This window comes from Nicotiana sylvestris, chromosome 6 (assembly GCF_000393655.2).
Source record: "Nicotiana sylvestris chromosome 6, ASM39365v2, whole genome shotgun sequence".
In the NCBI taxonomy this organism is placed as follows: domain Eukaryota; kingdom Viridiplantae; phylum Streptophyta; class Magnoliopsida; order Solanales; family Solanaceae; genus Nicotiana; species Nicotiana sylvestris.
Window position 1 is genome coordinate 56,609,991 of NC_091062.1, and position 61,518 is coordinate 56,671,508.

Sequence of the window (61,518 nt, forward strand, 5' to 3'; positions counted from 1 at the left end):
CATATGCATGATGTTAAAAGTAATTTATGATTTGCAAAGTTATTCAGACTTACAGGTTGAGTCATGTACTCTATATGTTTTCTATATCTCTCATGTATTTATTTATGTGCCTTACATACTCAGTACATTATTCGTACTGACGTCCTTTTTGCCTGGGGATGCTGCGTTTCATCCCCGCAGGTCCCGATAGACAGGTCGAGAGCCCTCCAAGTAGGCTATCAGCTCAGCGGAAGATGTTGGTGCTCTCCATTTGCTTCGGAGTTGCTCGTTTGGTTAGTATGATTTAGACGTGTATTGTTTCGTATGGTAGGACTCTATCCCGACCCTTATGACATTTATGTATTCTTAGAGGCTTGTAGACCTATGTCGTGTACATAAAAGATTGTACGGCCTTGTCGGCCTATGTTTTGAGTTTATAAAGGATCACGTTGGCCTATTAGGCCCGTATGCATGTGTATATGATGATGTCTTAAGAAAGATACGTTACGTGGGTACTCGGTTGAGTAAGGTACCGGGTACCCGTCCCGGCCCATCGGTTTGAGTCGTGACAAAAGTGGTATCAGAGCAGTTCTATCCTAGGGAGTCTACAAGCCGTGTCTAGTAGAGTCTTGTTTATGGGTGTGTCGTGCACCACACTTATAAGCAGGAGGCTACATGACATTTAGGATTGTCACTCTTTCTTCTTACTCTAGATCGTGTGGTAGAGCTCACTTATAAGAATTCATATTTCGAGATTCTTTTTTTTTTATTATTCGTAATAAGATGATACCTATATCCGGAAAAGGGGTTGGAAAGAGAGATAGTTGTGGAAGAGCTGAGTGAGAGGAATTGGATTTTTGTATGATGCTTACGATAAGTAAATGTGAGGTCTTTAGTAGACCATGGGTGTACTGAAAGGTGTAAGTTTCCTGATAAGAAGCCGTAAGGCAAGAATGTCTATCCATCTTTATGGTAAAAGACAATGAGAGATTAAGAAGATAAATGCAAGTTTCAACAAGCAAAAGAAGCAAAAGGAAGAAGAGTACGAGGCACGCAATTAATGAAGGCTAACAAGGTTTATAATTAAGGTAGAGGAACATAAGCTTTTGAGTTATATTCAATAGTAACAGAGGTATATACAATTGGTCGCAACCATTCCAGGTATGCCCTATGGAGATTAACAAAAGTAGTATAAGAAGATATGATGGATGAATTGATTGCGTCAGTTGACATTTCCGAAGGATATTGTAAATATGCTAATAGATCTCTTTATGAGACACTAGATGGTGCACTCTGAAATAGTGCAGCCAGATTTGAGTACTACGAAGACATGCACTATAAGCCTTGAAGAAATAAATATTACCTTAGTATGGCTCGCATCCCTAGTAAAGCGAAAACGTTAAGCAACTTGAAGAGCCACTGGATGGAGCAAAGGAAATCTAAAAGCAAAAGAATGTCGTATTGAAGTTTTCACAAGAAAAGGGATATGAAGAAATATTAGCAAAATAATGAGAAGAGAGATAAGGAAGCATTAGGAATAAGGTGTGATACATTGATAAAAACGGTAGAGTGTTACAAAACCTATTGTCAAATGAAGGAAGAGACGAAAGGTGATGGGCCTTAAGACAATAAAAGAATATGGGCCATAAGGTCATATCCCCATTTCGAGAAATAAGTTCGCAACTCTAACGCGATTACCAAGAGGAAAATTTAGACCCTAGAGTAATAGAAATTAATCTGGACTGGTGAACAAGATAAACTAAATATGAATTAGGAACTGAGTGATTTGATAATAGTCAGCATCTTGAGAATTTCATATCATGTTGCGGCAATAATAGGACGGACCATAGAAGGAGATTCATGATAAATTCAGAGAATGGTCATTCAGGGAGACGCTTCCCTAGAGCAAGCAATGTGAGCAAAGTTAAGCTTAAGAGAATGTATGTTCCAGTTACGCTAAGTGTCACCCTCGCGAGTAAGGGAATGTTTCATCCTTGGTACAGGAGGATTGTCGCGAGGCGAGTAAGGATCATTGATGTTGAGAAACAACGCCAAAGATGAAGAGGTAAAACATCTATAGGTAGATCCTTGTGGCTTCAGCTTTTAGTACACCCCTAAAGGGGGGAATATGGAGTGATGTGGCATTAAGTCAGAATTAAGTGGTTTTAGTGACTATGGAATGGTAAAGGAAGTAAAGGTTTCTGTCCGAGCTGTTATTAATAAATAAGGAGTCAGTGCGAGACGTAAGTTAAGACAAAGGAAATAACTCAAGAAAGATTATGAGGAATATTGATATGAGAATGGACCAACGAGTAGTTAGTAATTGGTCAGGAAAATCCCAGTTATGGCTAAATAGGAGGTTACAGACGAGTCATCAGATCATGTAAGATAAATGTAGTAGAACCCAACATGGAGAATTCAGCCTCAAAGAATATCATTATAATGCTTGAATATATTCAAACAAGTGTCGGGGTAGTTAAAGGTATTGTATGAGTGTTACGAGGATAAAAGAAAGTGACACTGGGAAGGCACTTAAAATATCAGTTCAGAAGCAACTATACAAGCACAAGGGCATGGAAGTAAGCAACTACGGATGATTATAGGCAAGTAAGGACATCAAGAAGGTCCGTAATAAGCTCACAGCTTTACCAGAGTCAAGGGTTCTCCCTAAGTACTACAACGAAAGACTAGCTGAAGAGATAAGAAAGAAAGCTTCAACCTAAGCACACCGACCTAAAGAGGAAATGGTCGTGTAACAACAATCTAGTAACAACATTGTAAGCATTCCAAAGGAAATTGGCACCTACTGTGGCTAATGAATGGGAAGTAAGAATTAAAAGTAATATTCGAGATCATATGAGTTGTATGAAAACTCTTTCAAGTGTGGACACTAAGATAAGCTAAGTATGGACGCAACAAGGGGCAGAAAGACCAGGAAAAGTAATAGCTTACGTTGAAAGAAAGCTAAGATGGAACAAAAGAATTATTTGATCAATGATCTAGAGTTAGTACGTTATGGATACACTCTAGATTTTGGAACATTATCCAGGCACCATATTTGTTGACAATCATACGGCCATAGAAGACTCTGGTATAAGTTAAAAGAAAGAATTAAGCCAAGGGCATAGACAAAGGATTAAATTGTTAGACGATTGTATCATGGATATTCCATAATGCCCATGAAAGGCTGAGGTAATAACTAATACCGTGAGCCACAGATCGGAAGATAGCTTAAGCCTACATAAAGGCTGATCAGAAGGAAGAGGAAACTAAAGAATTACATCACATAAGTAAATCAGGAGTCTGATTATTGGACCTAGTAAAATTATAGAAGTTGCACTGGATAACATGAGAGAATCACTCTTAATATCAGATGTTCAAGAGAAATAACACAACAACTACAATCTATAATGGCTCTACAAGGAAGCCAGTTAGAAGAAGTACTAGCCTCATAAGAAGTTACTACGTAATTCCCACCGGATTGTGTATGTACCAGAGGTGCGAGTATTATAATAGAGCTTCAAGTTATGGACGTGAATTACATCTAGGTGGAAGGGAGGTTATGAAGGAGATAAAAGATATGATACGAGATTTTAAGTAAGGTAAAAGTGAACAACGTACGAGATACTCAAATGCAGAAAGTTGTAAATAGTCCATACTTCGGATAGAAGGTTATAAGCATGCGGGAATGAAAGCGGCATCGCCGGCGACATGTCTTCTAGCCTATGGTTTCTAAGTACTGAGAGATCCAGTTAAAAGAATAGAGAAAAGTTGGAGACGATGTGATGTCTCGCTTGACGTTCCAGAATAACATAAGGAAATCTATGGTGCAAGCAAGTTGAAGGAAAGTTCATAAATGGATATGTATAGGTTGCAAGCTAAAGTATGGTAGAGCGACAAAGTTTTAAAAAAACATGAGTAAGGATGAGGAAAGGCAAGTGAAAAGGTGACGAGAATGGATAAGTCTTTGGATTAAGCCCATGAAAACAAGAAGAGCAGACATTTTCTCTATGTTATACAAAGCTCACTATAGCCTTAATGAACTCAAAGGAGTCTAAGATTAATAGCATTTAGAAGGAATGAAATGCTGACCTGGTAATAAAATAAGGGTATAATGGTGACAAATATAGGATGATGTTTGGGGCCATCGATTGAATGAAGATTTAAAAAAAATAAGAGAAGGAGAAAAGATTTCGCTGGCGACACGAAATTAGGATACCCCCATAAGGTGAATCACAGTATGAAATACGATTATGAGAATCACTTCGAATATTCCTCAATATAACGTAAGCCCTAGCGGTAATGTATTATATAAGAAGTTTCAAGTTATCAGTGATATATTGTAGATAAATATTGAGGTGAATCAACAGTAGATGGACAAAAGTCACAAAGTATGAGATGAGATTGGACCGTTATTCTAAAGATGAGCAGTAATAAGGAAGCATAAAAGGACTTAAATTTATACATATGGTATAAGCAACGAGAGTAAGCTGGGATTTGATAACAGACGTTAGAAATGATAAATTAAACTAAGAATTATGCCAGTAAATTCATACGAATAGATAAATGGACCTATGCGATGAGATATAACAATATTCATGAATTCAACAAAGTACCCAGCGAACAACTTCAGTATACTGATAGATTCCCAAAGGAACATCTTATTAAGATCTACATATAAAACCTAGATATTGGGCACACTTACAAGGTCAAAATCGTACAGGCTGCATGATGAAAGGTAGAAACAGTTATGATATTGGAAGGATTTCGATTACAAGTTATGGTGTGAGAAGGAGGCCTAAGGGGGGAGTGACCTGAACTTTAGATTTATTCACAGAACAACTACCTAAATGGCAAGGAAAGTATTGAGGTATTCACAAGAGCTATAAGTTATGAAAATAATAAGACAACATTCGAGGACAAATGTTCCAATTGGGGGAATGATGTTACACCTCGCAATATTACGTCGATATTACGTCCCGCAGTGTTATATTACGACAATGTTGCACCCTGTAGTATTGTACGTTGAAGTTGTCGTAAGGTAATTGACATCAGTCTAAGGGAAATATTATTTGGAGATTATAAAGATTATACTATTTCAAATGAGTGATGAGAAAATTTGTGAAAGTGAGAGCGGAAGAAAGTCAAAGAAAATGAATTTTTGTCCAAGTTTGGCATGTTTGGGGTACAATTCGGGCCGAGCGTTAATACCCCATATTTATGAACTAGTACCATGCAAGGTACCATATGACCACGGTAGTATAATATATAAAGTATATATGAAGTATTTTAAAAATAAATAATAATTAAGCACCATCCCACATGGCATAAAGCCACAATGTCCAAACATGACTCATAAGTCATTAATTCCATGTGGCTATATATGAAATAATGACTCAAAGCTAAGTCTTAGAAAGACTTGTCCAATATGCCTCTAACCTTCATTTTAGTATCTTTGTTTGAACAAATTTTGTTACTTTGGCTTGAAACCAAATTGTATCTAAAGCAGACCATTCAAATTTCAACCCAAATGATTCTTCAAGAATCATAAACGCTTTTCTTCGTAAATTTCAAACAAAGAATACGTTAGAACTAAGTTAAGAAGTAGATTGCATCTCATTCTTTTTTTGGTCTTAAAGCCAAAAGAACGCTAGAAGAAGAAGGAGATTTTGTTCCAATTTCAAAATCCAAGTATAAGTTCCATTCAAGAATTTCACAGAAGAAGATTCGTTCAAATAATTCAAAAAACAGGTATGTTAAGGTTATCCCTTCTTTCTTTTGGCATGATCCATACGATATGAACGAAACGTGAAAATGCACAAATTTCATAAGTGACTCTACTCATAGAAGTAATAGAAATATCTATGTTCTTTAATTCCCATGTGTCATAATATTTTATCATTTGTTCATGGGTCTCAGAAAAATAAGAAAGTTGAAAAGATGTTACTTTATGATATTGCTCAAGAGGCAAAATGGTCTTATGACCTTCTGAATGATTTTATTGACGTACATTTCATGCATTGCATTCATGTGCATTGACCCATGACCAGATGGCGTTATATACGCGTATATATGTAAATATATGTATATGGAATGGGAAAAGGTTACGGCGTTATATACGCACCACCACCTGATCAGCTGGTATATGATGATGATGTTGCCCACAGTGGCCGAAATATGATTCAAACGGCGTTATATACGCATATATATGTAATTATGATTCAAACGGCGTTATATACGCATATATATGTATGTATATATGTATATGGGATATGGAAAAGGTTATGGCGTTATATACGCACCACCACCTGATCAGCTGGTATACGATGATGATTTTTCCCACAGTGGCCGATATGATATGATGGGATGCCCTCAGAGGCTGATGATATTATGAAACATGTACCTATGCACGACATGACATTCATACGCATATGCATGATGTTAAAAGTAATTTATGATTTACAAAGTTATTCAGACTTACAGGTTGAGTCATGTACTCTATATGTCTTCCATATCTCTCATGTATTTATTTATCTGCCTTACATACTCAGTACATTATTCGTACTGACGTCCCTTTTGCCTGGGGATGCTGCGTTTCATGCCCGTAGGTCCCGATAGACAGGTCGAGAGCCCTCCAAGTAGGCTATCAGCTCAGTGGAAGATGTTGGTGCGCTCCCTTTGCTTCGGAGTTACTCGTTTGGTTAGTATGATTTAGACGTGTATTGTTTGGTATGGAAGGACTCTGTCCCGACCCTTATGACATTTATGTATTCTTAGAGGCTTGTAGATATATGTCATGTACATAAAAGATTATACGGCCTTGTCGGCCTATGTTTTGAGTTTATAAAGGATCACGTTGGCCTATTAGGCCGGTATGCATGTGTATATGATGGTGTATTAAGAAAGATACGTTACATGGGTACTCGGTTTAGTAAGGTATCGGGTACCTGTCCCGGACCATCGGTTTGGGTCGTGACAATAAACCTCTTGCGATTGATGTTCAGGCCTTGGCCAATCGGTTCGTGAGGTTAGATGTTTCGGAGCCCATTCGGGTATTGGCTTGTGTAGTTTCTCGGTCTTCCTTATATGATCGCATCAGAGAGCGCCAGTATGATGATCCACATTTACTTGTCCTTAAGGACAGAGTTCAGCATGATGATGCTAGAGATGTGACCATTGGTGATGATGGGGTGTTGAGGATGCATGGCCAGATTTGTGTGCCCAATGTGAATGGGCTTCAGGAGTTGATTCTGGAGGAGGCCCATAGCTCACGGTATTCCATTCATCCGGGTGCCGCGAAGATGTATCGGGATTTGAGGCAGCAATATTGGTGGAGGAGAATGAAGAAAGACATTATAGGATTTTTAGCTCGGTGTCTCAATTGTCAACAGGTGAAATATGAGCATCAGAGACCGAGTGGCTTGCTTCAACGGATAGATATTCCCGAGTGGAAGTGGGAGAGGATCACTATGGACTTTGTTGTTTGACTTTTACGGACTTTGAGAAAGTTCGATGCTATTTGGGTGATTGTGGATCGGCTGACCAAGTCCGCGCACTTCATTCCTGTGTGTACTACCTATTCTTCAGAGCGGTTGGCAGAGATCTATATCTGGGAGATTGTTCGTTTGCATGATGTCCCAGTTTCCATCATTTCAGATAGGGGCACTCAGTTTATTTCGCAATTTTGGAGGTCTGTGCAGCGAGAGTTGGGTACTCAGGTTGAGTTAAGCACAACTTTTCACCCTCAGAAGGACGGGCAGTCCGAGCGCACTATTCTGATATTAGAGGACATGTTACGTGCTTATGTCATTGATTTCGGAGGGTCATGGGATCAGTTTCTACCGCTTGCAGAGTTTGCTTATAACAACAACTACCAATCGAGTATTCAGATGGCTTCATGTGAGGCTTTGTATGGGAGGTGGTGTAGATCTCCAGTTGGTTAGTTCGAGCCCGGTGAGGCTAGGCTATTGGGGACAGATTTGGTGCAGGATGCTTTCGAGAAGGTGAAGGTGATTCAGGAGAGGCCTCGTACAGTGCAATCGAGGCAAAAAAGTTATACTGACAGGAAGGTTCGAGATGTATCCTATATGGTTGGCGAGAAGGTCCTGCTAAGGAGATATATCCTATATGGTTGATGGGTCCGCGGTTCATTGGGCCTTTTGAGGTGCTTCGGAGGATTGGGGAGGTGGCTTATGAGCTTGCTTTGCCACCCAGATTGTCGAGTGTGCATCCGGTATTTCATGTTTCTATGCTCCGGAAGTATATTAGGGATCCGTCTCATGTTTTGGATTTCAGCACGGTTCAGTTGGATGATGATTTTACCTACGATGTGGAGCCAGTAACTATTTTGGGTCGTCAGGTTCGAAAGTTAAGGTCAAAGGATATAGCTTCAGTGAAAGTACAGTGGAGAGGTCAGCCCGTGGAGGAGGCTACCTAGGAGACCGAGCGGGATATGCGAAGCAGATATCCTCACCTATTTGAGGCGTCAGGTATGTTTCTTGATTCATTCGCGGATGAACGTTTGTTTAAGTTGGGGAGGATGTGATGACCCGGCCAGTCGTCTCATGAGTTACCGCTCTGTTTCCTCCATTTCTGCTTCTTTATGCTTCGTTATCTGTGTTTTATGGTATCGGGTTGGTTGCATCGAATCCGAAATAATTTTGGTAAGGTTTGAGATACTTAGTCTCTTGTAAGGGAGTTTGAGTTGGAAAAGTCAACCGGATGTTGACTTATGTGTTAGAGGGATCGGATGCGAGTTCTGATGGTTTGGTTAGCTTCGGGAGGTGAGTTATGGCTTAGGAGCGTGATCGGAATGGGTTTTGGAGGGTTGGAATAGTTTTAGGCTTGAATTGGCGAAGTTGATATTTTGGCGATTTCCGGTTGGTAGGCGAGATTTTGATATAGGGGTCGGAATGAAATTCCGAGAGTTGCAGTAGCTCCTCCGTGTCATTTGGGATGTGTGTGTAAAATTTTAGGTCATTCAGACGTGGTTTGGTTGGGTTTTTTATCAAAAGCTTATTTAGGAAGTTAGAAACTTAGGCATGAATCCGATGTGATTTGGTAGATTTGATGTTGTTTGAGGCGTTTTGATGATTGGAACAAGTTTTAATAAGGTATTGGGTTATGTTTGTGCTTTTGGTTGAGGTTCCGGGGGCCTCGGGATGATTTCGGGTGGTTAACGGGGAAGTTGAGATGTATTGCAGCTGCTGAACTTTGCTGCTTCTGAGGTTTTTGCACCTACGGTTTAGGTACCACAGGTGCGCCGCCGCACGTGCAGAAGTGGAGCCGCAGAAGAGGATTTGAGAGGAAGAGGCAGGAACCGCAGATGCGGTAATTGAACCGCACCTGCAGAGTCGCAGGTGCGTAGACTGGATCGTAGATGCGGAATTGGTCCGTTAAGTGATTTCCGCAGAAGCGGAGGAGAGACCGCATATGCGGTACTGCAGAAGCGGGGTTTTTACCACAGATATGGGTATCCCTGGGCAGAATGTATATATGTCTTCCTTCGCGATTTTTGAAGGGTTTCACCATTTTTAAACACGAATTCGGGAGCTTTGGGCGATTTTGAAGAGAGAAATCAAGGAGACTTCGTTAAGGTAAGGATTTTAGACCTAAAACACATTTCTATGGTAGTATTTCATGGATGAAGGCTGTAATTAAATGAATTAAAGGGCTAAAAATGGAGGATTAGGGCTAGAGTTTAAGAAGCCTTTGAAGGAGGATTTGAGGGGTCATTTGGACTCCGATTTTAGTGTTCTTGATATGCATAGACTCGTGGGGAGACAAGGAATCTATTGATGTAAAAATTTCTGAATTTCGAGATGTGGGCTCGGGGGTTGGGTTTTGGAAATTTTGAGATTTTTGGTATTTTTCGATTGCTTTCGCTTGGGCTTCGTTCACTTGGCATATTTTGACGTCCTCGTTCTGATTTTGGATAGATTCGACGCGCGTGAAATCCGATTCGAGGGGCAAAGGTGTCGCGGAGTAGTATTTCACCGGTTTGAGGTAAGTAACCATTGTAAATGTGGAACTGAGGGTACGAAACCCCGGTATTTGACTTGTTTTGATAAACCCCGTGACACACATGCTAGGTGACAAACGTGTGGGCGTGCATCGGTAGGGATTGTGACTTGGTCCGTCCCGTAGCGACTATTAAGCCGCGTATTTGATTTGGAAACGTTATATTATTCCGTATTTTGGATAGTTATACTGTATTATGGGATGTATGTCATGTTTGGGGCCTTGTGCCGACCTGTAGAAACCCTTAGGGGCATTTTAACTATTTTTCCTCACTATTACTTGCTAAAAACATATCCTCAGTCATGTCTTACCGGTTTAAATGCTTAAAACTGGTTTTATCTTTTCACTTCTAATTGTGAGGACTGTTTGGGTTGAGTTCCCTAATTTCTATTGTTGTGCCCGAGAGGCTGTGAGGTTAATGACTGAGAGAGGTTGAGAACCAAATAATGAGGATATGATATGTATATATTATTGATCGGGATGCACGCCGCAGCAGATCGGGCTGCACGCCGTAGCGACATATATATTGGATCGAGTTGCATGCCGCAGCAATATGTATATTGAATCGGGTTGTGCACCGCAACAATATGACGCTTGGGCTGTAGGAGCCCCTCCGGAGTCTGTACACCCCCAGTGAGCATAGTCGACTATAAATTACGGATCGGGCTGCACGCCGCAGCGGTTACTATGATTTCTATTGTTATGAGATACTAAAGAGCCGAGTGCTGGGGGTGAGTACTGTGTGACGAGAGTCGAGTCACGAGTGACTTAGAGGCTGCCCGAGGGGCCATATTCTGAGTGATTCCTTACCCGAGAGGCCTTGTTATGATGTTTTCACTGATTTCACTCTTCTTTTAAATAAGCCTTTGTTGGATATATTGCTAAGCAACTGACTTCAATGTTTTAAACTGGAAATTTGATTCTATAATGAAAACTGATTTTTAGACTGTAAAGGTGACCTGATATTCTATTAATTATCCAGTTATGTATTTTTTAATTGCTCATTACTGCTTTCAGTCCTTATTTACTCTAGTTACTTACTGAGTTTACATTCTTACGTTAGTCCCTACACCTTGTGTGCAGATCCAGGTGCCCGAGCGGCCGAGTGAGAGCTTTCAGTTGTTTCAGTATTTGACGGAGATTTTGAGGTAGCTGCATGCCGTCCGCAGCCCTATTCTCTCCCTCTTATCTTATTATCTTTTCCACATTTCCTAGACTATTGATGTATTAGGTATTCAGACTTGTATTAGAGGCTTTAGACTTGTGACACTAGATTGTTGGGGCTGTGTAGCTTGTTGTTATTTTGACTTTCCGCATATCTTTTGTGGCCTTAACGCTTATAATGAATTTGATATCTAAAACTTGCATTAGAAAATGGCTTAATGTTATTAGAAAGAGGGTTGTGGTTATTGATTAGTTGGCTTGCCTAGTAATGTGATAGGTGCCATCACGACCGGTATTTGGGGTCGTGACATGCGTCTAACCATGTCTCTCGCATAGTTATACTTGATATCTATATGTTTGGTTTTACAATGAAACTTTGGGTCCTTGGTGGAGGATATTGCAGCCTCACTGTCACAATAGACTATTACTGGTTCAGTATTTTCAGTGATATCCAACAAGTGATCCAAGAACTTTCTCAATCAAATGGCTTCTTATGCTGCTAATGCGAGAGCCACGTATTCGGCTTCCATCGTAGATAGTGATACAGATGTTTCTTACTACTCAATGATATAGCGCCATCACCGAGTAAGAAAACATATCCTGAGGTAGACTTCCTCTCATCTAGATCTCCTCCATGATCAACATCACTATATCCAACTAATCGCAGATCCTTGCCTCCTTGATAACAAAGGGCATAATCAGCAGTTCCCTTCAGATATCTCATGATCCTCTTTAATGCTTGCCAATGTGCTAAACCTGGGTCAGTTTGATATCTACTTACCAAGCCAACTGCTTGACAGATATCAGATCTAGTGCACACCATAGCATACATTAGACTTCCAACTGCGCTCCTATAAGGAACTCGACTCATTCTTTCCGTCTCTCCAGGAGTCTTAGGACACATCTGACTTCCAAGGTATGACCTTTACTGATATGAGTTTTAACTGGGCTACTATTTTGCATATTAAATCATTCAAGAACTTTTCTAATGTAATTCTCTTGTGAAAGATACAATAGTTTCTTTGGACGATCTCGTGAAATATTAACTCCAAGAATATATGCAGCTTCACCCATATCTTTCATCTCAAATTGGGATGATAACCATGACTTTATCTCGGTTATAAACTCCTTATCATTTCCAGCTATAAGTATGTCATCAACATACAATGTTAAAATCACAAGCTTGTTTCTTGATATCTTAGTATAAACGCAATGGTCTTCATCCATCATGGTAAAACCATTGGATACAAGAACATTTTGAAAGCGTATATACCACTGTATTGAAGATTGTTAGAGGCCATAAATAGACTTCAAAAGTCTACAAAACTTTTGTTCGTGGCCCTTTTCAATAAAACACTAAGGTTGTTCCATATAGATTTCTTCATCTAGTTCTCATTGAGAAAGGCAGTCTTTACATCCATCTGATGTAATTCAAGATCCAAGCTTGCAACAATATCTAGAACCAGGTGAACCGAGGTAAATCGTACAGCAGGCGAGAAAGTCTCTTCGTAGTCTATTCCTTTCTGTTGTGTATACCATTTCGCCACCAGTCGAGCCTTATATCTCTCAACTGTGCCATCAGCCTTGAGCCTAATTTTGAGAATCCATTTGCTCCCGATTGCTTTGCGTCCTTCAAGGAGTTCAACTAGTTCCCAAACTTTGTTGACTCTCATAGACTCCAATTCATCTTCCATTGCTTTTGTCCATTTATCCTTAGAAGGGCATGCGAGAGCCTCTTTTACATTTTTAGACTCGTTTTCTTCTTGTAAGAGCATCATAAATAGTTCTCTGCCTTCAATATCAAATCATCGGCGGGGAATCTTTTTCCTAGAACCACGTCTTACTTGTGATTCATCATTTTTCCCATTTGGATAAATGTTTCTCCCACTCGGATCAAGATCATTCATCCTGCTCCCACTTGGAACAAGATCTATCACCAGCTCACTCCCACTTGGAACAAGACCCATTTGGTCACTTCCACTAAAAGTAGAAGGATTACTTTCATTCACATCTGATGATGAATGAGGTCTTTGATGAGAAACTAATTCATCATCTGCTAAAATTCTCCCACTCGAATGAAGTGATCCTTGTACTTCTTGATCCGTTATCTCAAATAAGGTTAGGTCTTGACCTACCTCTCCCTTCTTAGGGAACTCGTCCTCTAAGAATGTGATATCCCGTGATTCAAACTCAGTTACACTCCCACTATCTTGCTGACTTATAAACGCATAACCCTTTGAGCTTTCAGAGTATCTTATAAAGATACTTTTCTTTCCCCTCGGGCCCAATTTGCCATATTTGTGAGAGAAATCATGTGTATAGGTAGCACAACCCCAAGGTCTTAATACACTTAGGTCGGCTTGTCTTCTAGTCCATAACTCATATGGAGTGGTAGTAACTGATTTTGTAGGCACTCGGTTAAGTACAAAGGTGGCAGTAAGCAATGCATCACCCCAGTAACTAATTGGAATGTTAGATTGAGCCATCATTGACGTGACCATTTCTAGGATCGTTCTGTTTCTTTTCTCCGCAACACCATTTTATTGTGGAGTATTTGGGATAGTCAATTGATGAACTATTCCCTTTTCATCACATAAATTATTAAACTGAGTTGATAAATATTTACGACCACGATCAGTTCAAAGAGCTTTTATCTTCTTGTCTAATTGATTTTCCATTAAGCTTATATAACTTTTGAAGTAACTTATTGCTTCTGATTTGTGGAAAATCAAATAAACATAACTGAAATGGGTAAAGTCATCAATAAATGTGATGAAATAACTTGCTCCATGCCTAGCCCTAACATTTATAGGCCCACAGATGTTCGAATGGACTAATTGCAAAGGATATTCGGCTCTAGTCGCCTGACCAAAAGGTTTTCTTGCAGATTCTCCAGCTAGACAATTTTCACAAGTGGACAATTCCACGTGTTCAATGCTGGAAAGCAAACCTTGTTTTGCTAACCTTTGCATTCTTTGTTGGCCAATATGACCAAGTCTAGCATGACATATATTTACATCACTATCATATTTATGTGAAGAAACAAACATAGAAAAACTAGCATTATTATTAAATGAATCATAATCCAAATCCATAATAATTAAACCTCCAGTCACATGACTAAAACCAAATAAATTTGAACCAAAAGTCAACTTGGCTGAATTGCCATGACAAAATAAGTCAAATCCTAACTTAAGCAAAACTGAAACTGAAATAACATTCCGGCGAATTGTTGGTGCAAAGAGAACATCGTGTAGTATTAGGCCTCGACCACCACGCAGGACTAACTTGCATGTACCGATCCCTTCAACAACAACTTTATTATTGTTGCCTACATATATCCACTTTGCTCCACGTGGAGCTCGTGAAAATTCAACAAAGGCACTGTGTTCCCAAGCTATGTGGTCCGTTGCTCCTGAGTCTACAATCTACAAAGGATTAGATTTAGTTAGAAAAATAGAACTAGAAACACAAAGTTCACTAATTCGAGCATCGTGAAATACTTTTCTAGGAGGCTCAGAGCAATCTCTAGCATAGTGACCCTTCTTGTCACAATTATAGCATTTCACTTTAGCAACTTTCACACGTTTGGGACATTTGTTCTTGCTTTTTTCAGTCTTTGCTCTTTTAGCAGGCTGAACTTGAGGTGGCCCTCACTTCTTTCCCTAGTTCCTTTTCTTTGAATCACTCTTGGTTTTGGAGGTTGTTGCCATGTGCAACTCAGCTATTGGCTTTGCAGCCTCAAGTCGTTCCTCCTCTAACTCAAGGTGTCTCCGGACATTTTTCAGAGCTGTGATTCACTCATTATGGATCAAATGCATTTTCATATGATCTCAAGAACTAGGTAAAGAGCGTATGACAACTTGGATTTGTTGTTCATCAGTCAACACATGACCAACATCTTTCAACTCCCCGATAATATTTGTCATTTGCCTCAGATGTGTTTTCATTGAATATTCTTGGAGTTTCTTACATGAGTCAAATTTGATCGTTAAGGATCTCGGCCTTGCAGTGGAACAGGTACCACACCTTTTCCTCAAAACATTCCAAAGATCCATAGCTCTTTGGCGATCCTTAAACTCCCTTAGAATGTCATTATCTAAGGTGCTCAACAACGTAATACGAGAAATGAAGTTCTTTTTCTTCCAACTATCATAGGCTTCACGCTCATGCCTATGCTGAGCAGTGTTGCCTTCCTCAAGCTCATTCATGACATTGTTGATGGCTTCTAGAGCCTCTTGCTCCTCTAGCACATACTGGACTTTCAAGCTCCAGATTTCATAATTGTCACCATTGAGTTTCAACCCTTTGTTGAGCTCAACAACAATGTTTTTCGAAGCAGTAGTCATTCTATAACAAAATAAAAAATAATGTGAGGATCATGTAAAAAAAAAATAACGCAAGGCACGATATTCTACATACATACATATTATGACACTAAACATCAATTGATTAAGTTAATAAACATATATATTAATTATGGAGTCGAAAGTTCACTATGTTCCCAATCATCGTTCAAAAATTAAAATATTATGAAAATTAACCTATTCAATTATCTAGCTAAGCGTCTTAATCATGTTTAAGACAACATAATCATCTATCATGATTTTACAATCTCATGTGATTCATAAGTTAACTAATAACTTATATTAGCATGCAAATAAAATTAATGTCAAACTAATTAATATTTATTGCATGCTATACAAATTCATATTAAATTTATTTTAATGTTAACCTAATTAACATATTATACATGTTAAACAAATTAACAAGTATTGTTAATATTAAACTAATTAATATTAATTTCATGCTAAATAAATTAATATAAAGCATGTGTTAAACTAATTAACCAAAGTAATGTTAAAACAATTAACATTTCAAGCATGTTAAACAAATTAACAAATAAATTTAATGTTAAACAAATTAATATTTTTTTAGCATGTTAAACAAATTAACAAATAAATTTAATGTTAAACAAATTAACATTTCAAGCAATTGAGATAATAAAGTAATTAAAATTTTCATAAAGGAATATAAATACTAAATTTATATTCTGAAAATTAAGTCCCTATGACTAATTTTCGAAATTTGGGATTTATTAAAAAAATAACAGAAGTTAATTTAAATTTTATTTAGGCCATTAGCCCAAAATAAAATGACAACTTTTAAAATGGGCCATAAGCCCAAATTCTTAAATGAAACTTTTTCCATCCTATACCATATATAAAACCTTATTACTAAAAATGTGCATAGTTTCATATTTACTCGCCATGTTCACAGTTATTTTACAAAATATATACCATTCATTAAATACCAATTATTAGGAGCCGATTCCTTCCTAATTAGGAGCGCTACAAATTTGGAACTAAATATTCTTCCAACTATTCCTATTTAGGCGCACTACAATTATGGAAGTAAATATTCTTCCAGATATTTTCCACCATTGACAACCATTAAAAAGCTTGAAAGCTTTGAATTCAAATTTGGGTTTTCAAAAATCATTATTTGTTTGGATTGGGTGTTGTTGAAAATAATCGGGAATATAGTTTGGAGTTTATATCTCAATTTTGAGGGGTTTTGGTGAAGATTAAACTTAGTTTTGACTGAATTTCAGATTGAAACTCGAAGAAGAAGAAGAAGACATATTGCAGAAATTATAGATAAATTGTAGATTATTTGTATTCTGATTGTAGATGCTTTATTTTCTGTTTTCACAAATAAAAAACGGCTTAAACTTCTACAAATCTTCTGGAAAAACGCAATTATGTCAAACATCACAATTATGCTACAATTGAATGAGAATTGAGATATAAAAATTCAATGTACCCAGTTTGTAGATATTTTGTAGATAAATTATAGATTATTTGTATTCTAATTGTAGATGCTTTGTTTTCTGTTTTCACAAATCAAAAACGACTAAAACTTCTACAAATCTTCTGCAAAAAATACAATTATGTCGAAAATCCCAATTAAACTACAATCGAATGAGAATTGGGATATTAAAATTCAATATACCCAGTTTGTAGATATTTTATAGATGAATTGTAGATTATTTGTATTCTGATTGTAGATGCATTGTTTTCTGTTTACTAAAGCAACAATGTTCGGAGATTTCAGATTAGTTTTTTGTTAATAATTCTGCGGAGAATATTTGTATTAATTTTTCTAAGAAAGTAACTTTTTGGTCAAATAACATATTTGATTGGCCCTAAGTCCTAACTTTTAGCTTCTCAGAAAAGAGAAGGCTCTTTTATAAGAAGCTAACGGGATGGACTGGCCGCCGCTTCCCTTAAGCTTTATTTTCTGATTTCTCTCCAGACAGATCATGTTAAATGACTAACTTAATATCTGTAACTTTTTGTACTTTCAGAGAATGATGTATAACATCAAGTGAATAAATATTGTAATGAATTTTTTCTTATTACAACGAACCATGGGAAAAACTGCTTTTCCATAGATATAATCATTGTAAGAGGGTGAGGGTTTGAGAGAGAGAAACGTGGGAGGGGTGAGATATACTTACCTTGAATTAAGGAGGGATATACGCTGCATTAATTGAACCCTTAAAATACACTATGGTATAGAATTGATAATTTGGTATACTAAGTGTAATTAAGTCAAACCTTAAACAATGAGGGTAATAAGGTTTCCTATTAGAATAGGAATATAAAAATTCCTTCTTTTCTTAAATCTACTCACTTAATAAATTGCAGAAATTATTGCTTTTCGAAGTGGGCCTTTAGCCCATTAAAATTTGAGAATTTTTCACAAAGCACCATCTTTTAGTCTTAATTAGCCATTAATAGAAACCCTTTGCTATAATACGTCCTATAGATATCTTTTAAGCAATTATATAATGTATTTAATGTATTTAAGGTAGTGTATTTAATAATACAACAAAAATTAGCGGCGTACAAAAAGGAAATCCAGCTAATCCTGATATGTATTTACTTGCATTCAAACGTATGTAGCGCTAAATACGTAACGTATCTGCGCAATATCTGGATCGACGAAGATGTTAAAAACAGAAGGAAATCAAATCAATTCTGATTTCCCTAATTTTACTCAACAAACTTAAAAGTTATCCCATCAATCTGTATTCTTCTCAAAGTCAGAAATACAGAAACGTGAAAGAAGCGAAGAAACAGAGTAACTTGCTTCTATATTGTGCGATTTTCTTCTCCTCCTTATCGATTGCGACAAATTATATACAGAAGAAGGTATAACTCTTCTATATATATGGCAAGCTTGACAGTTTTGTTGCGTCATTCTGGAAAGTGGAACGATGAGGGCAATTATATCGACTTTTCCATTGAGGGAATACTGATTAAGGAGTATGCTTCCTTTAATGATCTAGTTGGTTCAATTTCTAATCAACTGGGTATAGATTTGAGCACAAATACCATTAAAATACAATACAATGTTGAAGGCAATCGCACGCCAATGGAAATACACAATGATATGGGTTACAGAGTGTATGTAAAATTGAAAAAAGAGAACAGAGAATTTGGGATGTATCCTCTGTGCATTACAACTATGGAAAAAGAGCTTATCTCCGGAGATGGTTTAAATCAAGGCGACATTGTGCAGATAGACGAAGCAGTTCAAATGTACGATTCCGATACAGATTATACCCTAGCTATAGAACTTGCCAATTCAGGAGAAGCGATTGGAGTGTTCGAACTCCACAAGGATTTGATAATTTCAAAAACTAATCAAAAGGAAGTTATGGCTGGACAAGTGTATAAGGATAAGGCTACATTGAAAGAGGTGATGAAGAATTATGCTATAGCTCAAAGGTTTCAATTCCGTGTTGATCGGTCTAATGCTGTCAGGTTTGATGTTTGTTTAACTTTGTTGTATTTAGTTGTAGTTGTGTGTTTCCTCCAGATGATGAACACCCTTTGAAAATTTATATTTGTTTAGTGTTCTTAATAATATGTATTCAGGTGTATTTTACTATTGAAAAAATACAACAGTGGCTATGATTATTTTCATATTATGTCTATAATGTTACTAAGTGTTTGATTATTCATACGAATGTATTTAGTTGTATTTATTGTATTTAATCACATCTAACAATATTGGAATTCGTTAGTATACAAAATTACATATACACAGATATCAATTTGGTACTTTATGAATAGGAAGTATATATGTCAGATTCGTTAAGTTGTCTGATGTTTGAACTTTTCTTTCCAGCTATGTATTAATATGTATTTCAGAAGATTGTGATTGGAGGTTTAAGGCTTGAAGCATTAACAAATCGGAATTATTCAAGGTGAGAGAATTCAATGACAACCATACATGTCCGCTGAAGGATAAAGTGTATGAGCAGCGGCAGGCTAGTAGCAGCTTTATAAGTGGTATTATAAGGACAAAGCTTACAAATCATAAGAGGAAATACACTCCGAGGGACATTATTGATGACGTGAAATCAGATCTAGGTGTTGATGTTAGCTACATGTTGGCGTGGAGGGTTAAAGAAAAGGCAATGAATTTTCTTAGAGGTGAACCGGCTGATTCATACAAAAAATTACCAGGATACTTATATACAATGGATAAGACATATCCAGGTTCTCACATAAGAATGGAAAAATCGTCAAAGAATGAATTCATGTACGTGTATATATCATTGTATGCATTTATAAGGGGGTTTGATCATTGTAGACCAATTGTTGTAGTGGACGGAAGTCATCTAAAATCCTACTACACCGGGACATTCGTTTCTGCAAGCACGTTGGATGGGGCAGGTGAGTACCTCAATAATAATACAATTTGTTAATATTTAAAGCATTGGAAAACATGTATTTAAAAACAATTATATTCAATTGTATTAAACAGGTCATATATTGCCACTAGCATACGGTGTTATTGATTCAGAGAACGATGCTGCTTGGACGTGGTTCTTTGAGCAATTCAAGATAGCATACGGTGTAAGGGAAAACATGTGCATTGTTTCGGATAGAAATGAGAGCATCATTAAATCTGTATCGAGAGTATATCCGGATTTACCGCATTGTGCTTGCATATGGCATCTATGGAATAACGTATACAAGAAATTCAAAAAGAGTCATGCCAAGTTGAGTGAGATATACTTCTTGATGGAAAAAGCATACACACAAACTGAATTTGATAGTCTGATGGAGAAGGTTGAGAAGGTAGATATTAGGGTGAAAGAATACTTAGAGTTAGCTGGTTACGTGGGCTAGGTTGTATGCACCTGTTAACAGGGGATGGACAATGACGTCAAATATCGCTGAGTCAATCAATGCAGCACTAGTTTCAGCAAGGGAATTGCCAATATATGACTTCCTCGAAGAACTTAGGAAGATGTTTGGTCGTTGGAATTGTAGTAACCGTAAAGAAGCTACTCAGACATACAAGACGCTTGGGAAAAAATACCAGAAAATGCTGGAGTTGAATGAGACCATGTGTACCCGTATGACTGTAAGTTAATTTTTATGGAATTGTTGTATACAACTGAATACATATTTTTTAGGCAGAACTATCCGTTAATTTTTATGAATATTTGCTTGAACTAGTAAATAATATAGATGAATACAGGTAAATACATGTTATTATTAAGACTGTATGCACGTGATAATGATTACAATGGAATTCAGGTGATTGATACAGTTTAAATTGATTGGAAATACCTGAATACAGCTGCTAAAAAAAGTTGAATACAAATGCATACAAATGCAGACTGTAGAGTAATACAGTTGCATACAGTTGCTGGAATCAGCTGAATTTAACTGAAATTGGATGAAGTTGCAATTTTTGAAGTTGATAGTAACCATTTAACTCAGTAGTATATATTTGTTAATTCATGTAAATGTGTTCAAAACTTATATTTCTGTTTTTAAATGCAGGTGGTACCCTCAACTGAATACTTACATACTGTTAACGATGGTGGGTGGAATTACACAGTCTGCCTGCTCGAGAGAAAATGTGTTTGTGGGAGATTCCAAATTGATGAATTGCCATGCCCACATGCCTGGGCTGTATTGAAGAGCAAGTTTTTAATGCCTGAAGAATATTGCTCTAGCTATTACAAGCCAAGTACAATTGTAATGACATACGATGTGCCAATATACCCGCTACCGGACAAAAATGACTGGAATATACCAGAGCATGTTGCAGAGGAGGTTGTACTACCACCCAAATGGAAAAGACCTCCTGGAAGGCCAAAGAAGAAGCACGACAAAAATTTACGTGAATTGTTGTTGCCGAAAAATCAACATTCATGTAGCATATGTGGGCAGGGAGGACATAACAAGCGAACTTGTAGGAATGCTCCACGTAATAAATAGTTGTATTCTGATATGTATTGGTGACTCGACAATTTCTCAACACTTATTATGACATTATCATATATAATGAATTCTTTTTTCGAAGTAATATATTGTGGAATGACTTTCGTTAATATTTTCTGAATTTATTTAGTTGAAGTATTTTTATATATATAAATATATATGATTTGGCTGTGAGAGTATCTTAGTATAGTTGAATACAACTATATCAATTCCTTAATACAGGTGAATACAACATGTTGAACATAGTTGAATATAGGTTAATAATACAGTTTAATTCAATTGACTTTGGAGGAATACAATGTAATACAGTTGAATACAGATCTGGACAACTGGTTGAAATAGTTGAATTAAACTGACATTGGATGAATATAGGTAATTCAATTGTTCAATACATTTGAATACAACATGTTCAATAATGTTGACTATAGGTTAATACTACAGTTCAATTAAATTGACTATAGCTGAATACATATGAAATCAGAGAAAAATACAGCTGAATACAGTTGAATAATACAACTAAATACAAGTTAATCAATATAACTTGTATTGTTTCTAGTCAATTCAAAGTTACATCTGAATGGATGCAGCTGAATATACTTGCATACCAACTGTAGACAACTGATAAATACACTTTAATACAACTGAATTGAACTGAATAATATAGATTAATACAATAAGCTAAACAGAATATTACAACTAAATACAATTGCTTAATACTGCAAGATAAAGCTGATCTTATGCAGTTGAATACAATTCAAAAATTGGCATTAACAAAAATCATTCAGCATACATAAAGTTTCAGAAATTGTAACTAACATGTGCGTTAACTAAAACCTGTTCAAGCAAACTTAACCAAATTTCAGCATGTAAGTAAATAGCATCTACGACCAAAACCACTACAATCAGTATCATTGTTCAAGCTAAACTCAAAAAAAAACTAAAGCTATTCTAAAACTATCTGCATCTTTGCCTCCGACTCAGAGATTTGCCTTTCAATCTTTGAAGGTGCTTCACTCTCGCTTATTACATCAGCATCTATCTTGCGCATAGCATAGTCTCATAACAGAGCACCATATCTTTGACGGAGAAGAGTGGCATCAAATGGTGTTTTTTGTGTAATCTCTCCAATAGTGCTCAGAAACTCCGCGAAGGCTGCAACATGCACTCCACAATCCCTAAACAATAATTGATTGAAACAGAATATAAAATAATTAATCCATATACAGTGTATAAAACATATAAGAATGATGATTGGATACTTATATGTTGCCCGCTTTCTGTTAAGGCAGATTTGGAACGAAGATAACTTCAAAAGGTTCGTTATGATCCTTGTTTGTGTATGCGGGATAAGCATACCAGTCAATGCCTTGACTATCTCTGTAAAATCCACTAATTGACTGATACAGAGGTAATAGCTTAGCTAGCTTTACAATCTCAGAGACTACGTATGCATCATGACCGGAAGACGTGTACGAGTCGTACACTTTGATACATCTATCTTTGAAAGTCACAACAACCAACACCCAATGAAGTTTTTCCTTCAAGTTCACTGGTATCAAGACATTATCCACTGTATGCCAGGGTACATTAGCATGCAATCTGTAGCCCCTAATATACTCACATACAACGTCTTCTTGTTTTGCTACATTAGCATTACTATCTGTATCTTCATACCTGTCATATATTTCTTCTATTCTTGTCTTGAATATACAATCAACAGTAGTAAACGTGAAGTCCCTATGCTAATTGTACTTGCCCATCTTTCGCAAATAGTAGAATATGACATCTATATGCTATAAACAAAAGAGGTTGGTAGATAGTGTGAGTTTATTTGCTTGAACTAAGAAATAATATATATGAATACCTCAATATAGATGCTAAAAAAAAGTTGAATACAAATGAATACAGAAAATAGAGGAATACACTGTAATACAGGTGAATACAATTGTATTCAGCTTATGAACTACAGTTGAATTCAAGTGACATTGAATGAATACAACTAATTCAATTCCTTAATATAGGTGAATACAACATGTAGAATAGAGTTGAATATAGGTTAATAACACAGTTCAATTCAACTGACTTTGGTGGAATACACTGTAATACAGTTGAATACAGATCTGGACAGCTGGTTGAAACAGTTGAATTTAACTGCCATTGGATGAATACATGTAATTCAATTGTTCAATATAGTTGAATACAATAGTTTCAATAAAGTTAACTATAGGTTAATAATACAGTTCAATTCAATTGACTATAGCTGAATACATAGGAAATCAGAGAAAAATACAGCTGAATACAGCTGAATAATACAACTAAATACAAGTTAATAAAACAACATGTTATTATTTAAAGATAAAATTATCATTTTTGGGAAAGACTCACATTGTCATCCCATAACTTCCCGTAAATGGATAGAAGGTAAAACCAGTTTTTGGAATCAACTTGATCAACTCCAAAATCCAATGGAATGTGAAGTATAGACTTGTTTTTCTTGTAATGGTCGTCGAGATTACCTCTACAAGTATGATATAAAACTCATTATGTACATACCTTAAAAAAATGAAAACATAATACAATGAACGGGGGAAAACTCACTTCTGATCATGTCTTGCTAGAAGACCTTCACGAACCCACTTGTCATATTCTTGAATGAGTAACAGAGGATGTGGATCCGTTATTGGATCTTCCTCAAACGGGTGTCTTTTTTCAAAGATGGGTGTCAGCTTTACAGAGGAACATGCTGTAAATTGAATTTGTGTTTATGGACTACTATAAATGATTCAATCACGATGAATGCTGATTATTACGTTTGTAAAATCACTTACCTCCTGAGTCGAAGTTAGACTGATAAGGCGAAGAGTTCCATCTACTTGGTCGCCTATTTCGTTGTGGTTGCACTAGTGTGGCTTCATCTTTTTTTGCACTTGCGTGAACAACTATTCTAGTTTCTGGAATTTGACTGGGTAGAAACTTGTCGTCCAGTTCAAATTGAGAAACATAGAATTCTTTAGATACATCCTCTTGGTTTGTGGTAGATGGTATGATGGACGGTACCTCTGAAATAGTTTTCTGGTAGTTGTATGTATCATTGTTAGCATGGTAACTTAATGTTAGAAAAAAGATTAAATACATATAAGTAGCTAGTATACATTACAGAAAATTCATATTAACCAAGCAGAATACATGTAAATACAGTTGAAATAAAAATAAATACGGAAGTTTAAAGTGATATTACAGATTAAGTGTAACACAGTTATGAATACATTTTAAAAAATATGCTCAATATGTTAAGATTTAAAAGTCAGAATACATATATATAGAGCTGAATAACAGTTAAATACATCAGTAAAATGGCTAGATTAAAACATATATGAATACAGCTAAATACATATGTTCAATATGATAACTGCTTTTATACCTCATTATTATCTCCGACATCTGTGTCAATGCCACCATCATGTCTCACTATGGGTTCAGTTTGCTGATTTTGTTGAAGTCGGTCTGAAAGCATCTTGAAGTTATCATTGATCAATGTCCTTAGAGACTTGAAATCTCCAACAACCTTAACAGTAAAAAATAGTTAGAAAAATACTAAAACACATAGCTATCAAACTTTATTGATTAATCGGTGGGTAAATACTCACGTATTCTTTGAATGATTTTAGGTCTTTCCTCAAAGAAGATACTTCCTCATTTTGGCCTTCTGGGAGCTGATGGTCATGCACAAGTTTATGTCCAATGTCAGAAACACAAACAGGAGGGACTTTGGGCTGATATTCTGGTTCTTTTGTAGGAATCTTGGGTTGTTCCTTGACCTTCTTATGTGGAGGTGATGAAGATGGACCAACACTTTCAACATGTTTCTTCTTAGATTGAAGATTGGGTGTAGGAGAAAAGTCATCTGTATCCTATCCCGATTTGTCTGAATGCGCAGGAATAGGTATTTTCTCAATATCGGCGCACACTTGAGGAATCTGAAAAACAGCAAGCTCTATATCTAGAGGAGTGATGTCCTTGAACACAATCTGTGAACAAAAATAAGTTATGACTTAAAAAAACATATTAATGCATAACTGTATAATGCTATATTCAGGTGTATTTAACTCTGTTGTATTTAGAATGTATTAAAATGTATTAATATGCATGCAAGTATTCATGTATATAAGCTTATGAATCCAATGTATATTACAGTAGGCTTCCCCTCTAACTGAATGCAAATGTATGCAAATTATAGATGTATTTGTGTTCAATTATCTTCAGAATATTGATAAAATTTGTATATTACCGTGTTTCCGGTGTCTTTGAACATGCCTTTCGTCAGATAAAAAAATGTCTGCTGATTTCCGGTGGTTCTCCAATTGAGTATTCTGGGGACCACGTCGCAGACTCGGACTACAATTTTGGAATCAACAGAAGAACAGCACTCATAAAACCACACCTGCATAGCTAGGGGCATCCCAGCTATCCTGTAATACTTCTTCAAAGCATCCATCTTCTTGCTAATCGAGTTTATCAACATCTCAAATGCTTTAATACCCCAATGATATTCAGAATAGCGCCCACTCTCTACTAAGTCAAAATCTAGCCTCGGTATAGTTGCACTATTCTTCTCAGATGAAAATATAAAGGTGTGGATGAAATACAACAAAGATATCTTCAAAGCATCCTCATCATTGTCGGGGCCCCATGCCTTGTCATTGAAGCATTGTCTCAAGTGTTTCTTCTTTACAATATTAGCACTTCCAAAATAAGTCTCAATAAGCCGGTTAGGAGGAGTTTCACTAAACTCAAAATCTTCATCTTTACCTACACATTTGAGGCCAGTCACAAGCGCAAACTCCCTTAATGTGAAATGTAATTCAGTACCATTGACGTATACTGCAAATACATTGTTTGGAGTGCCGTTTAACTGTCGAGCCATGAAGCATCTGAAGAGTTGATGTTGAACATTAAATCGCTTCATTTGAAGAAATGAGCCAAAACATGTATTGCCGAATTGTTGGAACTGATCGGGAGTAAGCTTATCTTTTAGCTGGGATACTATATCAGTGTTAGTGTAACTACTAATATGGGGTGCTAATTTTGGCTGGTGTTTCACAAACAAATCAATTCCCTGCAATGAACATTGAAAGATACATGTTAATACAGATGAATACATTGCAAAAATACATATTAAGATTTTTTGGAATACATGTAAGACATGATACAGTGACAAAGCCAAATGCATGTCAGACAACTACAAACACTTACAGAAGAACTAGATACAGTGACAAGGCTAAATATATGCTAACATACTTTGTAACATACAAATATAATACAAAATATTTAAGATGAATACAACTGAATACATATGAATGCATATGAATACATTTGAGGTCAATCTGGACAATTGAATTATCGCAAATATACATTAGCAAACGCTAAATACACATGAATACATATGAATACAGGTAAGATTACATTAAAAATGAACTGTTGGAAACAACCAAATATATATGAATACATAAACATACTATAGAAGAAACAGAATACACTATACAAAAAGGTACAAAAATACAAGAAGATACATATGAATACAACAGAATACATGTAACAAATACCAATTACCTTTTGGTTTCTTGAATCTTTCATAGGTTTTTTCCTCTTTGAGCCAACTTGATTTTTGGTTTCTTTTGAAGCTTCATCAACTTGGACTTCTTTCAACTTGTCATTGTGTAATTTACTTCTTCTTTCATCAACTTTGGATGCTGATAAACCTGCAAAATCTTTCTCCGCTTGAGTCAGTTGCAACGAGAAAGAGGGCCCATCAAAATAGAGAATTTTGGTGGGTATACCTCTGGGTAGTCTGTTGAGTGGCGTTGCATCCGACATTAGAGAGAAAACTCAAAGAATCCTGGTGATTAACAATACAAATGGAAGATATATCAGAAAATTATGTAAATTCGCTAAAAAAACTTATAGAAACAAACTAATGAAAAAGCAATTTCGAAGTAGTTGAATTACCTACGGGGAGAAGATTTCCAAAATACAACTGTGAAGCTTGCGAAGAAGAATGGCGTGTGGGGCGATAATGGCGGAGGAAGGTTTTTGAAGTGTATGGAACGTGTGTTTGTGGGAGAAGAGGGAAAAGTGTATTGAAGAAGAGAGAGAAAAGCTGATGAGAGGAGATATACGCAAATTAGGTGAGAGAAAATAAAAAAAATGAGATAGAAAATATTTTGTAGCATATATTAAGCCTTAATTTTAGGATGGAACTAAATTTAAATTTTTTGCTATAAACTAAAAAGGGTATTTATAGAATGTAATATTTTAAAAGGGTATTTATAGAATATAAATAGGATACTAACCTATTCTATAGGTGGTAAAATTTCCATTTTAGAACATAGAAGAAACTCAAAATTTTAAGCCATTTTGAGATGGGTCTTTAACCCAATAATGTTGTTGTCAACTTCAGAGACAAGGAATTACGCCTTGTATCCTTTATTATGAAAGACTTATGAAAAGAAACCTTTATCTCCTTTTAGCATCAACAGCCGCAAAGATCTGGAGCACCAAACTCCATGAATATTCAATCTCTTTTGTTTTTTAATTAATAACATAAAATATTCTAACTATCTGTTTTGACTTGAAAGAAGAAATAAAACTTAGTTTCATCATCTTCTTCCCTTAAGTCCTTACAACCGTCAACTATGGAGCACAAAGCTCCAAATCTTAACTCTCTTTTTCTTGGCAGTGGCCAAACAAAATTGAAGCCTCTGCTTCTATTTTGGGAGAGAGAATCTTGGTCTATTCTTCTTCTTCTCCCCTTCATAGTCGCTGCTGGCTACCATTGTCGGAGCACCAAGCTCCATTTTTTTTTTGTTTTGGATCAATTTTGAAAAATTGATTAAAAAAATTATCAGATTAAGCTTGAACAAACATTGATTCAAAACTTCAAATCAATATCGAAAATTGTTGTCAATTACATCCAGAATATTAATAAAATATTCATAGATCTAAATTCAACTTACGTATATATTTTCTTCAATTCTAGAAACTGATTTCTATTTGAATTGATAAGAAAATATCATTCAAAAGTTGAATAGATTAACCACTTCCAATTGTACAGAAAATTCAAAATAAACAAACACATAGTTCTAGATACACATAGAAAAGAATTACAACTATTCTATCAATTTTTCGGATAGAAAAATCAGCCTGTGACTCTAATACCAATGAAGAAACACGCGATAATCTAAACACATTAGATAGTGCGTAAGTCGTAAAACAAGAACTTACTTGTTTTCGTGAAGCGGAAGCGAAAACAGATAGAATTATTGGTCGGCGGTGGTTGTCACGGTGTGTTGGAGCAACCCTAAAGTTTAATTTTGGGAGAAGACTAAGCGTAAAAAAAAAATACTGTTCAGAGTATTTTTAATGTCAACACTAAATGTACTTATATAGGGAATATTAGGGTTAACTAAGAACCCTATTGGGCCTTAGAGAACCCCTTTATGGGTGGACCCAATATTTCCTACAAGTTGTGATGCCCACGACGGAGGGCAGGTCGAGTAGGACTGACAGGCTTGGCAAGCATCTGAAGAATAAGTGCATATGTTACCTTAGACGAATCCCATAACGGAATGGAAAGAGGAAAGTGAAGAGCTTTATAAGACATGACACTAGTAGTTCACATGCTGTATAAGTTTTTGGGGATCGAGGTGGTGTAGCTCAAAAAACAAACTCGTATGGGCATAAGTCCAACGCAGACAATACGTACGTCATGGACTTGGGTCGTGACTTCAGATTGAAGTTACATTAAGATGTCTTTGTTTATTTCTTATCTTTGATTCTATATTTCTATCCAATAGTAACTTTGCAAAGTTTATTTACACAAATATTATTATTTCCTTCAGTTTTTATGTATGTATAGCCGTCTGTTGAATACCAGGAAACCCACACAACTTAAGAAAAATTATGGGTAGATTGGTCAAATTATTGATATTGTCTAACCTGACTTTCCAATGTCTCCACATTGTTTTAAAATTTAAAGTATTCAATTATTTGCATACTTTCCAATGTCTACACATTGTTTTAAAATTAAGAGTCGTCACTCAGACATTGTTTTAAAATTAAGAGTCGTCACTCAAAGAGGCGAATGTTGTATTACGCTCAAAAGTAGGAAGTTAAGGTATGTGAGTCTAACTCTCTATGTTTGGGAATGTTAATAATTCTCCCTACAATACGTCTGAGGCCGCAGTTTATGCTTTATGCATCTTTGGGCCTGAGGCCGCAATTATGTATACGTATACTTGGGCCTGAGGCCGCAATTTGTGCACATATATATATTGGGCCTGAGGCCGCAGTTTAATATTTAGATAAACATGTTGTTCATCATTCAGAAGAGGGAATATTCATATCCTTACTTTCTTTGTTCAGTTCACTTATCAGTTATTATTTTAGTTTCAGTTTCAACAGCTATAATTTCAGTTTCACCATTTATAATTCTTTCTTTTAGTTGCTTTATATACCAGTGCAATTCAAATGTACTGACGTCTCTTTTACCCCGGGGTCTGCATCTCACGATGCAGGTAATGATTTACAGGTTGACGATTCAGAGCGCTAGGATTCTCTGTAACGACCCGACCGGTCGTTTTGAGCATTTGCACTTCGCTCGCTAGTTCTCGAGCATGACTAGCCCCGTATGATGTAGTATGACTTATGTAAATTGTCGGTTTTGGTTTTCAGGTTAATCGGAGTAGATATGGAAGAATGATTCTCAGCATGAAGCTTTAAATTTGAAAGGTTTGACTAAGTCTTGAATTTTTAGTATTCGATCTCGGATTTGGATTTTTGTGATTTGGTTAGCTCTGTTAGGTGATTTTGTACTTGGAAGCGTGTCCGGAATATGATTTGGAGGTCCGTGGTAGAATTACGCTTGAATTGGCGAAATTGAAATTTTGGTATTTCTCTGTCGGCTGTAGAAATTTTGATATCGGGGTCGGAATGGAATTCTGGAAGTTGGAGTAGATCTGTAGCGTCATTTGTGATGCGTGTGCAAAATTTCGGGTCATTTGGACGAGGTTTGATAGGTTTCGGCATCGTTTGCAGAAATCGAAAGTTTAAAGGTTCTTAGGCTTGAATCCGAGAGTGATTTGGTGTTTTGATGTCATTTTTAGTGTTCTAAAGGTTTGAATAAGTTTGAATAGTGGTATATGACTTGTTGGTATTTTTGGTTAAGGTCGAGGGCCTCGGGATGAATTCGAATGGTTAACGGAAGGATTGGAACTTGGTTTGAGTAGCTCAAGTTGCTGCTTATGTCATTTCCGCACCTGCAGATTAGGGACCGCAGGTGCGAGGTCCGCAAAAAAGGTTATGTAGCGCAGGTTCACAACAGTGGTCGCAGGTGCGGTTTGGTCCCCGCATCTATGATGACCGTAGGTGCGGTCAGGCAACCGCATAAGCGGAAATGCCCTTTTAATGAGATTCTGTAGAAGCGAAGAAGTTTGCGCAGATGTGGCCCCGCAAATGCGTAATGGGGACCGCAGATGCGGAGGTGTTGGGCAGAATGTATATAAATGCTCCTTCGCAAATTTTTGGTCATTCTTCACCATTTTTGGCAGGGATTTGAGCTTTTGGCAGTGATTTTCAAGAGGATCAAGAATTTTTAGTGGGGTAAGTTACTTGGGCTTTATTATTTGTGTTTGTGATGATTTTTCTACTATTTAATTATGGAATTAGTGAGAATTTGAGGAGAAGTTGAAGGGGTTAGGGCTTGAGTTTTGGAGAGTTTTGATTGAGGATTTGAGGGACCATTTGAGATCGGATTTTTGATGATTTTGGTATGTATAGACTCAGGAGTGAAATGAGTTTCTAGTTTGCGATTTTTGTCGGATTCCGAGACGTGGGCCCGAGGGGGGCAGGTTTGGGTGAATTTCGGGATTTTGGTTTGAATTGATAGTTTTTCATTTGGAATTGATAGTTTTTCGTTTGGAATTGATTCTTTGTCCTATATTGATTGCGTTGCATTGCTTTTGGTTAGATTCGAGATGTTTGTAGGCCGATTACAGAGGCAAGGGCGTAACGAAGTAGGAATTGGCTTAGTTCGAGGTAAGTAATGCTTCTAAACTTGGTTCTGAGGGTTCAAAACCCCAAACATTGTGCTATATGATTCATATTGAGGAGACGCAAATGCCAAGTGACGGGCGTGTGGGCGTGCACCATAAGAATTGTGGCATGTTCATTTCATGGCATCGCTTAGTGACTCTTTCTTACTGATATCTGTGTTGTGATTATGTGATTAAGTAAAAGAAACTGTAAATCATGCTAATTATCATATTAGGGATTCATGCCAATACTGTTGAGACCCTAGTGGTCGTTTCTCACTGTCATCTCATTAGTTTAATTGATACTCTGTACTCAGTCTTGTTTATGCATATCATATTATGTCTCAGTCTCGGTTGTTATCATTTGGCACATCATATCATTCTTTCGGGCTAGTATTATGGCATCGTGAGCCCGTGTGTGTGAGACTGGAGAGTGATGACTGAGTGAGGCCGAGAGCCTGATTATGAGTAACAGTTATGGGATCGGGTTGCACGCCGAAGCAAATTATTGATTATGCCTTCGTTGGCTTGTTATAACGCTTGGGCTAAAAGGAGCCCCTCCGGAGTCCACACACCCCAGTGAGCGCAGGTGATATTATTGAGGGATGGATCTTCCCTGGACATAGATCTTGTCCGAAGTACTTATACCTGGAGATGGATCTTCTCCATAGGGCTGGAATGGCGTTACTCGCTATTGGATGACTGTTGTTAGTGATGTGTATATATTCCGGGATGGGGATCTTCCCTGGACCTTGTGAGCCATATACAGTACCGAGTGCTTGTGAGGTTGTTATTACTATTATATGGAGATGCATCTTCTCCATAGGCTGGAATGGTCTTCCTCAGTACTGAGTGACTGATGTCAGAGATGTATATATTCCGGGATGGATCTTCCCTGGGCCGTATGAGCCATATACAGTACTGAGTGGACGAGCATTTGAGATTGTGGGAACATGAGGCACTCAGCATGGTGCATTTCATACAGCATGTGTATTGGCATGTAGATGTAGCAGAGTTACACTTCCTTACCCCGTTCATACCTGCTCTATTTTACTGTTCGAGCTGTTTATTTAACTGAAAGCATGCCTATGTTTCTATACGTTATTTCTGTTACCTCTGATGAGGTTGAGTTTGTCACTACCTATTAGTCTAAAGGTTGGACTTGTTACTTACTGAGTTGGTGTATTCACGTTACCCCCTGCACCTTGTGTGCAGATCTAGGTACTTTTGGTCCTAGTGGCAGTCACTAATCAAGGATGCACGCTTGGGAGATTGTTGAGGTATCTGCATGACATTCGCAAATCTTCACCCTCCTTCTCTATTCTAGTTGTGTTTTCGTTGTATTTAGTAAACATTGTAGTAGACTATGTTATTTCTCTAGACGCTCATGTACTCCGTGACACCCTGGTTTTGGGCTGGTTGAATTGTGTTATGGATTTTGCTTATATTATGATCAGTCTATTTTCTTAAAGAATAAAAGTACTCTTCCGCAAATATTCTAGATTTTAGCATTCTTGTTGGTTTTTCGTTGAGTTGAGGCTGGCCTAGTTCCACGATAGGCGCCATCACGATGTATTGGGTTTTGGGTCATGACAAGTTGGTATCAGAGCCTAGGTTACATAGGTCTCACAGGTCATGAGTGAGTTTAGTGGAGTCTTGCGGATCGGTACGGAGATGTCTGTACTTATCTTCGAGAGGCTACAGAACGTTTAGGAAACATCACATTCTTGAATTTTTATCATGCGACATTGATTCAGCTTGTAATGTAACTCTTTGAATTCCTTCCACACGTTCGAATGTGCACATGAGCGCTCAGTATCAGCTATGAATCGATGGCTTGTAATTCCCTGAATGAGGGGCGAGATGTAATTTCTCTGTGTTGATGTTGGGCCAGTCTGGAGGACTTAAGGCCGGGCTTTGCCTGTAGCTTGAGCACTGAGGTGCAGATTGTGTGAGCATGTGCTTTTGGATTTATATGTTCGGTAGTGTCCCTATTAGTAGGAGTGATGGATGGATGGCTACGTGATGAGTATGATATGACTACGAGATGTGTTCATATGATTTGAATGTAATGAGAAGGGTCTGCTTGAGGGTAGAAAGAACTATTTGGTGCTTGATTTCCATCTTAATTTGATGTATAGCCCCGAGTTAGGGGTGTGTTGAAGGATCTTTTCATGTTGTTTAGTTGGGGAGTGAGGTAGATTTTATATCATGATTTGAGTTTAGACTCAGGAAGATTAAGTGATTACGTGATGTTTATGACGGTGGAAGGGTATAAAGAAAAGTTAGTTTGAGGCGGGGCAGGTGGGTTATCTCATGCGGAGTGATCTGAAGTTTGTGTGAACCCGATGTTGTTTGTTGGGAGTCCTCTTTTACCAGTGAATCATATGTAGTACAATTTGAGTTTGGATCGCTTATGAGAATGGGCTTGTCTGTTACGAGGGTGAATGTGAGATTTGCAAATGATTTGAGGTATTAGATGGATTGTATTGCATGAGCTTACAAAGGATTTAGTTGAATCTCACTATGGCACTATGGAAGTAATGGAGTATGGGCATCGTGAGTATTGTGTGTTTTGATTTATGGCTTTGAGCCAAGTGGGGGGGGAGTCTACTATTGACCAGTTGATTACACAGTTATGTGTTGTATTGGTTTCAGTTTGAGGCATACTGGTGAATCAGTTGTGGCTTACAAAGGCTGAGATCGAGGATGACTCAAGTAAAGAAAAATTTTGGATAAGGGTGGTGTTATGCTTTATAGGGATATGAGAAATCGTGGATGAATTAGTTGTTGTTGTAAGGGATGTAACAGGTATGGAGTAGGATATCACTCGGCTGCTTAGAAGGATGGGTTACTTCCTTAGGTGTTGCTATACTAATGGGGCACAGGTCGTTCGGTTCATTTGATCAGTTTGATTGAAACCTGAGTAGAGCGGATGACTTTCGAGAATGGTTTTAATGGATTCAAGGTTTACATGTAATAATTGGAGATCTTCAGGATGTGTATTTGGCAAGAAACTGAGGTTTACGTTGGAGGGATTCTACATATCAGTATCAGCAAGGTGAGGGTAATGGCTTTAGATTCACAGGAAGTGTCTTCAGGGTAAGTATTTTGGATGTGGTGCTTTTGGGGATATTTAAAAGAGTATTCAGCGGCTTATGAACCTTAGGGCGATGTGATTTTATGCTTGGGTCTCGTGTGATGAGTCTAGGTTGAGGATTGTGGAGTTATGGCAAGGAGGGGTATCAATTTGAAGGTAATTCAAAAGGAACTCGGATGAATATGACAGCTTGGTAGTAGGTTGGATCGGCATGGTAAGGGATATGATTAGTTCTTTGGGTGCTTATGAGGTAATGAGTTTCTATAGGTGTTTAATGGCAATGCTTGTTTACCGTGAAAATGGTAATAATAATTAAATTTATTGATGAGACTCTAAAAATACGTGATCTATTTTTATGCTAGTTGTTAGAGCAGTTGATGCTAGATATGTGAAGCTTAACGACAGAATTACGAACTAAAGCAGAGTTATAATCAAACCGAGGGGTTAGCCGTCTGGGCCTCGGACTAGCCCATAAAGGGCCTCGAGGTCGATGCCTAAACTCGAGCTTGAGCTATCGGGGGTAATCGGGAAGGGACTAACAGTTAGGATATAATCAAAGGAGGATATTTATGACCAATATCAAGCAATAAATGAAGAACAAGTACGAAAGCAACAAATGAAAATGGTAGTCTCGAGCAAGTAAGTTAGAGAGAAAAGAGAGGGAGAGTTGTTATTGATCTTGTGTAGAATAGTTGGAGCAACAGAGTTTACAAAGTGCCAAGGATCCCCCTTATATAGGAGGAGGAATCCAAACATAGTACAAGATACATTAAATGATAAAGGAAGCGGGATGTGACAGCTAACTAGCTTCATTATGTAGACTCAGACCAGCGTTAGACTAGCCTGGTAGACTTAATCGGCCCCAGATGCATTCTTCAAAAGGCTCCCATGCCCGTCGGGGTCTCGGCCAACATTATCCCTAGGCCGGGTGTCGATAGATCTTGAGGGAGGTACCCAGTCCATGGTCTCGAGCCTCCGAGGCAACTCCTGAAGTACCTTATCAAAGAGAAATTGGTCCCCCCGATTTTGCCGTATACAAATAGTCCCCGCATTTCTTAGAGAGAAGTGACGAGAAACGATTTTGACATCCCACTCTATGGGCTCTCGTAATGACGTCATGCTGATGATGCAAGCCTCCATGAATACCAAAACGTTTCATCGTTTCACTTTTTCAGGGCCATCCGACGCGTCGTGATTTCTCGTTCTTCGGGGCCATAATGTCGCTGTTGATCTAGCTCCCATGAATGCATTGAATGTGCTTGTCGTTACATTTTTTGAGGGCGATAATGGCACCGTCGGTTACTTTGCCCCCTTTTTTCTATAAATGGGGCCTTTTGTGATCAGTTTTTCATTCAAGTATCCTCCGATATCTATCCATTCCTCCTTTCTTGCTATCTTTACTCTTTGTTGTTTACCATGTTTGAGGCCCATGGCCTTAAGATTTTATGGCGATATCAGGCGTGCTGCGGCCTATCTCCCGGAACTTCTCTAGTCGAGCGAGATCATGCTGCCTTTATGCTATTGTTGTTGTTGTTGTTGTCGTCTCCGCTGGCTCGGGGCGATGAAGCAGAGGACCAATTTCCTCCAACCTGAAGAAGTATTTGGATTATACACCGCTGCTCAAGAGGGGCTTGATGTTTTAAGTGTCAATACCACACAAGAGGGGGGGGGGTAATTTGTGTGATACACAATTTTTGATCTAGAAGAACCAGGTTCTTCTAGGTGTTCTAACTACTGTTTGCGGAATTAAAAGTACATAAAATAAAGAACACAAAGATTTTTACGTGAAAAACACCTGGCTCAAAAGGTGAAAAAACTACGACCTACTACTTAGTTGGATTTTCCCAAACTTCCACTAAAATCACTGAGCCAAAACAACATTTACAAAAACTCTTTGTAAACCTAAGGATTAACTCTAATCCCGTTGTAGCACACAGCCTCAACTGTTGCGACAACTTCAAGTTAGCTTATAACTTGAACACTCAAAGTACCTAATACAATTGCTTCTATGAAAGCTGGAAAGGTACAACTTTAAACCACCTACTACAATTGAACTAGAATAAGAAAAACCACAATGGAACTGATTCTTCTATCTCGTTCAAGTATCTTCAAGAGTGCACACTCAAATCTCACATAAATTACTTGAAAAATCGCCTTGCTCTTTTGCTTTCAATTTAGTTTAACTTATGTGTTTGCGCAATGCCTGTAAAAGAGAACAATCACTATTATTTAATAGGTTAGAAATCAGAGTTTGATTGGGACTCAATTGCTGATCTTCTATCGTAGTTGAGTCCTTGAAGATCTCAAACTCCAACACTATCTTTTATACGGATTGTGTTCTCTTCATATAACGAGACCTTCTCCCCTTATCCAATATGTAACCTTTTCGATCAGATCAGGAGATATTGTTGATGACTTATCTTCTTCACGCTCATCTCTTTCACGTGCATCTCACATGTTTAGATCAAGACTGTGCTTCACAAGATGGACCTGGTCCATGACTGAGTTCATTTGTCATTCTTCAAAACTTTACCTGTTCCTGGGCCAACAAATTCCCCCTTTTTGATGATGACAAAATATGTGCTTTTTACTGATCAAAGAACCTGTAAGAACTCAGCTTAATCATCAACACTAAACTTAGAAAATTTACTTATCATCAAGGACCAGGTTAATTAGGTTATAAATATTACTTATTTCAGAATAATTTGTATAAAGTCACAATATTTAAAACACAATATCTCTTCCCCCTTTTGGCATCATCGAAAGGTTGCATACATAGTGTGAATCCCAGATATTAATAAGTACTCATGGCTACTGGGGCAACTGCAAGTGCAATCATGGTGCAATCATCAGTAATCAAACAAACATATTTAAACTATCAAGGTCAGAATAATCATTGAACAAGAGAAAATATCAGTTGTCATTGATAGAGATATGTTTCCACAAACAAACCACAAAAATAAAGAAAAACATTCAAACCATGAGCAAAAACAGAAAAATCCCTAATCTGGGTCACTGAGGTTACTAGAACTAGTTCAGGAGTCAGAAACTAGGAGTCCTAAGGCTTGGAGGAACTGGAGGGGTGAATTTGGAGAAGACTCAGTATATTCTGAAGAATTCCATCATTCTTCTCCTTTTGTTTTGCAAGCTCAATTCTGAGACCATCCCTCTCAACTTCCACTTCAACCACATGAGCCTGGAGCCTAGCAATTTCCGCATCCTTAGCTGCACATTCCTGAACCAAAGTCCTAACCTTGCTGTTGATGGGTGTCCTCAGGGATGAACCAGGTTCAACTGGGATGGCATTGACTGGATAGTCACAAGCAAGAAGAGTTTTGATGCCAAAGTGTTCTTTGCTTGAGGCCATTTCCCATTTCTTCAAAGGCACATTGAGCCTGTCCAAAACTGTGGTTAGTATGAAACCATATGGGATAGCATGAGCCTTGGAACCATTTATGACCCTGTCTAGCAGTTTGACTATGAGGGCAAGCCAATTGATTTGCTTTCCTCTCTCCAAGCACTCCATAAGAACCAAATCCATGTAGTTAGCAGTGTGCCTTCTCTCCTGTCTGGGCAATAAGCACTTGTTGACAAATTCAAACACAACCTGGTGCTCAGGCCTCATTTCACTTTTCTGCACAGCCCTGGCTTCAGTCACATTCTTTGAATCACAGAACCTTTTGGTGATTTCAAGGGCAGTGGGGAGGGAGTCCAGGAATGGCCATCTTTGTCTCGTATAGTCATCAAACCCTTCAGAGGGTATGTCCAGAATCTCTCCCAGTTTCACAGCATCAAACTGCACTTGAACTCCCTTCACCTGGCTACTGACAACTCCATCCTTAACAACAGCATTTGCCACAAATTCAATCAACTCATTTCTAGCTAGCCTACCTTCCATCTGAAGGACCATGTCCTTCCACCCCTGAGCAGCCAAAGAATCTACCAATCTCATCATTCCTGGTTCCACCAGGTCCTTCAACAATCTGCCTTTTAAGATTTTTCTTTTGCCAAAAATGGCAAGCTTGTCCTATTCCCTCTCAGATTCATTTTCTTCTTCTTCTTCTTCTTATTCTTCTTCTTCTTCTTCTTCTTCTTCTTCTTCTTCTTCTTCTTCTTCTTCTTCTTCTTCTTCTTCTTCTTCAGATTCAGAAACTTTTGTTTGTTTAGCTTTCACTGCAGATCTTGTCCTCTTGGCTAGTGTGGGTTCAACAGCTACAGGCACAGAGGAAGACTTTGTGGAGGAAGTCTTGGGTTTCTTAGGCTTAGGTGTAGGAACCTTCACTTATGTACCCCTCTCTTGATGGACCAGTTCCATCTCCTCTGCCTCAACAGCCACTGAGGATTCTGCAATTTTTCCCTTTCCCTTATCCTTTTTCTTTTTCTTACTTTCTTCTAAAGCCTTTTGTAGATCAACTTCACTCTATTTTACCCTGCTTCATGTGGCTCTACCCCTAGGCACTGAAGAGGCAGTAGGTGTTGGGGACGAAACCTTTCTTTTCTTGGAAGACTTAGGAACATTTGGGGGTTTTACCATTCTACCTTTCTTTGGATCATAGCTTGCCCTAACCTTTTTCAGTAGATCAGCTAGGGTCTCTTCAGTAGATGAAACAAGTTCATCTCTCAGTTTGCTTAGATGAACCAACCCCTCAGCAGCTTCCCCAGAACCACTTCCAAGTAACTTCATGCCACTCTCTTCTAACCTCTCTTATGCAACCCCACATATAGCAAGAACTGCTCCCTTCCCTTTGCCCCTCTCTTCACCACATGCACCCTCTCTCGCATTTTCTTTTTCAGAATTCTTTTTACCTCCACTCCTACTCAACTCAGACAACTTAACATCCCTAATGGGTCCAACCAGAACAAACCTAGTCTCTAAGTTGTCAATCACAGATGAACTTACCTCAGTAGGGGTTTCTTGAATCTTTTCCGAGTCAGAAGACCCATGTCCTTCACCCTCAGTTGCAGATTGAAAATATTCAGACTCAAAGCTGGAGTCGGAATTTTGAGCTGGGCTTCTTTCACTTGGCTTGCTTTCAACCTTTCATTCAAAGTCTTCCTCAGAGCCCCAGATGCTACAGTTTTTTGAGCGAGCATTTTCTGCCTTCGTAACCTAGGTTTTGGAGATACACTGGGTGGAGTAGTCGAGGATGAATTTGAGGGAGAAGGTGGTGGAGGGGTTCCAGTAAGATCTTGTGGGTTAGACATGGTTGTTGATTTCTTGAGAGAATTTAGGAATTTTGGAGAGGAGGGCAATTGGAAGTGAAGAAGTATTTTTGACGGTTTTGGAATTATGATGAAGGATGGAGAAATGATGTGTATTTAAAAGAGAATTAGACAATTAATAGGTAACGACAACTTTTTCAGAGGTCAAATAGAAGTCTAATCAAACTAAAATTCCAGAATTTTAATGATAGATTTGGCTTCCCTAGACATTAGGCAAAACTTACGGTGTAGAGTTCTAGATGGACGAAACTGGTTCAATGCTTAACGGATATAATTTTCTAGGAATTTGACAAGTATAGGACTTCTTCTCATGATTGAATTATTAGTCTTTCTAATTGTGCAGAATATAGAAAACATACCTGAACTTTCATATGAAATCATACTGATGAACCAGGTTCTTCATTTTGAACTCTCTTGAGCATGCCTCAAATGCCATAATAGAGAAAACTTTTTGCAAGAGATCAGTGAATCATATAAACACATGGCACAAGAGTATACTAATTAAAGTATGAAGTTGAGTAAAAATTAATCTAGATATTTACACACATAGCCAAATATTTTTTTTGTTTTTTTTCCATTGTGCATTCTGAGCTGGACCTATTAGGTGATCTTAATCATCCCTAATTCCAACATGTTCCTCTCAAAGTTTTCTCTACTTAGTACTTTAGTGAAAATGTCAGCAATTTGCTTATCAGTAGCACAGAATTCTATGGAGATCAAACCTTTCTCAAAGTTATCTCTTAAGAAGTGGTGCCTAACATCTATGTGCTTAGTCCTCTTATGATGAACATGGTTCTTTGTCATACTTATAGCACTAATGTTATCATAGAATATAGGAATGCAACCAACTTCAATGCCAAAATCTACCAGCTGTTGTTTGATCCATAGCAATTGAGCACAACAAGAGGCAGCAACAACATACTCAGCTTCAACAGTGGATAAGGCCACTGAATTTTGCTTTTTAGTAGCCCATGACACAAGACATGAACCAAGGAAGTGTGCCATACCTGAGGTGCTTTTCCTATCCACTAGGAAACCTGCATAATCAACATCAGCATATCCTACTAGATTGAAATTACTACCTTTGGGGTACCAAAGACATAGATCAGTGGTGCCTTTCAGATATCTTAGTATCCTCTTGACAACAGTCAAGTGAGACTCCTTTGGATTTGCCTGAAAACGGGCAGAAAGCCCTACACTAAAAACAATGTCAGGTCTGCTGGCAGTAAGATACAAGAGTGAACCAATCATACCCCTATACAACTTTTGATCAACTGATGAACCATGTTCATCAATGTCTAATTTAGTGGTTGCAATGGGTATGTCTATTTCTTTTGATTCTTTCATTTTGAACTTTTTGATAAGCTCTTTTGCATACTTCTGCTGATGGATCATGGTTCCATTAGGACTTTGTTTGATCTGCAAGACTAAGAAGAAGTTAAGCTCACCCATCATACTCATTTCAAACTCACTCCCCATTAATTTTGCAAAGTCCTTACTTAGCTTATTAGTGGTGGCCCCAAAGATTATGTCATCAACATATATTTGTACCACAAGGAGATCCTTACCTTTTTCCCTTAAGAATAAGGTACTGTCAATTTTATCTCTTTTGTAACCATGCTCCAGTAGGAATTTGGATAGTCATTCATACCATGCTCTTGGGGCCTGCTTGAGTCCATAGATAGCCTTGTCTAACTTGTACACATGCTCAGGACATTCTTTGCTCTCAAACCCTGGAGGTTTGTTTTACAAACACTTCTTCTTTCAGGTAACCATAGGCACTTTTGACATCCATCTGATGAAGAGTGAATTCCATGTGTGCTGCAAAGGCTATGGGGAGTCTATTTCCTCTAGTCTTGCAACTAGAGCAAAGTCTCATCATAATCTATGCCTTCCTCTTGGCTGTAACCTTGGACCACCAGTCTTGCCTTGTTTCTTGTAATGGTTCCATCTTCATCAAGTTTGTTTACGAAGACCCATTTTGTGCTAATAAATGATATGTCCTTGGGTCTTGGAACTACATGTCAAACTTGACTTCTCTCGAACTGATTAAGTTCATCTTGCATTGCATTCACCCAATTTGTATCCTGCAAAGCCTTAACAACATTTTTAGGCTCAATAAGAGATAAAAAGGCTTCAAAAGCACACAGATTCTTTAATTGTGATCTAGTTTTGACTCCAGATGTTGGATTAGTGATAATGTTCTCAATAGGATGAGAACTTTGATACTTGTGAGGTTTCACAATCAACTGGTTTCTGCTAGATGTTTCTCCCATGTTCTGTTGCTGAGGAACAGGGTCATGAACAATTCTTTTAGGGGATTTATTTCAATTCCTCCTTGATTAGTTCCCCCTGTTAGGTTGCCCTGGATGGAAGAACCCGTTCCATCACCTGCTCCTTCTTTTGGTGCCACTTTGACTTGTGCTGAGGCTTCAGTCAGATCCTTTACCAATCCAATGGCTTCATCTTCATGTTCCTGTCTCTCAGAAAGAATGTTAGTTTCATCAAATACTACATGTACACTTTCTTCTACACACAAAGTTCTTTTATTGAACACTTTATATGCTTTGCTATGTGAAGAATATCCCAAGAATACTCCCTTATCACTTCTGGGATCAAACTTACCTAGAGAGTCTTTTCCATTATTGTGCGCAAAGCACTTGCAACCAAATGCCCTAAGATGGGATATATTTGGTTTTCTCCCTTTAAGTAACTCATAGGGATTCTTCTCTACAAGAGGTCTAGTCATGCATTTATTGATAATGTAACATGCAGTGTTTACAGCCTCTACCCAGAAGCTATGGGCCAGTTTACTAGAAAGAAGCATAATCCTAGCCATGTCTTCAAGAGTCTTATTCTTTCTTTCAACTACTCCATTTTGTTGAGGTGTCCTAGAGGCAGAGATGTTATGATCTATACCATTTTCATCACAAAATTCAGCAAACTTAGCATTCTCAAATTCAGTTCCGTGATCAGACCTAATTGATGCAAGTTGATTTCCTAATTGTTTCTAAGTTTTTCTAACAAAGGCGGTAAACATGTCAAATGCTTCATCTTTAGATGTTAGAAATAGTACCCAGGTAAATCTAGAATAGTCATCAACAAGTACCATTACATACTTTTTTCCACCTCTGCTCATGGTTCTCATTGGACCACATAGATCCATATGGACCAGTTCCAACGACTTGGTTGTGCTTACCATTTTCTTGCTTTTGAAAGATGAACTTACCTGCTTCCCCCTTGCACAAGCCTCACAAACTTTGTCTTCTTTTTGAACTTGATGTTAGGTAACCCTATCACCAAGTCCTTAGAGACCAATTTGTTTAGCTGATTCAGACTGGCATGACCAAGTCTTTTGTGCCACAGGAGGGGATCATTATCCAGCACACTTAGGCAGGTTAGTTCATTTTCTGAGAGAGTGGACAAATATACAATGTAAATATTGTTAACTCTTTTTCCCTGCAAAACAATCTTGTCAGTGGTAAGATTAATCACAAAGCATTTAGTAGAGGTGAATGCTACAAGGTTACCTCTGTCACACAGTTGTGACACACTAATAAGGCTGTATTTCAAGCCATCTATCAAGTAGACATTCTCAATAGAGTGAGAGTTTGTCTTACCTACCTTTCCAACCCCAATGATCTCACGTTTCTTCCCATTTCCAAAGGAGACATTGCCTCTCTTTAAGTCCTTAAGTGAAAGGAACTGGTTCTTGCTTCCAGTCATATGTTTTGAGCAGCCACTATCCATTTACATTTGGCTGCTTCCCTTCACTTGGACCTGCAAAAATAAATCAGGGGTTAGTCTTAGGAACCCAAACTAGTTTGGGTCCCTTTCTATGGGCAAATGGATAAATCAGATTCCTTCTAGCCCACCCATGCAACCTATTTTTTTCTTGAACAAAACTTTTGTTCTTTTGACTGGCCTTTTCTTTTGCATTACATTCATTTTTGTAATGGCCAATCTTGCCACAATGTGTGCAAATTTTGTTTTCAGGAAGAGTGAGATACTTGCTTTTAGGATCCCACTTAGGTGCTTGAGTCCCATAACCAAGTCCTCTTTTGTTGCTACTATGATGTTCGTGTAGCCAAGAGAGTGCATCAGAAGCCTTGTTCCATTTGCAAGTTTTATCTAGTTCATGTTTTACCTTCCCTAGATCTTTTTTTAATACTCTTATCTGCTCATCTTTCCTGTATAGCTCATCCTTCATTTTTCCTAAGTTTTCTTCTAGGGTGAGATGAGTGTGATCAGCTTTCTTCTTTCTTGTTCCTAGTTTCAATTTTAAGTTCTCAGACCTAAGTTCTAGGACACTATTGTCATGTTTAAGAACCTGGTTCTTCAACTCAGTATTTTCACTTTCACTCTCATTAGCCCTAGACTATAGATTTTTGCACTTGGCTTTTAGGATCATACATTCCCTAGATATCTCTTCCTTTTCATTGTTAATTATCTCAAACTCATCAATGAAATCCAGCAATAGCTCAAACAACCTTTCTTTAGACATGAATTTAATCTTGTCTTTGAGATGAAAAATACTTACCTCTTGTTCATCATCTGATTCTCCGATGGCCATAAGAGCTTGTTTATCTCCAGTTTCATCTTCTGAGTTCTCATCTGATGTTTCTTCCCAGGCAGCGACCATAGCCTTTGTTGATCCTTTGTTCCTTTTTGGTTGAACCTGTTCCTTCTTCCTGCTCCTTCGTTCAGCCCTTTCCTTCTTCCACTCAATTTCCCATTGAGGGCAGTTCTTGATCATGTGATCAGTCTTACCACACTTATAGCAGCCCTCATTGGTCTGTTTCTTAGGAGCCCTTGGTTTGTTGAAGGTTGTACCTCTTGAAGAACCCTTTCCTCTCATCAGGTATTTTTTGAAATTTCTAGTGATCATAGCCATTTCATCATCCTCCAGATCTGAACCTTTAGAAATTCTGAGAGCCAGACTCCTTTCCTTCTTGGGTGAATCCATTTTCATGGTTTGCCTTCTCAGTTCATAGGCAGTAAGGTTTCCAATTAGTTCATCCAGCTTGAGGGTAGCAATGTTCTTTGATTTCTGAATAACAGTGATTTTGCTTTCCCAAGAGACTAGCAGAACCCTTGTCAAAATCTTCTCAACTTTGTCTTCTTTAGGAATAATCCTTCCAAGAGATTTAAGTTCATTCGTCAGTGTGGTGAACCTTGTATACATCTCTTGGATGGTTTCTCCTTCCTTCATGGTGAATTTCTCATACTGGGAGTACAACAGTGTTCCTCTGGACCTCTTCACTTGAGGTGTTCCTTCATGAGCCACTTGCAAAGTGTCCCAGATTTCCTTAGCAGTAGTACAACTTTGAATTCTACCGTACTCATCTGGACCTAGTCCACACACAAGCCATTTCTTGGCCTTGGCATTTTTCTCCCACTTCTTCAGGTCTTCAGTAGTGCAGTCAGCCCTTGTCTTTGGCACATCCACTCCTTTAGTATTCTTCTTTGTCGTTGCTAGAGGACTATCAGTGACTATGTCCCAGAGTTCATAGTCTTCTCATATGCTGTGATCCCTCATCCTGTTCTTCCACCAAGAATAGTACTGACCATTGAAAAGTGGAGGCCTAGAAGTGGATTGCCCTTCCCAGTTCCCAGGTGGTGAACTCATATTGATCTTTTCCTAAGGTGTTAGCCTCTTCAAGGATAACCTGGCTCTGATACCAATTGATGTTTTAAGCGTCAATACCACACAAGGGGGGGGGGGTGATTTGTGTGGTACCCAATTTTTGATCTAGAAGAACCAGGTTCTTCTAGGTGTTCTAACTACTACTGTTTGCAGAAATAAAAGTACATAAAATAAAGAACACAAAGATTTTTATGTAAAAAACACCTGGCTCAAAAGGTGAAAAAACCACGACCTACTACTTAGTAGAATTTTCCCACAGCATTTACAAAAACTCTTTGTAAACCTAAGGATTAACTCTAATCCCGTTGTAGCACACAACCTCAACTATTGCGACAACTTCAAGTTAGCTTATAACTTGAACATTCAAAGTACCTAATATAATTGCTTCTATGAAAGCTGGAAAGGTACAACTTTAACCACCTACTACAATTGAACTAGAATAAGAAAAAACACAATGGAACTGGTTCTTCTATCTCGTTCAAGTAGCTTCAGGAGTGCACACTCAAATCTCACATAAATTGCTTGCAAAATCACCTTGCTCTTTTGCTTTCAATTTTGTTTAACTTCTGCATTTGTGCAATACCTGTAAAAGAGAACAATCACTGTTATTTAATAGGTTAGAAATCAGAGTTTGATTGGGACTCAATTGCTGATCTTCTATCGTAGTTAAGTCCTTGAAGATCTCAAACTCCAACACTATCTTTTATCTGGATTGTGTTCTTTTCATATAACGAGACCTTCTCCCCTAATCTAATATGCAACCTTTTCGATTAGATCATGAGATATTGTTGATGACTTATCTTCTTCACGCTCATCTCCTTCACGCGCATCTCACATGTTTAGATCAAGACTGTGCTTCACAAGATGGACCTGGTCCATGACTGAGTTCATTTGTCATTCTTCAAAACTTTACCTATTCCTAGGCCAACAGGGCTCGGATTATACACCGCTGCTCACCCTCCTTCCTCGACTTGGCGCATTACACCCCCTTTGGATTCCTGGGGGTATGGCAGAACTATCTACTAACTGTATCCTCCCATGCCGGGGCAACATCTCAAGAAATGGCTTTATAATAGTAATACTGGCGAAGTTCATACAAGCTAGATTTTTCACCCAGCCACTTCTTGTCTCCTTTCGGATTCTCCTTTATCACTTTGCTCTTCTCCATCGCTTTCCCCTTCTACATCTTCCCTTTTGAAGATGCCATTCCGGGGAGGGGGGGGGGTAGTCGAGATGAGACTCCCGAGGGGAATGGGCTTGGAAGATATTGTCTTTAAGGATGCGGGCTTGAGGAGATGATACCGAAAATGTCGCCATTGAGGACACACTTTTGAGGATAAGCTAGATTCTTAGGCTTTCATTGTATGTACACCCTTTTGCTTCTTCATTCCTGTGTAAGGATCCCCTTGCGAGCTTTTGTAATCATATGTAAGGACCCTTCGTGGGCCGTTGTAAGCAAATGTTTATGAATATAAAGACATTTTCTTAACTTCTGCCTTTAATATTTGCCTATTCCTTTATGTTTGCGGAGACTCCAAATGCACGGTCATGTTTGTTGCTGCTAATACTGAACCCGGATGCGAGTATTCCTTCCGGCCTTCGGTGGATGAAACCGATTTCTCGCGGGGTCTTTTGCAATTCCTTGGATTGAACCTGAATAGGGCCGATAGACTCGGGTCGCCGAGACTTTGACTTCGAGCAAAATGAGAATAATGTTTCGGGCCTCGGAGTCATGACTTACTAGTTAAGTTCCGTAGTAACCTTTGAGAAGAAATTTGCTTGGGGACCCGTGGGCCGGGGCTGCCTTTGATCTCTTGAGGGCAGTCCCCGAGCAAAGACTTGCTCGCACTCGGACAACCCGAAAGCGCATTTTAGTGTGAATAGCTTCATGGTGCTGTAGATAGATTTTGAAAGAGGGTTTGTCCGATCTTGGACGGCATCCGGAGCTAGGCCCATACGGGTAAAGTTCAAAAATGCTCATTTCTTGGGTGTCACCCTTGTGTTGGCGTAGGCGTTATCGGCTCCTTAGAGCATAGCCTTATCTTGATTGAGGTCCTCGAGGCTAGGTACTGCCTCGGGACTGGAGAGGGTGTTATCGGCTAGCGTTCCCGACCGACTTTAAGGTAGGTGAATCGTCGCCGTCTTTTCCACATATAATATGAGGATGTTTCCACCTTCTCAGGGGTTACCCCGTTTTAAGCAGTTGTCATTTTCTTTCTATGCCAGCTTTTCGGTATTTCGGTATTAACACGCCTGCACATTTTCTCACTTTTTAGTTCTCCAACTTTGTGATCGCCATGGTGGCTATGCTGGGGTTTATCCGACAGGGAGGGGAGAGCTCTGCTCCCAGTTTTGGAGATCATTGGGGTCTGCTGACTTTGTGGTGTCGATCGATTACGCCCTTTGTTGTTGTTGTCGAGGACAATAGAGACCGGCTATGGACGAGTCGTTTTGCCTGGGTGCGGACCGCTGACATTATACCCTAGGAGCCTGTATCATTTATTGAAGAATGGGGCTATATCTTAAGTGGTGCGTCTCTTGATTTACTAGTTCTGCCTATGGCGAGAGCTGGTTTCTTAGTTGTGTCTTCCTTCCTTCTTCTGTAGTGGTTTCACGGGCGTCGGGCGACGTTCTTGACCTACCGGGCTTAGTCCGAGGATTTGGCGGCCCACTCGACCTGTGAGGAGAGCGAGTGGCGAGCTTTGTCCCGGGACAGATCGGAAGCAAAATATCATGGTAAGTACTGCGCTATTCCTTCCTTGCTATCACCTTACACCTCTTACTGAGTTTTCTTCTGTAGGCATCCAACAAGCTCGAGTCCAGACTACTTCTTTTTGGAGCTAGGCTCCAGAAAGCTCTGGATGAGGTAGGTCCCTTGGGCTCCTTTGCGAGGAGAATGAAGTTGAGTTGACACACTGGCGATATGAGGCGTATCGAAGCTCGAATTACGAGAGCTACTTGATGGAACAGGTAATTTCTCATCCCGGGCGGGTATGCATTTCACCTTTTAACTTCTCCGGTTAACCATTCGTCTATCCCAGTTGCAGAAAAAGACGGAGGCTCTAGAGCACCTTAGGGGTGAAGCCGACCAATTTTGGAATGACTGGCGAGCTAAGAGCTCAGATGCAGGCTCAAGCTTCAGAGAAGGAGGGTGCCTTGGCCAAAGTTCCTTCCTCCGAGGCCCAACTCATGACAATGCTTTAGTTCAAGCGGATATGATCACAAAGCTTGAATCTGAGCTTTCGAGGGTCAGGGCTAAGATCGTTGATGCTCGGGCTGAAGCAGCACTAAACCGGACTAAGGCTGATCAGGAGATGGCGATTTTTTTGAAAGATGTTATCGATGCCCAAGCTGAATTGAAGAGGGTCCTCGATCGTGAAGAGATGATCAAAGAATATGTTCGTTACAGATCCCGAAGAAGGGTTCTTGAGGAGATCGGTGCCAGGGGTTTTGTTCTCCCTAAAGAGCAGGCACGAGCGAGGACGGACGAGCGAGGACGGACGAGCATGATGCTCGATCATTCCTATCCGATGCCGAGAAAAGTGAAGATGAGGCTGGTAGGCCGTATCCCTCAGGGGTGGGGCGTAGACTCTACCACCTTGTTTGTGATATTTCCAGAGCGCGTTTGTAGATGGAGGACACACTTTTTTATGTATGTAAATAGAAGAGAACTTGAAGCTTTATTTCTTATGTGCCCCTTTCTGCTTCGTTTCTGACCAGGTGGACTGGTTTCGGAGTTGGTGAGAATCCTTAGATTCGTAATATGGCTCTAGGGCTCATCAGGCAGGCCCAGGGGCTCTTACGCGTTCGATCGATGCGACTTTTAGTGTAAGTTGGCATTAGAGCTGTTATGCTTTTGCTCAACTGTTTTGGGTTTAGTCTCCAAGTCGGGCTTTGGCTCGAGCCCATACGACCCTCAAGCTTTTGTGTTTGCATGGGCGGGTGACAATGGCTCTTACGCCTTGCCCTTGGGCATTTGTATTTTAACTGTTTTGGGTTCAGTCCCCGAGTCGGGTTACGACTCGGGTTCACTTGACCCTCAAGTTTTGTATTTTCGTGGGCTGTCGACAACGGCTATTACGCCTTGGGTCGAAGCGACCTTTTATGCATGTGGCCCTAAGGCTTATGAAGCTGGTGACGATGGATCTTACGCTATGCCCTTAGTCATGTATAGTTAACTATTTTGGATCCGGTGTTTGAATCGGGTTACGACTCGAGCTCACTTTGACCCTCAAGCTTTCAAATTTTTAAGCTGGCGACAGTGGCTCTACGCTTTTGGTCGTTACGATCGTTTAGTGTGTGTAGCCCTGAGGCTCATTAGGCTGGCAACAATGGCATATGTAGGCTTTGTTTTCCTCTCGTTAAGGACTTTTGAAATGATTTTGCCTGACCTGTCATCGGTTCGGGAAGAACCTCGATTTCAAGTCATTTGCGGCAATGTTCGAGCACCTCGGAAGGTTTAGCTCATAGGCTGAGTAGCTCGAAGCCTTATGATTTGGAGCTGACATGGTCGAAGCTCTTTTGCCTATCGAGGGTAGCCTATTTAACCGATTCTTTTCGAAGAAGATTCGAAGTGATTGCCTATGATTTTATAGCGACGGTCGGGCGCCCCCGAATCGCGTTAATTTGGCTGGTGCAGCCGTATGACCATAGTCATTTGTGTTTGGCCGGAGCCATTTTTGATCCTGAGTGTAGTAGTTTAGGCGTCTATATCGAGGGTATGCCCTTTCAGAAGTCTTACAAATGCGACATATAGCCTAAACTTCGAGATTGAGTTTATGCCTGTAGTAAGGTCTTACAAAATTTTCATGCCTTTTGAGGTCTTATAGTTTTGTTGATACTTGGTACAATTATGATTCATTCTGGGTTAGCGTTCTGACCGCTTCGATTGGGCGTCTGCATGAAGGTTAGTCTAAAATACGAAATTAAAAAGGAGATGGCCATACCTTGATGTGAGATGCGCCGACGATGTTTTGAGAATCGATATGTTCCAATCACTCGAGATGAGGACGAGGTACGGTCCTTTATTTCGTTTAATCGGTCTTGATCGAGGGTGCGGCTCGATGACTTTATTACTCTTTTGTGGGCGGGGGTGCGAGCGCAGGTGCCACATCATGCACCACGAACATTTCCCTTGCCACATGTTGTTCCCCGTAGACGGTTTTAATTCCGTCATTTTTCGGGAACTTCATCATTTGGTGAAGAGTGGATGGTACTGCTCTCATGCATTGTATCCACGACCGTCCGAATAAGGCGTTATACCTTATGTCTCCGTCGATGACATGGAATTTGGCGTTTTGGGTCGTGCCAGCCACGGTGACTGGGAGGATAATTTCTCCTTTCGTTGTTTCACTTGCCATGTTGAATCCATTGAGGACTCGAGTGGCGGGCACGATTTGGTTGAGCAGTCCGAGCTGCTCTATCACCCTCGACCTGATAATGTTGGCCGGGATACCTGGATCCACGAGTACACGTTTTATTTGAAAAGAATTTACGAGGAAAGAAATTACTAGTGCGTCATTATGAGGTCGAGACAAGGTCTCGGTGCCTTCCTCGCTGAATGTGAGGGCGTCCTCGGGGATATATCCTCGGGTCTGCTTTTATCTGGTGATGGATATTTTTGTCCTTCTCATTACGGGTTCCTGCGGGGTTTCGACGCCTCCCATGATCATCTAGATGACATGTTGTGGCTCGTTTGCCTCGTTATTCTTGGTCGCTTCCCTTCCCCAGAACTAATTTTTGGCTCGATCACTAAGGAACTCCCGGAGATGTCCTTTGTTGAGTAGTTGAGCTACCTCCTCTCGTAGTTAGTGGCAATCCTCGGTTCTGTGGTCATGCGTGTTGTGAAACTCACACACCAAGTTGTAATTCCTTTGTGAAGGATCAGACTGTATAGGCCTAGGCCACTTGGCGTCTCTGATTTTACTGATGGCGAACATGATGTCCGACACATCGACGTTGAAGTTGTATTCTAACAAGTGAGGCACACTCGTTGGCACTATATTTCTATTGAATCTAGCTCTATTGATGAGTCCTCGAGTATCCTGTCCTCGATCCACTCTCCGATCATTGCGAGGTAGGTTGCGCCTAGGGGCGTTCCTCCGATCTTCGATGTACAACTGATATCTTTCTTTGTTTCATTTGGTTCATTTGCCAGGATCCTTCTTGGGTATACTGAGCCCGAGGGGGATCCCAACTGGTCATCCTCGGCCCTGATCTTCGACTGGTACCAGTTATGGACGTCTGACCAGGTCACAGATGGGTACTCGATCAGATTTTGTTTCAGCTGTTTTGAAGCCACCGAGCTTTGTTCATTTAGACCTTGAGTGAAGGCCTGCATTGCCCAGTCGTTGGAGACTAGCGGTAGCTCTATCCGTTCCATTTGAAAGTGAGACACGAATTCCCATAACATCTCGTTCTCCCTTTGCTTGATTTTGAAAACATCGGACTTCCTCGTTGCTACTTTGATGGCGCCGACATGTGCCTTTACAATTGAGTCTGCTAGCATGGCGAATGAATCTATGGAGTTAGGATCTAAGTTGTGATACCACTTCATGGCCCCCTTTGAGAGTGTTTCCCCGAATTTTTTCAGCAATACGAACTCGATCTCATCGTTTTTTATATCGTTGCCCTTTACCGCGTAGGTGTAGGCAGTAACGTGTTCATTGGGGTCTATGGTCCTGTTGTACTTAGGGAGTTCCGACATTCTAAACTTCTTTGGAATGGGTTTCAGGGCCGCTTCTTCGAGGAACAGATCTGGTCAACCCTGGAGTTGTAGGTCTCGACCTTCTTGTCGTTGGCTGCTATCATTTTCTTGCCCGATTCTATCCTTTTGGTGAGTTCCTCGAGCATTTTTACGATGGCGGGGTCGACTATCGATCCATTATTACTCGATCTCTCAGGTACCTTCTCGGCTGGGAGAGCTGTTCTCAGTGCTACCATGCTTGGAGTCTTCGGGTGGCTTTGTAGCTGAGTGATAGCCAACTGTTGTGCCTAAAAACATTTTAAAAATAACATGAAGGCTAACTTCCTGTTCTTCCCGAGCTGGGGTTCTTTGGGCTTCCTGTTGGTTGCCATGTTGTATGCTCCTGTCGGTGTGTGAGGTTTCGTCGACCTACTGTGCGTCATGCAAATCCGCATCTACTGGAATCGGTCCAGGCGCGTTGTTGGGATTCTGTGGTGGCGCGCCAATAATTGGAACAGCCACACCGTTTTCACCGTGGTCTTCAAGGTTGTCGTTCTCGACTCTATTCACTGAGCCAGACATTTTGACCTGAAATTGAAGATCTTGAACAAGAAGAAATGTGAAAGATAACTTGCATTGTGTGATGAAACCAGCAAGAAAATAATCACTATTATTTTTAGCCCCACGGTGGGCGCCAAACTGTTTACCGTGAAAATGGTAATAACAATTAAATTTGTTGATGGGACTTTAAAAATACGTGATTTATTTTTATGCTAGTTGTTAGAGCGGTTGATGCTAGATATGTGAAGCTTAACGGCAGAATTACGAACTAAAGCAGAGTTATAATCAAACCGAGGGGTTAGTTGTTCGTGCCTTGGGCTAGCTGATGAAGGGCCTCGAGGTCGATGCCAGACTCGGGCTTGAGCTACCGGGGTAACCGGGAAGGGACTAACAGTTAGGATATAATCAAAGGAGGCTCTTTATGACCAATATCAAGCAATAAATGAAGAACAAGTATGAAAGCAACAAATGAAAATGGTAGTCTCGAGCAAGTAAGTTAGAGAGAAAAGAGAGGGAGAGTTATTATTGATCTTGTGTAGAATAGTTGGAGCAACAGAGTTTACAAAGTGCCAAGGATCCCCCTTATATAGGAGGAGGAATCCAAACATAGTTCAAGATACATTAAATGATAAAGGAAGCGGGATGAGACAGCTAACTAGCTTCATGATGTAGACTCGGACCAGCGTTAGACTAGCCTGGTAGACTTAACCGGCCCCGGATGCATTCTTCGGAAGCCTCCCATGCCCGTCGGGGTCTCGACCAACATTATCCCCAGGTCGGGTGTCAATAGATCTTGAGGGAGGTACCCGGTCCATGGTCTCGAGCCTCCAAGGCAATCTCCTGAAGTACCTTATCAACGATAAATTAGTCCCCCTGATTTCACCGTATACAATGCTCTTGGGTTTTGATGGCTTGCGTAGCTTGGTTGAGTTAAGAGGATTCAATCCTGACGGTTTGGTTTGGTGCAAATGGGATTCAGAGAGTTCTTGATGGTTTCTATCACGATTAGAGATGTATATTTTCTATTGGCGTGAGGAGCATGCGATGTATAGTGATTTTCTTCTAGATGGGGTGAAATGGAAAGTTCTTGGCTACTTGAGTATGTAGTTGCTTGTGGCTCGGAGCGGATTATGAAGTTCTCATAATTATCATAGGATGGCATAATATATGCGGTATGTTGTGTATGGTTGAGATTTGCATGTGTAAGGTCACGGTTCAGTTTTGAAAGGAATGTCATAAATTCATATACATCATGGATAGTTCAGATGACTAGGTAAATGATACTACTAATTGGTGTGGCTTGATGAGGGTATACATTTCAGAAAGGGCAATGTATTTGAGTTAAGGATACTTCATTGGTATTGCGACACTCTCTTATTTGATCAACTGTTGATATTCAAGTCTCTTGGTGGCACAGAAGAATTATAGAAGTATTCCTCGTGGGATGATCGAGTATTAGAGGTGTGTTAAATATTTGGGCGGTGGAGTTGGGATCAGATATGGTGATTCATGTGCTTTATGTATTTAGAGATTGGGAGTTCTCATAAACAGGTTATTTCGTGGTTGTGGACTGTGAAGATATGGGCAAAGCTAGTCAGATGTTAGTATGTGCCATGATTCAGTCATTGTGAACTTTCGAAGAGTTATTTATCTATTGTGGTTGACCAGAGTTGATTTGGGGTTCATTGGTAGACTTAATATGGATGTGTATTCTACATCGGGTCGAATTAGTTGACTCTGAATTGCTATTGTCGAGGGGTGTGCCATTCGATTGTTGTTGAGGTTTTGTGTTCTGGAGCGATCTATGAGTTACCCTTCTATGTTATGAGGAGTTGTGATTGTTGGTTATATGCACATATGGTGCAGTTCTATTGGGGTCTTATAGCGGAATTTGAGCGGGAAGAGTATTGGGTATTGCTTAGTGGATGTCGTATTGGTTATGTTCTTTCGGGTTTTCATGTGGTGTTATGTCATTTGCCTCTCCGTGGTTATGGTGATTCAATTCTGGTACTAGACATCAAATTGCGCGTGGTTGTTGATTTAGAGCATGGTGACTTGAGGTTTTTCATGTGGACCAGTGTTTGGATAGGGTCGCGCATTGCAGCGAAGTTATATGGAGGTATGATCCTTTGAGTTAGATTTGTATGTTCTGGTTCTACGATGTGTGATGGGTTCTTAGCATTGTGTGTGGTGGTACTGGTGAGCTTGCGGCACAGCTCTCTCATTTGAGTCATTTTCCATGATTTGAGTACATTTGGACTGTTGCTTATTGGTGGGCGGGTTTCACGGGTTGCAGCTTTAGATTGTATCGATGTGTCATGTCACTAGAGTAGTCGTGTTGGATGAGATGAGGTCATAGGGATTTAGAATGAATATTATCGGATTCGATTTCAGCATGTTGGAAGGATAATATTGGAATTCGGCTTAGAAATTTACTATGGTCCTTGACGAAGGAGAAGGAGCTCCATGATTGGTTGATCTGAGGAATGGCTATGACTTTCTATGTGTTTCTTTCATCATGGGCAGTATATGGAAGTGTTTGAAATGAGGCATTATTTGATAAGAGGTTTACTACCGGTATTGGGTTGTTTGAGTAGCTGCTGTGAGTAGAAGTTGTCACTATGAGTGTTTGAGTTATGTGGTATATCATGTGATTACATCTTGAGTTACGGATATGGGTTGATACAGCTTGTTTGGACTTATTCAATGTATAAATGCGAGATTCTGATCTTATAGATAATTTCGAAAGTGGAAATTTGTTTCTAAGGTTTATGGGCTTGGTTGGATTGCGAAATTTCAGTTATGTTATGCTATCGGACCTATATGGGATGGGGTGATGTGGGTCACCCCCGGGTATGTGCATAATGAGGATTCATGGCGATTTGATGGCTTTTGAAACAACTTTAGACACGTTCGAGGACGAACGTATGTTTAAGTGGGGGAGGATGTAACGACCCAACTGGTCATTTTGAGCATTTGCACTTCGCTCGCCGGTTCTTGGGCATGACTAGCCTCGTATGATGTAGTATGACTTATGTAAATCGTCGGTTTTGGTTTTCAGGTTAATCGGAGCAAATATGGAAGAATAATTTTCAGCTTGAAGCTTTAAATTTGAAATGTTTGATCAAGTCTTGACTTTTTAGTATTCGATCTCAGATTTTGATTTTTGTTATTTGGTTAGCTCCGTTAGGTGATTTTGGACTTGGGAGCGCGTCCGAAATGTGATTTGGAGGTCCGTGGTAGAATTAGGCTTGAATTGGCGAAATTGGAAATTTGGCATTTCTCTGTCGGTAGTGGAAATTTTTATATCGAGGTCGGAATAGAATTCTGGAAGTTGGAGTAGGTCTGTAGCGTCATTTGTGACGTGTGTACAAAATTTTAGGTCATTCGGACAAGGTTTGATAGGTTCCAGCATCGTTTGTAGAATTCAGAAGTTTAAAGGTTCTTAGGCTTGAATCTGAGGGTGATTTGGTGTTTTGATGTCATTTTTAGTGTTCTGAAGGTTTGAATAAGTTTGAATAGTGGTATATGACTTGTTGGTATTTTTGGTTGAGGTCTCGAGGGGCTCGGGATGAATTCAGATGGTTAACGGAAGGATTGGAACTTGGTTTGAGTAGCTGAAGTTGTCGCTTCTGTCATTTCCGCACCTGCGGATTGGGGACCGTAGGTGCGAGGTCCATAGAAGTGGTTATGTAGCGCAGGTGAGCAGCAGTGGTCGCAGGTGTGATTTGGTCCCCGCATCTGCGATGACCGCATGTGCGATGAGGCAACCGCAAAAGTGAAAATGCCCTATTAATGAGATTCCGCAAAAGCGGAAAGGTTTGTGCAGGTGCGGCCCTGCAGATGCGTAATGGGGACCACAGATGCGAAAGTGCTGGGCAGAATGTATATAAACGCTCCTTCACGAATTTTTGGTCATTCTTCTCCATTTTTGGTCCGGATTTGAGTTTTGGGCAGTGATTTTCAGGAGGAATCAAGGATTTTCAGTGGGGTAAGTTACTTGGGCTTTATTATTTGTGTTTGTGATGATTTTTCCACTGTTTAATTTTGGAATTAGTGAGAATTTGGGGAGAAGTTGATGGGGTTAGGGCTTGAGTTTCAGAGAGTTTTGATTGAGGATTTGAGTGACCATTTGAGATCGGTTTTTGATGATTTTGATATGTATAGACTCGGGAGTGAAAGGAGTTTCTAGTTGTGATTTTTGTCGGATTCCGAGACGTGGGCCCAGGGGGGGGAGGGGGAGTTTGGGTGAATTTCGGGATTTTGGTTTGAATTGGTAGTTTTTCGTTTGGAATTGATTCCTTGGCCTATATTGATTGCGTTGCATTGCTTTTGGTTAGATTCGAGACGTTTGGAGGTGCCGATTCTAGAGGCAAGGGCGTAGCGGAGTAGGAATTGGCTTGGTTCGAGGTAAGTAACGCTTCCAAACTTGGTTCTGAGGGTTCGAAACCCCGAATGTTGTGTTATATGATTCATATTGAGGTGACGCAAATGCAAAGTGACGGGCGTGTGGGCGTGCACCGTAGGAATTGTGGCCTGGTTCATTCCATGGCACCGCTTAGTGACTCTTTCTTACTGATATTTATGTTGTGATGTTGTGATTAAGTTAAAGAAACTGTAAATCATGCTAATTATCATGTTAGGGCTTCACGCCAATACTATTGAGACCCGAGTGGTCGTTTCTCACTGTCATCTCATTAGTTTAATTGATACTCTATACTTAGTCTTCTTTATGCATATCATATTATGTCTCAGTCTCGGTTGTTATCATTTGGCACATCATATCATTCTTTCGGGCTAGTAATATGGCATCGTGAGCCCGTGTGTATGAGACTGGAGAGTGATGACTGAGTGAGGCCGAGAGCCTGATTATGCGTGACAGTTATGGGATCGGGCTGCACGCCACAATAGATTATTGATTATGCCTTCGTTGGCTTGTTATAGCGCTTGGGCTGAAAGGATCCCCTCCGGAGTCTACACACCCCCAGTGAGCGCAGGTGATATTATTAAGGGATGGATCTTCCTTGGACATGGATCTTGTCTGAAGTACTTATACCTGGAGATGGATCTTCTCCATAGGATTGGAATGGCCTTCCTCGGTACTGGATGACTGTTGTCAGTGATTTGTATATATTCCGGGATGGATCTTCCCTGGGCTGGAATGGTCTTCCTCAGTACTGAGTGACTGTTCTTGGAGATATATATATTCCGGGTGGATCTTCCCTAGGCCGTATGATCCATATACAGTACTGAGTGGACGAGTATTTGAGATTGTGGGCACATGAGGCACTCAGCATGGTGTATTTCATAAAGCATGTGCATTGGCATGTAGATGTAGCAGAGTTACACTTCTTTACCCCGTTCATACCTGCTCTGTTTTACTATTCGAGCTGTTTATTTAACTGAAAGCATGCCTACGTTTCTATACGTTATTTCTGTTACCTTTGATGAGGTTGAGCTCATCACTACCTATTAGTCCAAATGTTGGACTTGTTATTTACTGAGTTGGTGTACTCACGTTACCCCCAGCACCTTGTGTGCAGATCTAGGTACTTTCGGTCCCAGTGGCAGTCACTGATCGAGGTTGCACACTTGGGAGATTGTTGAGGTATCTGCATGGCATTCACAGATCTTCACCCTCCTTCTCTATTCTAGTTGTGTTTCCGTTGTATTCAGTAAACATAGTAGTAGACTATGTTATTTCTCTAGACGCTCATGTACTCTGTGACACCCTGGTTTTGGGCTGGTTGAATCGTGTTATGGATTTTACTTATATTATGATCAGTCTATTTTCTTAAAGGATAAAAGTACTCTTCCGCAAATATTCTAAATTTTAGCATTGTGGTTGGTTTTTCGTTGAGTTGACGATGGCCTAGTTCCACAATAGGCGCAATCACGACGTGTTGGGTTTTGGGTCGTGACATTCTCGTACCAGCTATTTGGGGATCCCCAGTTCTTTTAGGGAATTATCATTACCTTACAGTCTTCCGTATTTTTAGACAGTTACTATTTTCAGTACTTCATTAGAGGCTTCATAGACTAGAGTAACAGTTAGACAGAGTCACAGGCATTTCATGTTAAGCAATGTTGGCTTCAAATATACTTCAGACTTATGTTAGTGTTTCCGCACATTAATTTATATCATTCAGACTTTCAGTGTATCAACATGTGTTAGTTTATCCTCCACTTTCAGTATGTTATGATATCACATGTTGATTCATCTAGTCAGTTTGTTCGCTCGATCACAGTAGTCAGGCACCAAGTGTCGTGTTACGTCTATGCCCAGGTTTGGGGTATGAAAATCGTTGATGCCAATAAACAGCTGAACCAGCAAGGTGGAACTCCACCATACCACACACCTACGGGATCCTCTCAGCAGTCTCGTGGAAGTTCACCTGAAAGGTCTGTTTCATGCGCTGATGATCAGCAAGAAGATGACCAAACCGTAGAGCAGGATGCTCTAAAGCAATTGGTTGCGGAACACGTGAATAGTGCACTACTGGCTTTTGTCAGGGGATTACCCAATGCGACACAAACTCCTCCACTAGTTAATACAAAAACTTTGGAGAATCCGCGTTCAGGGTTTGATAATTATGGAAGTGGAGAAATTCCTAATGAATCTCGTGATGGAGGGTCAGGTATACCAAATAATTGTAATTTACAAAGTTTAGTGATAACTTTGCAGAAACAGTTGAAGGAGCAAATAGATCGTATAGAGCAAATACCTGGTGTGCCCCTCATAATCAAAGGGGTGGATATTGACAAGTATTCACAATAACCTTGGAGGCCAAGTGCAACACTTTTACCAATTCCCAAAAAGTTTAAAATGCCTGATATTTCCAAATATGATGGAACAACTGACCGTCGAGATCATGTAACTGAGTTCACTACCGGCATGAAAGGCAATGATTTAACTAGACATGAAATTGAATCGGTTTCGGTTAAAAAGTTTGGTGAAACACTCACAAAAGGAGCGTTAACGTGATGTTCTCTTTTACCTGAAAATTCTATTGATTCTTTTGCTGAGCTTGCAGATTCATTTATAAAAGCATATTCGAGAGCTCAAAGAGTTAAAAAAGGGATGGAATACATCTTTAAAGTTAAACAAGGGCGTACATAATTGCTCAGGGAATTCATAGATAAATTCCAGTGGGAGAGGATGATGTTGCCTCGAGTACCTAATAATTGGGTGGCTATGGCGTTTGTGAGAAACTTGAACAAGAAACGTTCAGAAGCCACAAGGAGGTTGAAAGAAAGTTTGCAAAAATTTCCTGCAACAACTTGGAACGATGTGTACAATAGGTACAATACGAAGTTGCGGATAGAAGAAGATACAGTCACACAACCAAGAGCCGATGAAAGACCAGGTTCGTGACGTTCAAAATCAGAGAGGAGGTCTAGTAAAAATAGGTATGAGCCGTACATGGGACCTTCATGGTGAGACTCTCGATCTAAATAAGAGAATGTGCGATTTGACTCATGATCAAGGCAAAAAGACGCGAGTTCTTCATCTAGGTTCAAAAAGAAGCGGGATGCCCGAAGAAATGATTCCAATATGCAAGGAAGAATAGGGGATTACAGATTTAACATCAGCACCTTCGAATTAGTGGTTGTTTTAAGAGGTATGGGGTATAAGGAGCGATGGCCAAAAGAAATGAGATCAGATCCAAGCAAAAGAAATTCAGATTTCTGGTGCGAGTTTCATAAGGATCATGGCCATGGAACAACAGATTGTAGGCTTTTGCAATGAGAGGTAGAACATTTATTGAAGTAGGGCTATCTTACTAATCTGTTTAGTGAGAAAGGGAGACAATCATACATGAAGAACAGATAGGAACCCCTAAAACCTCCATCACCAAAGAGAACAGTCAACATTATAACTGGAAGAGATGAGGTCAATGGAGTAATATATACAGTTGCAAAAAAGATGTCAAAAGTCACAGTCACTAACGAAAAGCGAGTTCACCAAGTCTTGGATGGTAATAGTTTAACATTCGACTTGATGATTCCTCACAACGATGCACTAGTTATATCTTTATTTATACATGATACTAATGTAAACCGAGTTTTGATTGATCCAGAACATCATTTTAGCGAGGGAGGTGAATGAAATGCAAGCTAATGATAAGGTCATACCAAAATCACGGTCCTTATCTGGGTTTGATAATTCAAGTGTTGTTACAAAAAGGGAAGTTGTACTTACCATATTTACAGAAGGGGTCATCAAGAATACAAAGTTCCAGGTGATAGATGCGGGCATGGCCTATAATATAATTTTGAGAAGACCGTGGATTCATGATATGGGCATTTTACCATCCACATTGCATCAAGTTATCAAATTTTCTTCACTATGGAAATCTGTCAAATCCGTGGAGATCAACAAGATTTACGAAGTATCAATTCAGTGGTGATCGCAAGCACGGTAGCCAATGAACCAGATGCAAAATAGCAATTACAGAATTTAGTTGAGCACATTGCTGTGAAAACCTCAACTGAAGACACTCAAGGACAGACTGATGTCGACTCAAGACCCAACATGATCCAAGATCCAGAAGAAAATGAAAATATTAAAACAACTATGAAGGAGCTCGAAGCTATAATATTATTTGTCCACTGGCCAAACAGAGAAGTTTACATCGGAGCAAATCTGAGCCCAGAAATGAAAGGTAAGTTAACTGAATTTTTACGTGCCAACGCAGATTGCTTTGCATGGTCGCACTCAGATATGACAG

At 39.3% G+C, this 61,518-nt stretch overlaps 4 protein-coding genes across 4 annotated transcripts; 2 read left to right on the top strand and 2 right to left on the bottom strand.

The window, feature by feature from the left end:
• Nucleotides 1-11,662: 11,662 nt before the first annotated feature.
• Nucleotides 11,663-12,034, bottom strand: LOC138870652 (secreted RxLR effector protein 161-like). The gene has a single exon (XM_070148477.1). The coding sequence runs from the start codon at nucleotides 12,032-12,034 to the stop codon at nucleotides 11,663-11,665; it is 372 nt and encodes a 123-aa protein (XP_070004578.1).
• Nucleotides 12,035-18,402: 6,368 nt separating this feature from the next.
• LOC138870653 (uncharacterized) lies at nucleotides 18,403-20,375 on the top strand. Its single transcript, XM_070148478.1, has 3 exons — nucleotides 18,403-19,005; nucleotides 19,445-19,916; nucleotides 20,008-20,375. The coding sequence occupies exons 1-3, from the start codon at nucleotides 18,403-18,405 to the stop codon at nucleotides 20,373-20,375; spliced, it is 1,443 nt and encodes a 480-aa protein (XP_070004579.1).
• A 31-nt stretch (nucleotides 20,376-20,406) lies between these two features.
• On the top strand, nucleotides 20,407-21,479 carry LOC104231848 (uncharacterized). The gene is made up of 2 exons (XM_070148479.1): nucleotides 20,407-20,613; nucleotides 21,039-21,479. The coding sequence occupies exons 1-2, from the start codon at nucleotides 20,407-20,409 to the stop codon at nucleotides 21,477-21,479; spliced, it is 648 nt and encodes a 215-aa protein (XP_070004580.1).
• A 19,014-nt stretch (nucleotides 21,480-40,493) lies between these two features.
• On the bottom strand, nucleotides 40,494-43,643 carry LOC138870654 (uncharacterized). The gene is made up of 4 exons (XM_070148480.1): nucleotides 43,518-43,643; nucleotides 41,924-41,980; nucleotides 41,067-41,276; nucleotides 40,494-40,763 (listed from the first exon to the last, which is right to left on the bottom strand). Exons 1-4 carry the CDS (start codon nucleotides 43,641-43,643, stop codon nucleotides 40,494-40,496), a joined length of 663 nt encoding a protein of 220 aa, XP_070004581.1.
• Between the last annotated feature and the right edge of the window lie 17,875 nt (nucleotides 43,644-61,518).

What these genes read in the sequence shown, in the direction of transcription:
- LOC138870652 (XM_070148477.1), bottom strand. Translation starts at nt 12,034, where the DNA reads ATGAGTCGAGTTCCTTATAGGAGCGCAGTTGGAAGTCTAATGTATGCT.
- LOC138870653 (XM_070148478.1), top strand. Translation starts at nt 18,403, where the DNA reads ATGGCAAGCTTGACAGTTTTGTTGCGTCATTCTGGAAAGTGGAACGAT. An exon ending in CTAATGCTGTCAGGTTTGAT is followed by an intron (nt 19,006 to 19,444) that starts GTTTGTTTAACT and finishes GAATTATTCAAG; the next exon opens with GTGAGAGAATTCAATGACAA. An exon ending in AAGCACGTTGGATGGGGCAG is followed by an intron (nt 19,917 to 20,007) that starts GTGAGTACCTCA and finishes TGTATTAAACAG; the next exon opens with GTCATATATTGCCACTAGCA.
- LOC104231848 (XM_070148479.1), top strand. Translation starts at nt 20,407, where the DNA reads ATGACGTCAAATATCGCTGAGTCAATCAATGCAGCACTAGTTTCAGCA. An exon ending in CCATGTGTACCCGTATGACT is followed by an intron (nt 20,614 to 21,038) that starts GTAAGTTAATTT and finishes TTTTAAATGCAG; the next exon opens with GTGGTACCCTCAACTGAATA.
- LOC138870654 (XM_070148480.1), bottom strand. Translation starts at nt 43,643, where the DNA reads ATGGATAGTGGCTGCTCAAAACATATGACTGGAAGCAAGAACCAGTTC. An exon ending in ATCAGTTCGAGAGAAGTCAA is followed by an intron (nt 41,277 to 41,923) that starts GTTTGACATGTA and finishes ATGATCCATCAG; the next exon opens with CAGAAGTATGCAAAAGAGCT. An exon ending in GGCTTTCTGCCCGTTTTCAG is followed by an intron (nt 40,764 to 41,066) that starts GCAAATCCAAAG and finishes ATCAAACAACAG; the next exon opens with CTGGTAGATTTTGGCATTGA.